Here is a 62,500-nt window from a genome sequence, read left to right as displayed (position 1 = left end):
GAGGAAGACGAGGTGATAGAGAGGATGAGGGGGAGAGGAAAAGAGAAGAAGAGGAGCAGGAAAGTGAGAAGAGAGAGAGGAGGGGGAAGGAGAGGAGGAGGTGGAGAGGAGGAGAGAGTGATGAGGAAGAGGAGGGGAGGAGCAGGGGGAGAAGGAGAAAAGGAGGAGGAACAGAGAAGGTGGGGAAGAGAATGAGAGGGAGAGGAAGAGGGAAAGGAAATGAAGAGAAGGACGAGAGGGAGAGGAGGAGCAAAGGAGGAGGAGAGGAGGAGAGAGTGAGGAGGAAGAAAAGGAGTAAGAAGAGGAAGTGGAGGGGAGGGGAGGAGCAGGGGGAGAAGAAGAGGAGGAGGAGGAGAGGGACGGGAGGGGAGGAGGAGGAGAGAAGGAAACAAGGAAGAGAAGGAAACGAAAAGAAGGAGAGGGATGTGAGAAGAAGAGAAGGAGAGAGTGATGAGGAAGAAAAGGGGAGGAAGAGGAGGGGAGGAGCAGGGGAGAAGAGGAGGAGGAGGAGGAGAAGAGAGAGAAGGAAGAGAAGAGAAAAAAAAGGGAGAGGAAGAGAAGAAGAAAGGAAGAGGAGAAGAGGGAGACGAGGAGAAGGAGAGGAAGACGAGGGGGAGAGGGAAAAGAGGAGGAAAGAAGGACAGGTGACAGAGAAGGAGAGAGGTGGAGGAAAGGAGGAGGAGAGGAAATGAAAAGGAGAAGGAAGAGAGGAAGAGGAGAGGAAGAGATGGAGAGGAGGAAAGAGAGAGGAAGAGGAAGAAGAGAAGAGGAGGAAGAGGTAAAAGAGATGAGGTGTGAGCAGTTTGTGCACACAGATGCAGTTGTGGTGACGAGCGCTGGGACAGACTAAAGTCACGCATGAAACCACAGAAAATGAGAAAGCTCCAGAGGCAGATTGAAACAGAGCGTCGTGCTCCAGTGCCGACGGACGAGAGGAAGACGAGCGCAGATACAGGACGCTCTACGGGAGAAACGTCTAGATGAAATGGAATATATGTATGTTATTGTGAATTTTGTTGTTATAAGAAAAGAGTGTTTTGTCATGAGGCTTGGAGTTTTGGTTTTAGGCGATACTTTCACTGCACATGTCAATAATACATGCAACACGAATTTCAGACTTTCGATCATCACACAATCCATACTGGGAAGGATTTTCTAAAAAAGTGAGCATCAAACCTCCATGTTTGTTTTCCCAGTGATGCGTCTACTGTCAAACTCGATCTTTTCTAGTCTTTTGAACCATATCACTTTTGTTTCTGGTTCTGATATTGTCATATTTTAGTTTTGGGATTTTGACGTAATTGTGTGGTTGTTGGATCCAAACAGCGGAAACGGCTCGAGAAATGTGTTTAACTGCAAAAGGGAATCAGATGTGTGTGAGTTCAAACCTCTGTTCAAACTGTTTTTCTTCATAACGGAATTGAAAAATAGTAAAAGGTGAAGGTGATGGGCAGGATTGAGCCATAGGAAGGACCAAAAAGGAAATCTTTGGCTGCCTAAATCATCCCGAGTTTACAGTGAACATTTTGTAGGTGGAGCGACATCAAAGTAGAATCCCGATCCCTCACTCAACCTCCCTCACTCAACCTCGGTTACGAATTTAAAAAGTCAACGTCAAAGCAAACGGCACCAGCTGTTCGCCAGGAAACACCTTCCACTGCAAAGAGACCAAAACGTGATGTTGCTGTAAAACCACAAGAACAAGAAAGTTCAGCTCAGCCTGTTTGTCGTCTGCACCTCTTGATTAACAAACAGGATCCCGCTTTGATGAAGCTCCACATACAAAATGTTCACTGCAAACTTGGGATGATTTAGACAGTCAAAGATTTCCTTTTTGGTCCTTCCTGTGGATCAATCCTGTCCATCACCTTCACCTTTCACTATTTTTCAATTCCGTTGAGAAGAGAAACAGTTTGAACAGAGGTTTGCAGTCACACACATCTGATTCCCTTTTGCATTTATGGAATTTGCAAACTTCCAAAGCCCATTTCTCGAGCTGTTTTCTGTTGTTAGGATCCAACAACCACACAATTACAATGTCTGAATCCCAAAAGTAAAATATGACAATATCAGAACCAGAAACAAAAGCGATATGGTTCAAAAGACTAGAAAAGATCAACTTTGTCAAAAGGCGAATCCCACTGGGAAAACAAACATGGCGGTTTGATGCTCACTTTTTCACAAAATCCTTCCCAGTATGAACTGTGCAATGACCGAAGTCCGAAATCCGTGATGCATGTATTCTACCTCTATAAGCTCATAAAGTGTTGTGATCCTGACTTAAAATTTGTGTTTCAACTGTAAATATAAGTGTGTTTCCAGGCTTCATCGTCTCTGGCTCCAGTTCACTTTGTGTTGAAAATCGTCTCTCTGTAACTGCTGCTGTCAGACTTGTCACTTCGGTCTTAACATGTTCATATCCTGGTGTTTTTATTTCACTATTTTGTCCCTAAATCAAGATATGAACATTAATAACAGACAAATCTGGCACCTTTTCCCCAGAGATCGCTCCTGCTCCCGTTAGCAACAGGTTTGATTGACAGCGTTGCTAAGCGCCCGCTCCCTGCTCAACCAGAGGTGCAGGAGTGTGTTGAGGAAAAATGAGGTTCTGATGTAGGTACTAACAAACACTGCAAGTTGCATATCGTAAATTCTGGACTAAAAGCTGAAATTTTTTTCCTCACATTTTGAACCCTGCGGCGAATAAAATTAAGTGGCTAATATATGGACGGATTCTTTGTTTGGCACATTGTCCATTCATATATACGGTCAACACTAGATACACACTAGCCAAGCTGGCGCCACCTAGTGCCTCCTCTCAATTTCATTTCTCTCCAGCGACATGGTCAGGAATCAGAATACACTAGGTGATTTGCAAAGATCACGGAAGTGCGAGTTCGGGCACCAACCAGTTCGCAAAGAGTCATAGATTCTGTGTTGTGAACGAGACCCGAGATCAAGGATTTAAAGCCGGAACAAAGAGAATGTTTGGTGACTTTTATCAAGGGGAAAGACGTTATTGTCCTTGTTCCTACGGGATTTGGGAAAAGCTTAATATACCAGTTCGCCCCGTTAGCGGCGCTTTACATACGTCACGACCAAATAGCAGCGATTGGTTAAATGATTAAAAGTACCCGCCTATTGTCGAGTAAATCAAAACAAACAAACAAACAAAATTGAATACAAGTTAATTCCAGAGCTGTATTGTGTTCAAAACATAATGCTTTATACTCACTTTTAAAGGCTTCTACAGTATGGGGTCTATTTACACGTTTGGAAACCTGCAGATGATGACTTCCGGTGTAGTTCCCAACACTAGGAATGTGATAAAACTGTGGATTCAGCAGCAGCGTCTTCACTACAGTGTCACTTACAGGCAGCTGGTTGTAACTGTCGATGGGCCAAACATAACGGAATGCATAGGAAATTTATTAAAGGAAAGAAGAAAGATTACAATGACGTCTAGATGAAAGAATAACAGATCATTTTCTCAGTTTTTCCAGATTTTGTCTGAGTTATACCACCATACAGTCGATGGTTACTACCACCAACAGAACCCGCTCGAAATCGTCATCCACGTGTTTTCAAACGTCTTTTGGTGTGTAACGATATCCAAGTCTCACGATACGATATCTTCACGGTATGAACCTTGCGGTATGATATTTATTGAGATATCGTTGGAAAGCTCACGATATAGTAGGGAGGGTCACGATTAGGGATGTAACAATACCTAAATCTCTCTGTACAATATTTTCACGATACACATCTCACAGTACGATATAATAATAATAATAATAATAATAATAGCATTTATATAGCACATTTCAAGATACCCAAAGCGCTTTACAGTTCATTATTTATTCACTCTGCACTCAGTGGTGGTAAACTACTATTATAGCCACAGCTGCCCTGATGCAGATTGACGGAAGCTAGGCTGCCAATCTGCACCATCAGCCCCTCTAATCACCACCATCTCTCACACACACACCGCTTTCATACCGAGCAATATGGCTGAAGTGTCTCGCCTAAGGACACAGTGACAGTTTTTGCCACTGGCGCCCCACTGTGTTGCGATATTTTGTGGATTCTGTTAATATGTTACTTTTTCCTCTTAAAACTTTAAACAAGACTTAATCCAAAGAACTAAGATGTGTGAAGAATCCCTCAGCCGTCCAGGTAGAATCCATGACCACCCACCACCCACTGCTGCACAAACTTGGAGTTATTTGAACACTACAACACAGAGCTCAAGTGGTGCCCACAAGCACAGGGGGAAAGGAGGAAGAAGAACAACATGTGCAGAAAGCCCTCTCTGTTTGTGGGGATCCAAAATGGGCCTTCAACAAAACCAAGAGAACTAGAACCCAGGAGAAAGGGGGTAACTATTCCCTACATGGCTGGTGTTTCTGAAAAATTACAGAGGATTTTCAGACAACATGAGATCCCGATCTATTTCGTGGACCTCAGTACATGTCCACTTAAAAGCCACAGGCTCATTTGAGGACAGCGAGGTACAGATTTTAGCCAGAGAAAAGAATTGGTTTGAGAGGGGAGTGAAAGAAGCCATTTTTGTTAAGAAAGAGAATCCTTCTCTAAACAGAAATGGATTCAAACTCCATCTGTCTCCTATTTACAACTCCATCGTCAAACCTAAATCAAAACAAACAAGAGAACAACAGGTGTAGTCAGGTCAGGTCCAGAGGTGTGGAAGCTCCATTATGGCCATGAATTGTTCTGCTCATTAGACTCCACACCCTGTACAGGTCAATAGGCCCAACTAACTAACAGAAACTGTAAACAAGTAGGTGTGTTAGACTACGTTCAGACTGCAGGGCTTAACGCTCAATTCAGATTTTTTTGTGAAATCTGATGTTTTTGCAAGGTTGTTCACATTTCCAATTAAATGTGACTTGTATGTGACTCCAGTGTGAACAGTAAACGGCCCAAAAGTGTCCCACATGTGCACTGGAGACACGATGAGCGTGCTCTGTGTTTACGGAAGTTGTCCAAACATGGACTCGAGCATTGAGCACCTGGAGATTTTAAAGTTCCTCTCGTACCGGAACCAGAACATGAACAACTTACTTGTTTTAAGGAGGAAATTGAGAAGGACGAGGTTTTTAGTTGTGGCATTTTGTGGGGCAGTGGCAGCGACGTCCGTTGAAAGGAACGTGTGGATGTGGAGACGGAGCCAAGAGTGGTGAGTGGTGATGTGCTTCACTTCAGTGACACGGAGTTTATTAACAATTTTCACCTACTTCAGCGCAGAATAGTGACGTTTGTGTCTTGTTGATAACGTGTAGGTTGGATGAATGTGCTTTGGCCGTTCAGACTGAAGTCGCATGTCAAAAGATCGAATATGTATCAGTTTCAGGAGCACATATCCAAGTGTCCTGTGTCGCATTTGAAAAAATCAGATCTGTGTCATTCAGACTGTTCAGTAAAAGATCAGATACAGGTCACATAGGGGCCAAAAAATCGGATTTGGGTCACTTCAGGCTGCAGTCTGAACATAACCTTTGTTTCAGTTAGTTAGCTCCTCCCTGCAGATATAAGGAAGTGTTCACCAGCGTCTGACCATAACTGAAGAAGCAGCTTGGATGAGCTGCGAAATGTCTTCAACCAAACTAACTTTTGTCCAGTCGACAAACTGAATTTTCTCCTAAACAACTAAACTAAGATTTGAAAGTGCTTAGAACTGTAGTTTCTTCTTGTAGTCTGCACTGAAATGGAGCAAAGGATCATGGTCTATGTAGTTCCCTTTGTCTTCTTTTAGCTATTGCTGCACCATAACTCTTCATTTAAGCAAACAGACTTGTGATTCGATATATTGTCATGGTCCACGATATTACTGTGAGAACTTTGACGATACGATATCACAATTTTACTGTTAGTATTACATTCCTAGTGAAAAGATCCCATTGGACTTTTAAAATCATCATTCAGGTTGTTCCATATATAACCCTTTAACAGAAATACAATCACTTTTTTTCTTAGTTCTTATCTTCCTTTTTAAAACTCTGCCTGTTCTTCTCTTCTTACAAGACTAATGCAAACAAGCAAACTAATATTGTACAGATGTTCAGATTATGACTTTGTGGAACGATATTAAAAGTCATTATGAAAAGCGTCTTTGATAAATAAGTACATTTCAGTGTTTAACAAAGCAGAAAATAACACGTCCCGGTGTTATGTAAACAACATTTGTTTTTCTCCTCTGTTTCATTACGCTGATTAAATCTGGACCAATCTGTAAAAGTGAAACTGAAGGTGACTGTGATAAAGGACTTTACAATGAGAAATCTTCTGATACAAACACACTGATTGTTTTGTGGCGTCTGGCTGCACAGATTGTAGTTCATATGAATGTGTTTTATCACCACTTATAACCAGACTAGAATAAAAGCATCTATTGATCTAATTATTTGAATTGGACAATGTATTTTAATTCATATGAACCCATGGAAATATGTCCGATTTTGCAACAGAAAGAAATCTGTAGTCCACCAAATGTTAAAGAGCCCATCTCATGCAAAATCAACTTTTCAGAGCTTTCTACCTTCTAAGAGTGAAGTGTGGGCCTTGTATATGTCGCCCAAGTGTTCACTCAAAGCCTACATCACATTTGGAGGGCGGAGCCTGTGCTTTCTCAGGATGGGCGGGGGGATGAGCCTTTCCTTGTTCCTGGTCTGTGACTGTCTCCAAGAAATCAGTAAGATTTCAGAACTATTGTGTAATGGATGTTCCAAAACCCAAATAGTGCTTGTTTATGTGCAGAAGATACAATGTGAAGAGAGTTATTTTGCATGAGATGGACCCTTTAAAAGTCTGTACAGTCTGTGGTCTTCACGCAGGCTTGCATCTCCACAGATCTGACTCATATGCCGCATTCTATTGCGTTTGGGATTCGGGGAAAACCCAGCCTGATTCATCACTTCATGGAAACTGTGTGAGCAGCATTAGGATTCGTTCGCTCGACGGTAGGAGGGCACTTTTTAAAAATTAACCAACTAACTGAACACTTAGAGTTAGTTATATGAAAAGCTCGCTAGATGAAAAGTATGAAGTAGTCAAATACAGTGTGTAGGTGAGTTTGTAGTCAATTTAAATTTGAAAAGTTGAGGGAAAATAATAAAAAGTTTCACAAAAATATCGGCAGAGTTTATTTGCCATCTGTTGATCTGGATTCTAAACAATCTGTATTAAAAAAACAAACAAACAAACAAACAAACAAAAAAAAAAAAACATTCAGACTTATTTGAAATTGCTAATTTGCTTCTTTATTTACAATGTATTTACAGGACCTGTGTGTGGTGATACACAGACACAGGATTCAGACTGGAGACTGATGACTGTCACCACCTAAACAGCTCCTCTCTTCTTCTTCTTCTTGTTTTTATAGTACACTTGGACTTGGAGCTCCTCCGCTTTGACTTTGATCTGCTGCAGCTGATCATCTGACTTGTTCAGGGACAGATTCAGTCTGTAATGAAGTTTTTCTTTTTTTTTTTTTTTGAGTGACAAGCCAACTTTATTCTGCCCCTGTACACTTTAAAGCACTTTTCCAGATATCGTCCCCTGTCCTTAGACCCTCCTTCAGGGTGAGAAACCTCAGGGAGAGCCACAGAAGGAGGGATCCACTTCCAGGCGGCATCTTCACATCTTCACGAACCTTTAACACCAGTCAAGAGAATAGACAAATCCCCCACTGTTCAGGGGAGACGTCTCCAAACTCTAAACTGGTGCTGGTATCTGAGTGAGATTTGCTGAGATCACTTTGTTCAGTCCTTCTTAGGAAATTTTCCAGATGTTATGGCTGATTTACACAGATTTTGGTGTTGTTCTTCTACCTGCAGAGGGGAACAACGCCATGTGCAGCCTGACTTCTCCAGGAGAGTCACCCAGGTCCTTGAAATCCGACCCAAATCACTCTCGTAGAGGTGCATTTCTGGATCACAATGGGTTCCTTAATCCAGCATTTGTTAAACCAGTTTCACAGCCATTTCGAGTCCCTCTGTTCTGTAATTAGCATTCACACACCTGTGTCGGTGCTGCTCTGCGTCCTCCAGCAGAGACAGACTGTAGCTCCTCCCACACTGCGCTGCTACACACTACGCTCTCCCATCCTCTTTCTGGACACTAAAACTATGTTATATTACAGAGAATTGTCTCAACAGACCGTTTTCTGAGTAAAACTTATGAGACAGAGTCTAAGAAAGAGATTGTGTATATCACGAGTCGCGTCGTGGGTGCATATACGAGCGCATTTGTTTAAAGCCAATGTAAAGCCAAAAGTGATTCTAAAGCAGGGGTCTCAGACTCGCGGCCCGGGGGCCAACTGCGGCCCGCGGAAGGATTTTTTGCGGCCCTCCACTTGATTCCAAAGAATAATGTCAGTGCGGCCCGCGGTAGATGTACGCACAATCCCACCCCCCCACCGCGGGCCGCACTGACAGATGAAGCTGCATTCGGTGCCCATGCAGATTCACAACAGATTATTAACGCAGTTTACATCCCAAAACTCAATTTACAGCAGTTGTGAAGCAACGAGTCTAAGTGGATCTGTTAATACAAGTACACGTGCACATACGGCGTCACCGAAGAACCAAAACAAACCACACATGGTGGTACACGTGTGCACTTCACTTTACGCTCCCACAACCACAGTATCAGAGCGCAGAGGAGGCGCTGACAGAATCCCCCTGTTCATAAGTATGGGACCTTTATTGGAGGGGCTAATAAGAACTAAAAAGACATTGACAGTTTGTTTACCTGCTCAACACTCGGTGCGTAACTTGCTGGCAACCCGATGACCAAACTCCACCTGTGCGTCGCCGAAATCCACGTGCACTCAGTGGCAAACACAGCTGTCCCATCAATATGCAAGCACCACAAAACTGCAGTGATCTATTCCAGAGGCTTGGCGACATGTTAGCAAAATGTACGAGGCAAAAATAAGCGTCTTCCATCCATGTTTGACATACGAGAAGCAGATACACTCCAGTGTGGTGCTTTCACACCGGCAAAAGAACCAAAACTGGTCCGATTAACGAGCCTCTGTATCCCGGTAGAACAGTGATATCTCCAGTAACTAATACTGATGTTCCCTGTTAATACCGCGGGCCGTCCTCATCTTATCACCATGAACTCATAAAACAGCAACGTAGAACTTTCTACAAACTCACCGCATCAGTTCTGAGTTCCGGTAACAGCAGCAGCCAACAGCGTTCAGCGTAGCGCGCAGCTCCTCAGGACAGGGCTGGGGTCTGGTCCTTGGTCTTCTGTCGTCCTACAAGCGCGTTGGTCAGATGGTCCGGAGCGGGTACGTTCCGCCGTCTGCGCGCTGGTTCCGTGTTCCGTACGGGGAAAGTGAGAATGCGCTGTGGACTATACCTACAGGTCTGTGCTGCTCCTGTCCTCCGCGCTCAAGAACGGCGGCTGGTTCCGAGGTGGTGCAAAGCATCCGGACAGAACGTGAATCCAGTTTAGTTGGTGTCCGCATTTGGTTCTTCCCGGGAAAAGCGCTTTTCACTCCCCGCTCCACGTCATCTGAGCCCGGACAGAACCGGAGCTGCTCCTGCTGGTTCGGGACTCTGGTTTGGATCTAGTCCGACTGTATTTCTCACACTAGGCTAAAAGCAGGAAATTTTTTAATTAAAAGTGAATCAATTGAATGGGCGATTGCCTATTGCCATTGTTTGTTGTTGCTGGAACAGGGACCGGTCCCTCCCACACCCTCGCAGTCTTCACACTCTCTAAAGGTTTGCAGTCGTCCAGTTCAAAGGGACTGGTGTTTTCTGGAGTGGCTGGTTTGACTAAGATGACCACAGGTTTCCTCACAGGCGTCTGTGAGACCAGGTCAGGCTGCTCCTGTGACACTGGGTTGAATGCGCTTTGGAAAGATCAAATATGTGTCAGTTTTAGGACCACATATTGCAGTGTCCTGGGTCACATTTGAAAAAATCGGATCTGTGTTGTTCAGACTGTCATTAAAAGATCAGATACAGGAACATAGAGGCCAAAAAATCAGACTTAGGTGACTTCAGGCTGCAGTCTGAACGTAGCCTTTGTCTCTTATAAATACAGTATGTCATAAATGAACTGTAAATGCAAACTTGCTGTTCATACTTTGCTTTCTTCATTGTCATTGTTTAACAGGGTTTGTACTTTTTACTTATACTTACTACTTGTTTTGTTGTGTAGTGCTGCAAAACTACTACTACTACTACTACTACTACTACTACTACTACTACTACTACTACTACTACTACTCATCATAAACAGACTTGGAGTTGTGTTTTGTTTCATTCACATGTTTAACACTCAATTCCTGCAGATTTAGGCTGGGTTCTTCTCTCAAACAGAAAACACTCTGTTCTGTTCCACCTTGTGATGTCATGTGGTAATACAGGAAGTGCTCCACTGTGTTTTTAAACTCCACACATCTTCAGTGGAAACATTTGGATCATTTCAGTCCTGGAATCGCTACTGAATTAAAGGTAAAAGGTGCCTGTTCAATTGAAAACTACCACTACATGACATCACAAGTTGGAATGCGGCATTTTGAGCTTTAGAGATGCAGACAGACTAATAAAGTGTTACTCAAACATGTGTGAATGAAACGAAACACAACTCCAGGTCTGTTTTTGAGGAGGGAACAACATTCTAACATGACTTAAAGCTCAGAAGAGTGAATTTAGTGTCATATATCACCTTAAAATCATAATAACACCTCTAAAAAAGTCACCCAGTGCTCCTTTATTTCTTCATCCGTGTACATACTGTAGCTCATTATACATTTCCACATGTGCCCGTGTCAGAGCTGTCAGGACAGATTCCATTTTGTGCCGTATCTCTGCCACTGTCTCTTCCTCTTCACATATATGACTCTATACAAGTCTATATGTGCTCAGCCTCTACAACACACACACACACACACACACTCACACACACACACACACACACACACACGGTGGAGAGAGGGAGAGAGAGAGGGGAGAGAATGCAAGACAAAGAGAGATATATATATAGAGAAAATGCAGGATAAAGAGAGAGAAAGACAGTGAGTTAGAAGAATCGGGAGAGAGAGATAGAGAAAGAAGTGCAGAAAGAAAGAAAAACTGAGTAGGTGGAATGAGAGAGAAGGAGGGAGATTGTGGGATAAAGAGAGAGAGTTGATAGACAGAAAGAGAGAATGTGGGACAACGATTGAGATAGAGAAAGAAAGAGAATGCAGGGCAAAGAGAGTGAGAGAAAGAGAGAACATGTGGCATAGAGAGGGGTAGAGAGAAAAAGAGAGAGAGTTAGAGGAACAGGGAGAGAGAGAGAAAGAGAGAGAGAGATGCATAGAAAGATAGAGGTAGTAGAATAGGGAGAGGAGTGTTGGGACAAAGAGAGAGAATGTTGGATAAAGAGAAGGAGAGAAAAAATGTGGGTCAGCGATTGAGACAGAGAAAGAGAATGCAGATTATAAAGAGAGGGAGAGAGAAAGAAAGGGAAGGAAAGAGACAGAGAGAGTTAGACGGATAGGAAGAGAGAGAGAAAGAAACATAGAAAGACAGAGTTAGTGGAATAGAGAGAGAGAGGGGAGAATGTGGGACAAACAGAGAGGGATAGAGAGAGAATGCTGGATAAAAAGAGAGAGGGAGGGAGAGAGAGTTAGAGGAATAGGGAGAGAGATGGAAAGAAAGGCAGAGTTAGTGAAATAGGGAGAGAGAAAGGGGGAGAATGCGGGACAGAGGGATAGAGAGAGAATACTGGATAAAGAGAGGGAGAGAATGTGGGACCAAGATTGAGATAGAGAAAGAGAGAGAGAAAGAATACAGGTCATAGAGAGAGGGAAAGAGAGAAAGAAAGGGAGGGAGGGAGAGAGATAGAGAGAGTTAGAGGAATAAGGAGAGAGGGGGAGAATATGGAACAAAGAGAGGGATAGAGAGAGAATACTGGATAAAGAGAGCAAGAGAGAGGGAATGTGGGACAAGATTGAGATAGAAAAAGAGAATGCAGGACAAAAAGAGAGAGAGAAAGAGAACTCAGGACATAGAGAAGGGTAGAGAGAGAGAGAGGGGGAGAGAGACAAAGAGTTAGAGGAATAGAGAGAGAGAGAAGGGGGGAGATTGTGGCATAAAGAGCGAGTGTTGATAGAGAGAAAGAGAAAATGTGGGACAACGATTGAGATAGAGAAAGAAAGAATGCAGGGCAAAGAGAGAGAAAGAGAATGTGTGACATAGAGAGGGGTAGAGAGAGAAAGAGAGTTAGAGGGATAGGGAAAGAGAGAGAGAAAGATGCATCAAAGAAAGAGTTAGTAGAATAGGGAGGTGGGGAGTGGGACAAAAAGCGAGATAGAGAGAGAATGTTGGATAAAGAGAGGGAGAGAGAGAGAGAATGCTGGATAAAGAGAGAGAGATGGAGAGAGAAAGTTAGAGGAGATAGGTGGGGGGGGGGTAATAAGACAAAGGTATATATATAGAGAGAGATAGAGAGAAAATGTATAAAACGAGGTTAAAGAGAGAGCAAGAAAAGAGAGAGAGTTAGAGGAATAGAGAGAGAGAAGGGGGGAGAATGTGGGACAAAGAGAGTGCTGGATGGAGAGAGGGAGAGAGAGAATGTGGGACAAAGATTGAGATAGAGAAAGAAAGAGAATGCAGGGCAAAGAGAGCGAGAGAAAGAAAGATCATGTGACATAGAGAGGAGTAGAGAGAAAAAGAGAGAGAGTTAGAGGAACAGGGAGAGAGCGAGAAATAGAGAGCGAGAAAGATGCATAGAAAGAAAGAGTTAGTGGAATAGGAAGAGAGAGAGAGGGGGACAAAGAGAGAGATCGAGAGAGAGTGCTGGATAAAGAGAGGGAGAGAGAGAAAATGTGGGACAAAGACTGAGATAGAAAGAGAGAAAACGAATGCAGGGCATAGGGAGAGGGAGAGAGAAAGAAAAGGAAGGAGAGAGACAGGGAGAGTTAGAGGAATAGGGAGAGAGAGAAAATGTAGGATAAAGAGAGGAATATAGAGAGAATGCTGGATAAAGAGAGAGGGAGAGTTAAAGGAATAGGGAAAGAGAGAGAAAGAAAGGCAGAGTTAGTGAAATAGGGAGAGAGAAAGGGGGAGAATTGTGGGACAGAGGGATAGAGAGAGAATACTGGATAAAGAGAGGGAGAGAGAGAATGTGGGACAAAGATTGATATAGAGAAAGATAAAGAAAGAGAATGCAGGGCACAGACAGAGGGAGAGAGAGAAAGAAAGCAAGGGAGAGAGAGACAGAGAGAGTTAGTGGAATAGGGAGAGAGAGAGGGGAGAATGCAGGACAAAGAGAGGGATAGAGAGAGAATGTTGGATAAAGAGAGACAGAGGGAGAGAGAGAGAGAGAGAGTTAGAGGAATGGGGAGAGAAAGACTGAAAAGAGAGAGTGAATGTGGGACAAAGATTGATATAGAGAAAGAGACAGAGATAATGCAGGGCAAAGAGAGAGAGAGAAAGAGAGAATGTGGGACATTGGGGTAGAGAGAGAAAGGGAGGGAGAGAGACCAAGAGAGTTAGAGGAATAAGTAGAAAGAGAGAGGGGGGGAGAGGGAGCGAGAGAGGGACAAAGAACGATAAAGAGAGAATGCTGGATGAAGAGAGAGCAAGAGAGAGAGAATGTGCGACAAAAATTGAGATAGAAAAAGAATGCAGGACAAAAAAAAGAGAGAAAGAGAACGCAGGACATAGAGAGGGGTAGAGAGAGAAAGAGAGTTAGATGAATAGGAACAGAGAGAGAGAGAAAGAAGAGAAGAAAAAAGAAAGACAGAGTTAGAGGAATAAGGAGAGAGGGAGAGAATGTGGGACAAAGAAAGAGATAGAAAATGCTGGATAAAGAGAGATAAAGAGAGCAAGAGGGGGAGCGAGAGAGACAGAGAGGAAAGGAAAGACAGAGTTAGAGAAATAGGGAGAGAGTGTAATACAGAGAGAGAGGAAGAAAGACACAGTGTTAGAGTAATAAGGAGAGAGATTGTGTAAGAGAGAGAGGGAGAGGGGAGAAGGGTGAAGGACAGATATTAAATAGAGGTAGGGACAGAAAAAGAGAGAGAGAGAGAGAGAGAGAGAGAGAGAGAGAGAGAGAGAGAGAGAGAGAGAGAGCAGGGGGCGGGCTGGGTCTGACAGTCTTCATAAAGATCCACATTAGACTCAGAGCAGACTGGAGCTGCTCTGGACTTCTGTCATTTTCACATCTCACTGTGAGTCTGAGCACGAGCACAAGGACCAGACTGGACTATAGACGTTCACTGTAGAACCAACCTTGACCGTACGCTCTAAATATGACTCTGAACCCAGGAGAGTTTGGAATAAGTGGACACAGCTCGTCTGTTATAACTGGGCCCGGTCAAACAGAAGTAAACAGCAAGGTCAAAAATTCAAGTTAATGCATCTGATATAAAAATGTATTGAACAGATACATATGTTCTCTAGTTTATGAAACTGTTGACCTTTTTTCTGTACCATTTTTGGTTCTAAAGTTCCATATGTTTTAAACAGACCATGTATGAAACATGGAACAAAAATTATTTCCCAAATTTCAAAGACCTGCAAATCATGTAAATAAATGGATGTATTTCATCATATCTTGTGTTATTCCATCTTTGAACTGTTGATGAAGGTACATGATTTTTCAAAAAAAAAAAAAAGTATTTAAAATGATAAAAATTTGCTTGGAAGGACTGACATATTTTATAGAAATAGTTTCCTTTCATTTTGAAGTAATATTAAAGTATTCAGAAGAAAAAAGTTGACAAATGATGTAAAATCCTGCACCTTCTACTTGTTTGCACAATTTTCCCTCTGTTACTTTTCCCTCCGTTACCATGACCTTTCTTAATAAAAAATCTCATGACTCAAAAAGTAAGAGGTTTTTCAACCTAATCTTGTAACCATATGGTAGAAAACTATATGAAGCAAATATTCAAACCAGTTTGTTAAGGATATGGAAGTGAGAACCAAGAGTTATCACTGTTTGGATTTATTGCCCAAAAAGTGTTGCATATTTCATTCCCTCCGTTACCACATGAGTTTTTAAATTTTTTGTCCAACAATTTGAAAGAATATCACAGGTTTAACTTGACCCTGTTGGAGTGTAACTCTTTCCTACATTCTGATACTTTACTTATTTCAATAGTCCCTCTAGTTTCTGAATAAGAGACATTTGAATGTAAAAAATCTGCCCCTGTTTCCCTCCGTTACCACTTGACTGGACCCAACTGCTACACGGAACTGCTCGACTTTAGACCTGTTTTTGCTTATAAATGTTGAATGTTTGAAAACTTAAAGGGCCCATCTCAGGCAAAATAACTCTTTTCACATTGTATCTTCTGCACATAAACAAGCACAATTTGGGTTTTGGAACATCCATTACACAATAGTTCTGAAATCTTACTGATTTCTTGGAGACAGTCACAGACCAGGAACTATGAAAGGCTCATCCCCCCGCCCGTCCTGAGAAAGCACAGGCTCCGCCATCCAAACGTGACATAGGCGACGAGTGAGCCGCCCTTCCTCCGCCATCTCAGGGAGGGAGGGGGAGACAGACGTGCACCCTGATAGTGGTAGAATAAACTTTTATTCATCATGGAGATACAGCGCGTTCAGTCGCACATGTGTTGGACCCGGAATCGGACTTTGAGGAGCACGAAGCTCAAGCACCGCGTCCACATCAGCTGAACATTACTGATTAGTAAAGTATTAATAAACACTAGTAGATAAACTTATTATATCATGTTCACTGCAGTGGAGAACAGTGAGCTTATGCTGTCGCTTTTGTTTCGGTGTTCATATGGGAATTGTCAGTCGATGTGGGGTAGAGGCGGTGGAGCAGGGGAGGGGGCGGGTGTGAAGCGCTTTCTGCTTTGTCAAACGTGTCATAGGTGTATCTGCCGCGTCATCGTTGTAGCAGCTTTAGTTCATTGTCACGTGGGAGGGTGGCAGAAATATGCTGCAATTAAAAAACAAGCAAACAAAAAAACGCCGAGTCAATCTAAAAACCACTTGGGCGACATATACAAGGCCCACACATCACTCTTAGAAGGTAGAAAGCTCTGAAAAGGTGATTTTTCATGAGATGGGCCCTTTAAAGACTCCACACTCATGAATGATGTTTAATTATCTTTGTTAAATCTGAGACTGGACGATGTGGAAATAAAAACCAGAAACGAGTTCACACTTCACTAAGTATCACAAGATTATGCTTCAGTAAATAAGGAGTGATTGAACTGTAATAGAATGATGTCACTGATCATGTCTCACAGCAAATGCGGCCCTCAGACAAATGTTTCTTGGCCCTCAGGCTTCCAACTGAATTGGCCCAATTGATGCATAACTTGTATCAATTAAAAATGAACTTTTTACTGGAAGTTTTTTTTTTGAAAATCTACCTTGATAAAGCTAATATTTAACATTTAGTGTGTGGTTTTAAGGATCTTAGCATGAATAAAGACTGATGACTCATTGTAACGTGTTAAACATGCACATATTTCAATTACTCACTGTATTGAGCATCAGTCTGCAGTGCTCAATCAGCCCTCTACTTCATCTGTGTTTAAATATGTGGCCCTTGATGAAAAAAGTTTGGACACTCCTGATCTATAGCATAAACAACATGACATAAGTTTACCAAACTCTCCATCTCACTCCAAATCACTAAATCCATTGAATCCATTGAATTCTTTATCCTCGGACAACTTCGGTTGAAATCCAGGCTTTGTCGATCCATCCAGTGACTTCCAGGAAAGTTACATGGTGCACCCGCCCAGTTACCGTGACGCTGTGTTCTCCATCCCTGCTTTCTGCCAGTCCCACAGTCCCTTCTGCTGCATATTTCACTACTTGCACCAATCTACAGCCCTTGATCGGCCCTCTGCTTCATCTGAGTTTAGATATGTGGTCCTTGATGAAAAAAGTCTGGACACTGCTTTAAACTCCTGTTACACCCACACAGATTTACAACATATTATTACAGTCTGAAAAAGACTTGCTACAGGTCTTTGTTGTTTGTTTTTAGTGGAAGGAAACTCATTTATGCAACACATTTGACATTTTCACTGTTTTGCGGATTCAAATATTTGTGTGTGATATAAACTTTGCACAAGAAGAGGTTTAACAAAGACTTTTAGTATCACAAACATGATTTGGCCTTTATTTTTTTATTGAATTATATTGAACCACAAGTGCACTGTATGGAGAGATGTATCACATTGTATTGACAACTTCTTAATGATACCCAGCCCTAGATACAAGACTCTAATTTCACTTAGCAAAAACATGAATTGTTCTGAGTTTGAATCAAATCCATGAAAGTGAAGTTGAATTTTTAAACTGAAATCTGCTCATTTCCTGATATGGAACGGCCCCATATGTATTCAACAGCCAAATGTCTGAGGATTGTGTGTGGGTTTGGGGTGTGGAACATTATTTCTGTGATAGCAGGTGATCAGCTGGAGACACAGCTCATCTTGGGATGTGAAGCTGATAAAAAAAAAATAAAAACTTCCATGATTTATGTACATGAAAGAAATTAGTTTGTGGAGAGGATTTGTCATTTAAAAAATTATCTCTAAATGATCTAATACAGGGGTGCTCAATACGTCGATCGTGATCTACCATTCGATCGCCAAGGTCGTGTGGGTAGATCGTCGTGTCTCGTCTCGGACTCGATCGCGTTTGGACTCGGTCTTGTCTCTCACTCGAGGTCTGACACTCAACAAGTGTGATCATATTTCATTACGGCCGCTGCTGTTGGTAATAAACTTGTAGCGGGTGCAGGAGCGTGTGGGGCGTCTCAGTGCAGCCTGTGCCTACCTGTCCATCTTGCCTCACGGTCAGCAGCCGCCCCTCGCCTTTTCACGCTCTCGCTCCTTCCTGCGTACAGCGAACACAAGCCCCTCCCACCGTGCGGCTGATTAGAAGAGGCAGACCAAACGTGAAGCAAAAACCAGTCTAAATTTGTGTTCCAGTGTTGGCACAAAGCAGGTCTACAGCATAGAGCGGATCTACAGAACAGACCTACTGCCACATTTGGCTGAAGTTTGCCTAACAAAAGTGCACAAATGCATCTGTGTTTGTCACCATGTGCGTTTGGTTTGGTAAATGTGCAGAGGCTGGTGTGGTGTGTGAGCACCCCTGAGATAATATAACTGTAAACAGAAATACTTAAACCCCTGTCAGGTTCTACTGTTGTATTTCTCATCATGTCAGGATTCTTTGTTCTAAATTTCATGAATACATGACACTGTATGTGACTATAGCAGCACTTTTAAAAGACTCCTGAGACTTTTCTTTACAGTAACAGTAAGACACATTTTTATGGTGGAAAATCACATGATTCCATGGAAATAAAAAGTTATAACTACACTTTGTCAGGTTTGTTGGATTTGTCATATTTTTCAGTGCAATAAAAACAGCCAAAATGTTCAAAGCCTAATTTTATTTGAGTAATTTTTTGGCAAAAAAGTGACATACTGGGGCTTTAACAAATGTTGCCTGATTGAGGGTTGAGTGAATCGTGTTTCGTGGAGCGTGTCGTTACGGTAACACATCTGTCTCACATATTTCACACATTTCACACATTTCAGCGGCACATGTCCACTCTGCCTGTTCATTTAGTGCGCTCTAATGGGAGCGCTGAAAATGCATGGATCGTATGAGCTCCATCAAAATGCTAATCAGCTCATTTGGTCATGTGACTGTGGCGGGGCATCTGGGCCAATCACAGCTAAGCACTTACACAGTGATTTCAGCCATGTCTACGCAGATGTGTCCCTGTCATTTAGCGCTGGAATAACCAGACGCACAGTTAAAGCCGGCTCTGCATTGGACTGATGCATGTTTTTATATTCATAGAAATCTATAAATGAATTCCACGTACATTTGTCCCAAATCACATTTTACAACCAAATATTCTGAGCAGGATGGAACTTTTCTGGTGGCGCATCTGCTTGTTTCCATGCAGATGTTATGGCTTTACCTGGAATGTCCCACAGTGCAGCACTAAACCTATATCATGCACATGTTCAATAACACATGCCTTTTTAAAATAATAATAAATATAGCCACAAGCAGCAATGATCGGCCCTCGCGCTTGCCTATATGTAAATCTGATGCATGCTCCATCAATGCAAATGCATGTGAATACTGTGCCCTGAAAATACCATGACTCTATCCTAACCCAACCCTAACCCCTAACGCTGACCTAACACTAACCACAGATCTAACCCTAAGCTAACTAAATCTAATAAACCTCTAGCTCTAGCCCTAGCATAACCCTAACCTAACCTAACCCTGGCCTTAGCCCTAACACTAAATGTCACTGAAATTCGAGCTTGTTTTTGCTAATCGGACCAATTAGTAAAAAAAAAAATCACCATCGTTCATTGGGTGGTTTGGTTAAAAAAGAAAAAAAATATTCAGATTTAAAAAAAAAAAAAGATGCTCTGGTGCATTTCTACGTCATGGCGAGGGTCCCTAGTCACTACGGGCAACTCACTTTATGGAATTTCACTTCCCGGACACTATAGCATTGCTTTGAGATACTAATAGGCCATTCGCCAGGCACTTGGACCTAGAAATGATACAAAAAATAAACATTCTTAATGAAAGCATTGTCTTATCTTATCTTAGCCTAGTGACAATACCTACTTCTCCATAAACATACATCAATTTAATGCCATACAGTGGGACATTCTGGACAATGCTATGAGTTGCAGGCCTTTTACCCCTTTTTAATCATACCCTAGCCTTGGCGTTTTCCAGCTGTTTTCTTTCTCATACAGTTTGACGATAACATTTGAATCCTGTAATTCTATATTTTAGTTTAGTGGGAATAATGGCAACAATCGAACAAAGCTCTTTGTTATTTTCACACATGACTGTAGCTGTGGGTGTAATCCGTCAGGTATCCAGCCATCGTGTGACAATATAACAAACACCTCCCTGGTGACATCCATTGTTCTATCTGTCACATGTGTCATACATCTCCTCCCATCCATCTCCCTTCTATCTTCATCTGATTTCTACTGTGGCATGATCACACCTGCAAATATACAGCCAAACATCTCATTTATTATTGGAGCTGAAAGGAATTATCTGAAGGAGCTGCAAGAAACACCAAGGGTCAAAGCATTTCATATTGTCCACATAAAGCTTCTGTTACTTCAGAGTTTAAGTAAGAGTTCAGTTCATTACTCAAATAGGAGAAAAAGTACATTGTCTGAAAACTCCTCAGAGAAACACAAATATATTAAAGTGACTTAAAGGTACAGTGTATGTAACCTTCTAGGCATCTGGCATCACCTGATTGCGTGGAAAAAGAAACTTAAAACCATACTTATATACTGCTAATAATAAATCAACACACTGAAAAATTACATATTGTGGCTTTAAAGGTCCCATATTATGCAAAATAGATTCTTGTGAGCTTTAATCCATGTTATAATGCTGTTCCTCCTCAAAAACATACCCTGACATGTTTTATTTCATCCACAAATGTTTGAGAAATCCTACGTTATTAGTCTGTCTACATCTCCAAAGTTCAAAAGTCATTTTCAAGTTAACGGCTACATTTTTTTTTCCTTTTGTTCAGTAAAAAATGGCAGTTCCAGAGCTGACATTATCCAAGTAATTCTAGTGAAGATGTATGGAAATTGTCCAAAACCACTGATTTGTCCCAGTTTTATACAAGAAATGTCCCAGGTGCAGTGTTGTACCTGAACATGTTCATATTTTGGGCAAACGTGAACTGAATGCACTGCACTGAACCGACTGAGATATGAACTGTGAGTGTGTTTATTCTGGTATCTGTGAATGGCATGTGCTTCTGTTTAACTTCGTTCAATCGGGTGCCAGATTTCTTTAGTGTTCCAGGTGAAAACTCGGCTAAAAACACTTTAAAGAGCCCTTACTATTTAACAGAAAAATATTGAATCATTAAATATTAAAACACTAGCCCCCAGCGTCGCATCGCCAAATGGGTCAACAAAACAAGACAAAACAAAAAAGTATATAGAGCAGGCATGTCCAAACTATGGCCCATGGGCCAAATGCGGCCCTCAGACAAATTTTTCTTGGCCCTCAGGCTTCCAGGTGAATTGGCCCATATTACCTTACATCAATTAAAAATGAACTTCTTACTGCAAGCTTTTGGAAAATCTACCTTGATAAAGCTAATGTTTAATATTTAGTGTGTGGTTTTAAGGATCTTAGCGTGAGCCATCAGTGTTTAGTCATGCTAAAGTGTTAAACATGCACATATTTCAATTATTCACTGTATTGAGCACCAGTCTGTGGCCCTCGATAGGCCCTCTGCTTCATCTGTGTTTAGATATGTGGCCCTTGATGAAAAAAGTTTGGACACCCCTGATATATATAGGGATTATCAGACTAGGCACTTGGCGCTCTACTGCACATGTCTCCTGCAGAAAGAGTCTCTGTTCTGTCTGTATCATGTCACTGTCTTGGAGGATTTCAGCAGATTTCAGACTCTCCTGGGGGCGGGGATAGGTGTATTGATCAGGAGTGAATGTCCGGCTGCTGAAGTTTGGACGTTTCTTCTTCGTTATTTACTCGCTTACCTGATTTAACCTATACGGGTAAGACGTATCCCCCTCACTAATGTTCTTTTAGCATCATAACTTATTTTAACACAGTGATTAACTGTTTTAGCGCTGATGACAGTGCTAGCTAATGTTGCAACTTTGTGTTAAGCTCTTTCTGCACTCGGGCTGTGTGTACATACATCACTGTGTTCATAAACAAATAATCCATCGATACTGTCAGGGTGAAAGCTGCAGCTCCTCCTGTGGACTGAACGGACAACAACACTGGGGAAATGTTGTTCCCTGAATGCTCATGTGAACCCTGGCTGGATAAGGATAGAACATTTGATATGAAGGTGAAATCTAACCAGTGTTGGGAAGGTTACTTTTAAAATGTATTCCTGTACAAATTACAGATTACAGACCCCAACATGTCGTTTGTAACGGAATCCATTAAGTTACTTAAAGTGAGTAACGTAATCTGAATACTTTGGGTTACTTGACATTGTCATGCTTTTTAAAACGACATGAATGTAGCGACCACATCCTGAAAATTCTTGTTTGTTCTCTTCAAATTGACTGTTGAGCCCAAGTCTTCGTGAACAGGTAATTGTTTACTGTAAAGAAGCAAAGACTAGGAAATCTGAACATAAGTTGTTTTATCTGCTAAAAGAAAATAAAAAGTCCAGTCTTTCCTTAACCACATTAAAAATATTATTGATAGAGAAATGAGTTTTGTATGAGATCACTGCTCCCTTCAGTTATGTCCACCAATGTTAGGTGTCATATTGTTTATTTAAATAAATTAATAAATAAATCACTTTCAGTACAAACAGAAAGGCGCCAGTCCAGTAAAAATCAATAATATTGGATGTTTTTTACTCAAAATGATGCAGAATCAGATTCTTAACTACGACAATTATTAACGACCTCGTCCACTGTGTGACTGACGCCACCAACGTTAACAAGACGTTTACGTGGCTCTTATTGCTGCGTTCTGTTTCCGACAATGAGTGGAATTATCAAAATAAATTTGTAAAAATGTGATATAGCCTAAAATATGAAAACAGGAAAATACTGCCATGTAATCCATTTATTTTAACAAAGTAACTGTAATCCAATTACCACTCACTGAAACAGTAACTGTAACTGAATACAGTTACTCATAATTTGTACTCTGATTACATAACGCTGGTATGTGTAATCTGTTACTCCCCAACACTGAATCTAACACATAGTTTCACTGTTAAAACTGATCAAATTGAAGTCTGTGGTTCTATATGGGCTTTGGCAATGGTATTGAAAATGAACAGCTCACAGAAACATATTAAAAAAAAAAAAAAACAAAAAAAAAGAACAATGAACTAGCTCAATTTTTTGTAACTATGACCAAACTATTAACTATAAACAAGTATGAACTATGAACGAACTAGTTCATTTTGAAATTTGTGAACTCAACTTTGAACTAGCTCATGTAGAAAATGAACTTTTCGAAGACAGCTCAGGTGTCCCTATTTTTGACCAGTCTGATCCCTGCCCACAGTAAAGAAAGGCAAAAACTGACATTTGTTTCAGTAAAATACAGAAAAGCTGCTTAAAAACAACCAAAACACAAAGAAAATGTGACTATACTGACTCGCATATTAGTCATGAATGATCTGAGAGCAACAATTTTCCTTTATTTTGCACTCGTTTCATAATTGTATTATTACCAACCAGTTCAAAGCGGAATGTTCCAGCTTTTGAGTTTGAAAATCTGGTCACCATAGGCTATACGCTAACCTACTAATAAGGCTAATACGGCTAATACCATCAAATACAATAAGTCTGATTACTCAAGAGGAGACAGAGCTTTGTGCTTTGTGCGTCATAATTCTCCCCCAGTGTAATCTAATGTGTTTTTACAGTGTGTTAGAGCGGCCTTGTGCTCGCCGCCGAGCCAGAGGACCCCCCAGATCCACACGCTGCAAATTTTGGCACGATTAAATGGAGTCTATTGAATTCACAGAGGTAATTATAAAAGCGATATTGTTCAAATTTGTCATAGAGATTCAATTATGAAGCTGCAGTCCTCAGGTGTGTGCTCTGTGCTTTATTTAATCACTGGATTTAATAGAAAAGGTAAAAAGAGTGGTATGCAGCAGCTTTCATTACAATACCTTTCCCAAATGAAAATGGTATTGCATTTATTAAAGAGAAAAAAGGTGTATAGACTTAAAATTCAACTGTAGTTTTGTGAGTTTTGCTTTGTAGAGCTTGTTATTAGTATTCTATTTCATTTGGCACTATGCACATTTTCTGATGAGGGTCTCAGGGAAGTCCAAATGTATTAAAAAGTGATTTAAAGGTACAAGGTATGTAACTTTCTAGGCGTCTGGAACATCACCTGCATGATTGCACGGAATTAGAAACAGAAAACCTCACTTCGAAATATCCTCTATGGTGTTAAGTGATAGATTTATGCAATATTGTGGAATATTATAGCTAATAGAACACACTGATGGGATGTGTATATGTGCATCAGTATCCCAGTTATCAGTGGCCTGTAAGTCCTTCTCTGCTGGCCTAAAAAAATATCTGATTCACAGACTGATGTTACTTATATTATTATTAAACAATTCCAAATGGTCTGCCTGCTTCCTTTCAGAGCTTTTCCGATACTTGTGCTGCTTCCACACATGGATTTTCATATTAAAGCGTTTGACCAATCACATTTCAGCCGTCACTTGTTGCTAGGCAGAACCAAAGTAAAAGAAGTTTCCCTGAGGCCTTCACAATCTGTTCTGCAGACCCTCAAACACAAAATCAATGTCCATGAAACTCTTGCTTCAACCAATCAGATTTAGAGTTGGTGTCACCAGGGCCTTTAGCAGATGAACGATGTCACTGGATTCAGACCGGTGATTGGACAGTCAGAGAGCGAACCAGCCAAAGCAGCAAACTGCATCTGTAGTGGAACCAGGTCTAAACCAGCTCAAAGCCAGGTCTACACCAGGATTAAATCAGGACTACACCAGAAGTAATCTTGGATTTGAGCGAGAGCGAGTGAGTGCGAGAGTGTCCTCAAAGCACGATCGGGCAACAGCTGCACTGAGCACCATGTGACCGCCGGGCTGGTGCTCTGTACAGCGCGGAGCCAACCCCCGTGCAGTGTGGACTCCCGGACCCGGCGTTGTCCTTTCGTCTGTGGTCACCCAAGAGTCTATGCGGGCGCACCTAACCCAAACAGTCCTGGTTTAGCACCCCAGCGCTCCTCACTTCTTCTGTGTGCACCGTGCGCCCCTCTCCTCACTTCTCCATGCACGGAATCTCCATGACTCTTTATACTGTGTATAATGTAACTATAAAATTGTTCTTGAGGAGTGGGGTGTTTCAGACGGAGCACAACTGAAGGCCTGGGTGTGAAATGCACGCTCCACCACTGCCGGTTATGAGTCTTATCCCGGTTATGACAGTATTTGGGATCTGGTGTTTACATGCGCTTACAGAAATCAGGACATTTCTATCCATGTGTACATGTGCCAACTAGAGTATCCTGGATATTTAGACTGGTTGCTCTGGTAACTATGGATATGGCAATTAGCTACACATGTAGAAACTTTGCTAACTTAAGGCTTTTTAACGGATTTCTAAAAACAAAAAAACAAGTAGTTACTTACATTCAAGTATGAACATGAAACTGCAGCTCTGTCCCAGCCTCAGACACATGCCGCGTTTACATGAGAGCTTTAATTCTGAATAAAAATAATTCTGAATAAAAATGAATTCCGCTTCAAAAAGACCATGTAAACACTTAATTCCTAATGAAAATGATGATCCATAATTAAACTTAATTCCGAAGTAAATGGGTGGTTTATTCTCATTTTAAAGCTGAATTAAGTTATTCTTTGATCATGTAACGTAAACGTTTCTTCTTCTTAAAAATAATTCTGGTCGTTCAGTTCATGCTCGTTGGGTCGCTGTTCTGACATGATCCAGACGATCTGGCTCCACCAGTCCTGGCTTTGGACTTTCATCCACGTCTCTTTGGATTTGTGAGCAGGATGTGGGAGTGGGCTGAGGTAGAGCAGCTGTTGACTCAGTTTGTCTTCTTCCTCCTTCTCCGACACTCTTCCCTTCTCCTCCTCAGCTGACAGACGTAAAGTGTGATGAGAGAATTCTCCAGCTGCTGCGCAATTATCATCCAAACGACTGTACTGCGAAAAAAGTTTGGATCATGTTTGTGTCCGTGACATAATGACAAACTGAGGTGACAGAAAAGCCGGTAGCAGCTGAAGTGTGTGTTTTCTTCTGGTAGTGATTTAAATATGTTCAAGTCTCTGTCCAATCAGAACCCTTCCCCACCCCCAGATGCTTTTTCCATGTAAACCTCAATTCTGGATTATTATTTCCATGTAAAATTGAAGCAGAATATTTTAATTCAAACTATTTAATTCAGAACAGAACATCATGTAAACGTGGCCACAGAAGTTGGTGTGGTGTTAAAAGGTGTCTGTATTAAACAGTACTGCGTCTACATGCCACAATATCCTGGATACTATCAGAAAAGCCCAGTGAATGTTCTGAATGAAAATATAGTTCTTTTAATAGTTACTGAATTTGAACTTTTCTATAATTGCGCGGTTCTGTGACTGCACCACTCTTATGTAACTATAGGCTGTAATGTATGCTCTCATGGTGCGTTTAACAACTGTCCAGGGATAATGGATGAAAAACAGCCAAGAGCTGGTCTCCACGGTGATGTTATTGCTTTGCCTGAAGGGTCCTACACTCTGGCATTAAACACGCTGCATTCATTCATTAAAGACTTCTCCCATGATTTACAGAGACGTCCATATTGAAACAAATACAGCTGCTTACGAGGAAAAACAAGTCACAGGGGACTGATTTTGCTCCAAATAATGAGTGACCAATGAGCTCCTTGTTTTCACTGAAACAAACAAATCAGATTGGCAGAACATTTTAGTTTTTGGCCCGAGATTCGATGGATGAAGTGGGGACCAAACCCCTGTGTACTAGTATGTATAAAAGGACTTGGCTAACCTGCTGGCCGCAGCATTCTGTTGCATTCTTTTTAGTCTATAAATGTTCGTATTAATTCTCTCTACATGATCCTGGTGTTTATGTTTTTCTGTTTTGCAAATATGGAACTCCAAATTTATTCCATAACTGCAAACCTCAGTGAGCTTCATTTGACTGGAGCTACACACTATGGGTGACATCACACTCCCTCAGTCCACTTCTTTGTACAGTCTGTTCTCGACTTGCAAAACCTTGAATAACATGAATTGTTACTGTAAGTTAGAGCATGGAAACCCAACCGAAGTCCAACAACGGGTTCGGACAAATATTTAGAACTTATGTTCAGACTCGGGTCGACATGGACATATCAGTGCATCAGCTGTTTCCTGTCTACAGTAAAACCAGTTGCTTTGAGACTCTTAAATGTTCAAAGATCAGAGCTCTGCACTTCTAGTTTAGATACAAGTCAAAACTGTGTTATTATTATATGTGAAATGTGGTGCACAACTTCAGAGACATGATTTTTAAAGCATAAAAGATTGAAGAGAAAGTTTACAAGAAGTAGAGTCACTGTCACTAATCTGCAGCTTCACCTCGATGAACTGTGTCGATGTAAACAGACACACACGTGAACTACTTTTGCCTGTTTACTTTTATAGAACAGCTCGAACTGGATTAACAGCACTGTTTTGTGGACTGGATGTCATTATTTGCGAAGGACAATTTCATGGATAATGTGGATGAGATGCTGCACTTTCAATTTTATTAAATAATAAAGTCTTTTCATTATTTTTGCTACTTCCCGAGTTTGTATTTTGTGTCTCTGTGTCTGTTCATTAGTCGGCCTTTGAAAATAGTGTGATTTTAATTGTGTTGGGATCAGTCGGGTTCAGACACAAATATCTCTATGCCTATCGGGCTCGGGTCGGATTGGATCACTGCTCTCTCGCATGTGGGCCGGGCTCGGACAGAAAAATTCAGCCCTATCCACACACTACTGTGAGAGGGGTAGCCTCTCCGCAGATCTGACCAGTAACTCACCGTCATGGCAGTAGCACACGCTTGTCTCTATGCATATTCAGACCTTTGGATAAAATGGAAGTTACACTGAACGTTTCTCTACTTACACTGCAAAAACAATGTTAAAAATTACTTGACTTAAGAATGTTTGATCATGATTTGAGTGAATTTCACTTGAGAAGAAAAATGATCTACCAATGGAACAAGACTTTTTGTCCTTAAAATATGAAAACAAGTCATGTTGTCAAGTTGAAGCTACTCAAATAACTTCAAATGTTTTTAACTTTTTTAAACATTTTAATTTGCCTACATATTGCTGTTTGCAGTATAAACACTGCAGAAAGGCTTGGCCAAAATGTAAGATATAAATTCTCTCAGAAAATGACTTAAAAGCAGTGAAATTATCTGTCCATGCAGCAAGATCATTTTACTTGACAAGTTCTCTTAAAATAAACGACCTCTATAGCGAAATTAAGAATCTCAGAACTAATAAGTAGATAATAAATCTAGAAACAAGATGAATAACCTGATATAACTTTTTAAATCTTGGCCAGATCAGAGAAATGTGCAGTGTAAAAGACTGTCACCCATCGCAGACTTCCATATCTCCATTACCATCTGCCCCTCTCCTCCTCTTCCTCCTCTTCCTCCCCCTCTCCTCTGCCACATTACCTCACTCTGATCCTACACAAGTGAAGAGCGGTGGATGTGTCTCACAGGGGACACTGCAGCGAGGGGAGAGCGTTCTTTTTTCCTACAGTCTCTGAGGATTTGAACGTGTCCCGCTCTGAACCTGCTTCTGCTGCATACACTGTAAAAAAGTCCAACCCACACTCTGTTTGTGGACCTTATATCGACTGGTCACGATTTTCAACAATAAATACGGCTTTCAGCGTTCAAACTTTTAGTGTATAGTCACGGTTCTTCCTTCCAAAGTCACAGATGATTTCCAGGTTGGTTTCTGACACTTTGCCACAGTGTTGTTTACATTGTTAGGCGTGTTCTATCAAAAATGACTAGAACAAATCGATTTAAATCACAAAAAATTCCCTAAAAGCACATATCTGTTTCCCATTATTCAGGACACACAGTATTACCTTTAAACATTAAACAATGTTCAACTCAATGTATAACTTCATTAAAGCCATATTCAAACAAATATAATAATTCAGTGTTTTGGTTTTGGTGCACCCAAGAAGTTTTATTACTTGATATGGCCTTCAACATGTTCACCAAACATGAAACATTAACCTTTCAAAAACATGTGATTTACCCTGAGACTGGAGCCGAGTTCTAAATTTGTAATATGAATTTACTAAATTTACAGACAAAGTATCAAAATAAAAACACCAGGATCATGTATGTAAAAGAATTTAATTTATCTTCCACTTACATCTCAGTTTAACACTGACACACAAAAGTTGTATTTACACCCTGATCTTCCCTCGGCATATCATTGTTCTACCATTATCTATATTGCTGTCTAATGCCAGGTGTACACTGTGATATTTTCAGTTGTGTCACTCAGCCACAGCTTAAACTGTATGACCAAATCGCAGGGTTTAAAAGTTCACAGCTCACGAATCATGTTCTCACACTACACGAACCGACGCTCGGATGCGACCTGCCCACGCACACTGTACCATCACATAACGACCAGAGTTGTTGTTCCAGAAGTAGAAAACCACAAAGAAGAAAAGCACGGAATTAGAAAACCAGACGTGCGGAGACACAATGATTCAGGTAAAAAACAGACACGCTGCCTTGACAATTTGTGCCATTCTCTGTGCAGACAAGCCCAAAAAGAAGAGGCGACGAATCCAGTCAAAGAAATGTGGGCAGACGTGGGCAGTATGGGTTGTCAGTTCTTCAGAGGGAACTGGAGGTAAGTAGCATCAGGTTTTTCACCAAACTTCTGTTCGGTGTACGGTTAGCTGCGCCTCCATGTCCTGTGTCCAAAACACTCGCCGGCGCCATCGTCCTCCACAACCTCATATCCTGCTTCTGTGTCCGTGCATGCTCAGTCTGACAAATTCTGGCAAATCGTCTCGTGGAATGACTTTAACAGAGCAAAACCCTCACGAGAGGCGACTGGACAAACAAGTTTCATGTTGTTGTGACCTATGAATGCTGATCGGCAGCTGGTCGTGATTTATTAATCGGTTTACTGCACGACACACGATGAAGCCAAAACTCGGCGAGATCCCCAACACAGTCGCATGAGTGAAATATCGGCTCAAAGGGTCACAGTGTACGTCCAGCTTAACTGTGTCTACTGGCCTTCATAGTCTCACCACACTTGCTTTATAAATCTCCTCTTCCTTTTGGAAGCATAATCAAGAGGCTTGAACACTCAAAGATCAGACTATGTTCACTTTTGAAATCATACTACGTTGATTTTTCACGTCCCCCCGGGCCTGTATTATTGATGGTAAATTAACTTCCTCTGCTTAAGACATCCAGTTGGTCTTCAGCCTTTTATTTCCACCCTTTCTTGGACAAGCTGAAAACTTTGACAACAATGTAGAGCTGGTTAATACATTTTAAGACCAAAATGAGGAGCTGACAGCAGCAGTTACAGAAAGAGAGGCAATGTTTTTTCAATGCAAGGTCAAATTGTGTAACGAGATGCATACTTAAGGAAAATTGTTACGCACTCATAGCCTGGTTCATCAGACGGTTTCACTTCATGGAAACAGTCTGACCTCACAGTGTTAGGATTCGTTCGCTTGATGGTTTTTATTTAACCAATCACTGCTGTTTAGTCGTGACATATGTAATGGGCCACTAACTCGTATATTAAGCTTTTCCCACATCCCGTAGGAAGAAGGGCAATAACGTCCTCTAAAATTCACCAAACATTCTCTTTATTCCGGCTTTAACTCTTCGATTTTGGGAATCGTTGCCAACACAGAATGTATGGCTCTTCACTGATGCCTGAACTCACACTTCAGGCCCTTTCATGACAAACATGTGAGTCAGTATAGTCACATTTTCTTTCTGTTTTGGTGATTTTTAAGCAGCCCTTCTTTAGTTTACCTAAACAAATGAAAAGGTATGTCTCTCTTCACTGTTCAAATTGGTCAAAAATAGGGACACCATGGACATTTCTTGTATCAAACTGGGACAAATCAGTGCTTTTGTATAAATCTGCTGGGACAGAGGGCTCCTGGTCCTGGTTAACAGGGATGTTTGTTCACCCTATGTGAGGTAGGCAGAGTTGATGAAGCGTGCTATGCTCAGTGCCTTTTTGAAATGTGGTCACAGTTGTAATCTTGTTTTCCTGTAGCTTTTTGGTAATTTGACTGTTTGTATTATTATATTTATTCAATTAAATGTATTAAATAAAATGACTCTAATTCTCTTGAAATTCTCTCTGAAAAATATAAATGCTGAAAAGAGAAATTGTACTTAATAATTGAACAGGAAGCATTTTTAGATCATCATTCTGAAACCACTGGATAGTTTATTATTCTGAATGTTCATGTACACGTACATGTAAAAGTTGTATCATTTCTTTTTACAGTGTTAAAGAAGATGTTATAAAACCCAGCTCCTTCACAGCCCTGTCTGCTTTTTGCTGCATGGACCATCCCGGGGCCCGTCTCCCTGCGCGTGGCCCAGCAGAGTGCAGTGTCAGCGGGTACAGCGAGCGCTCCGAGGCCCTCACACCTGGAGCTCACACACTCTTATGTTTTTACTTAATGGAGCTTTGGATAATTCGGCTCAAACTGCAGCAGGGTGACGGATGGTGCTGCTTTAGTCTAAGCAGGTGGGACGCTCCAAGTTTGAAAATGGGTTAATGATCTTCTCTTTCCAGAATAGAGCGGCATTTTAGGCTTTGACGTCAATAAAAGGAGGAAGAAAGAGAACAGAAGCAACCTTAAAGGACCCATTGTACACTATTTATGTTATAATGTTGTTTCCTCATCAGACACACCTGGGGGTATTCCACCAAGTGAGCTGCAGCAAAAGTCTGACTTACAATCCAGGCTTGTCAAAGCCTCATTCCTCCAACAAAGTGAGTGACCAGAGGCGGCGCTGGGCTGCTGCATTAACAAACACCTGGAAACAAACCTGGTCAGGACCAGACTAACTGTCAAGATGATTTTAGCTCTGTCTCCAAGAACGTCTGAAGAAAGTGTTTAGTCAAACGTTTCAGCACGAGCATCACACACCTGTGTTAGAACATCTGTGTGTGGGATACAGGTGAAAAAGGGACTTTTAGAGTTGTGTGTGTGGCTTGAAACTTTTACAGTCTATACACTCCTACGCATGGAACACACACACACACACACACACACACACACATGCACGTGTGCGTGGACACAGGACACGTGTGTGTGTGGATGGTGCACTCATCACAAAGGCACAAATGATATAAAAGCCTATGGACATTATTTCATTCAAATGATGTTGTACATGTGTGTGTTGTGAAGGTCACAGACACACAGATGCTGTTTGAACTCAGAAAATGAACTGGTTTTCAGTGGGTTTTGTCTGTTCTCTTCTTCATCACATCTGTCTCTTCATTCCCTCGTCTCTCGCTCTCTGTCAAACTGCAAACACGACGGCCTGAATTTGAATGAGTTTCTTGTTCAGATACATGTGGAGAGTTCTGGTACAAATGTACTTTAACGCACAGAGGAACTTAAACTCCACACATAGTACTGCACATCGGGAGGACGTCTCACAACTTTATTCCCCGAGGCTCCAGAGTCTGCACTCCTCTCTACCCGCAGAGCGACTGGAAGAAGAGGGAGTCGTGTCTTTCCTCTCGCTCCTCGCAGATCAGAAGCGGAAAAGTTCATCGTCCCAAATCAAACTGTGTGGGTGTGGGTGTGCGCTGTGGCTCCTCTCGATTAGATAATAAAAAAACAGCAAATCTTTGGCACATTTTCTGTGATGTCGTTGCTCCATTGCTCCTCAGGCCTGAGTTTAGCTTTGGTCAGACTCAGGCTTATTTCTGTCATCGAACGAGTTGAGGTTTAAACTAAAAGTGGATCTAGATTCAGCTCAGGATTTCAGGATAAATCTGGATTTGATGGAACACTCCCTGGAGTTGTTTTGTTTTATTCACACATGTTTAACACACAAACCACACATTTATGACAACTACTGTTTTGTTTTTATTATTTACTTATTTATTGATATTTTGAAAAATTTTTAGCTTTACACATTTTAAAGGTGCACTGTGTAACTTTTTTTTATCCATTTAGAATGTATTGCATTGCCTGAAATGTTCCACAGTATTGCATTAAACCCACATGACTTACATTTATTGAGTTATTTGGATGGATTTTATTGTCTTGAAAACAAAAATAAAAAAATAATAATAAAAGAGAGCAGGGTCATTTATCCACAGATCTTGACTGTAACTCACCTTCTTAACTCCATGGAGACAGATGTTAAATGCCACACTGTGGGACATTTCAGCAACAGCTTTTCCATGGAGACAAGCGGACGACCTTACACCAAAAAGTTACACAGTGCTGCTTTGTTTTTGTGTCTGATTTAGTCTCTGTGTCTGGTTGAATTTATTTTGAAGAGAAATGTTCTGTACATCCTAAAAACTGCTAAATAAGAAATAAAAGCACTTGTAGTAAGCATTTCTCCTTCCCTCTTTCCTTCTCCCTCTTTCTCCTCCTCAGCACTCCCTCTCTTCTTTCTTTCTCTCTCCCTCCTTCCTTCTATCCTTCTTCTCCTCTCCTTTCCCTCGCTGTTTCTTCTTTTCTTTTCCTCTCCGTCTACTCTCTTCCCTCTCGTTTCATCTCTCCCTTTCTCTCTCTTTCACCCCTCCCTTTCTTTCCCTCTCTCTCTTTCTTCCTTCTCTCCTTTCTCTCTTTACCATCTCTCTTCTCTCTCCTCCCGCTCTTTCTACCGTCATCTCTTTCTCTCACTCCTCCCCCTCTCTTTTTTTCCTTCTCCCCTTCTACTCTCTCCGTCTCGTTTCATCTCTCCTTTTCTCTCCTCCTTGTATCATTCTCTCTCTCTTCCTCACCCCTCCCAATTCTTCTCCCCACTCTCTCTCTCTCTTTCATCTCCCCTTTCTCTCCTTAACCTCCCGCCCTCTTCTCTTCTTTCTCTCTACGTTCCCTCTCTTTCTTCTGTGTTCTCTTTCTCTCTTTCTTTCCCTCTCTGCTCCCCTCCATTTCTCTCTCTCTTTCTCTCCTTATTTATTTCTCTCTCACTCCTCATCCCCTTTCTTCCTTCCCCCCTTTCTCTCACTCACTCTCTCTCTCTACCCCTCTTCTCCCCTTCTACTCTCTCCCCCCGATTTATCTCTACTTTTCTCTCCTCCTTGTATCTTTCTCTTGTTCTCTCTCTTTTCCTCAACCCTCCCTGTCTTTCCGCCTCTTTCTGTCTCCTCCTTCTCCGTCCTCTCTCTCTCTACTCCCTCTACTTTCCCCGTCTTTTTTCTATCTTCTTTCTCTCTCTCCTCTTCTCTTCTCAATTTCTCTCTCCCTTTTTCTCCTTATTTCTCTCATTCCTCCTCCCCTCTCTTTCTTCCTTCTCCCCTCTCTCTCACTCACTCCCTCTCTCCTCTCTGTCCCCCTCAATTTATCTCTCCCTTTCTCTCCTTGTATCATTCTCTATTTCTTTCGTCTCCCCTTTCTCTCTCTCCTCCTTCTCCCTCTTCTTTCTCCCTCTCTCACCCCCACTCCCTGCCTTCCTCTTCTCTCTCTCCCTCTTCATTCTTTCACTCCTCCTTATTTCTTTCTCTCACTCCTCCTTCCCTCTCTTCCTCACCCCTCCCTTTCTTTCTTTCTCCCTCTCTCTCTCGTCTCCCCATTCTCTCCTAAACCTCCCTGACCTCTTCTCTCACTCCTCCCTTTTCTTCCATCTTCTCTTCTTTCTCTCTCTATGTTCCCTCGCTATTTCTTCCATCTTCTCTTTCCTCCCCTTCTTTCCTTCTGTCCTCTCCTTCCCCTCCATTTCTCTCTCCTTTTTCTTCTCATTTATTTCTCTCACTCCTCCTTCCTTCTGTTTCTTCCTTCTCCCCTTTCTCTCCCTCACTCCTCTCTCTATTCCCTCTTCTCCCCTTCTCTTCTCTCCCCCTCTCTCTCTTTCTCCCTCTACTTTCCCTGTCTTTTTTCCATCTTCTTTCTCTCTCTCCTCTTCTCTTCCTCCCTCTCCTCTCTCTTCTCCTCAGTTTCTCTCTCACTTTTTCCTCCTCATTTATTCCTATCATTCCTCCTCCCCTCTCTTTCTTTCTTCTCCTCTCTCTCACTCCCTCCCTCTCTCCTCTCACTATCCCCCCTTCTACTCTCTCCCCCTTTCTCTTCTTCTTTCTCTCTCTATGTTCCCCCGCTGTTTCTTCCATCTTCTCTTTCTCTCTCTTTCCTCCCCTTCCTTCTCTCCTCTCCTTTCCCCTCTATTGCTCTCTCTCCTCTCTCTTCTCCTCTTCTCCTCTCTCCCTCTCGATTTATCTCTACCATTCTCTCCTTGTATCATTCTCTCTCTCTCTCTCTCTCTCTCCATCTACTTTCCCTCTCTCGTTCCCTCTCTTTCCTCTCTCTCCTTCTCTTCCTCTCTCACCCCCTCACTTTCTCTCCTCCTTCTTTATTTCTCTCACTCCTCCTCCCCCCTCTTTCTTCCTTCTCCCCTTTCTCTCACTCCCTCTCCTCTCTCTATTTCCATTTCTCCCCTTCTACTCTCTCCCCCTCGATTTATCTCTCCCTTTCTCTCCTTGTATCATTCTCTCTTTCTCTCTCTCTCCTCCTTCTCCCTCCTCTTTCTCTTTCTCCCTCTCTTCCCTTCTCTCCCTCGCTCACCCCCCACTCCCTGCTTTCCTCTGCTCTCTCTCCCCCTTCATTTCTCTCTCTTTCGCTCCTCCTTATATCTTTCTCTCACTCCTCCTTCCCTCTCTTTCTTACTTCTCCCCTTTTTCTCCCTCCAATCTTCCCTCTCTCCTCTCTCTTCCCCTCTCCCTTCCTCCCTCTACTTTCCCTCTCTCTGTCTTTCTTCTCCCCTCTCTCACTCCCTCTCCATCCGTCCCTCTCTCCTCTCTGTTTCTCCTTCTGTCCTATCTCTCCATCCCTCTCTCCCCTTTCTTCTCTCTCCCCTTCTCTCCCCTTCTCTCCCTCCCTCTCTCACCCCCCACTCCCTGCCTTTCTCTTCTCTCTCTCCCTCTTCATTTCTCTCTCCCCCTCTCCCTTCCTCGCTCTACTTTCCCTCTCTCTGTCCTCTCTCCTCTTCTTCTCTCTCCACTTTCTTTCTTCCTCCGTCCCTCTCTCCTCTCTATTTCTCCCTCTCTCCATCCCTCCCTCCCTCTCCCTCCTCCTCCTCCTCCTCCGCCCCCTCCCTCGTTCCAGACCTGTCAGTGTTAGTGATGGATGGCGTGAGAGGTACAGACAGGAGGAGATGAAGCAGATCCTCTTCTCTTCTGTCTCACTGCTCCAGGTCCAGACCCCAACACCTGCCGCTGTCTCCAGTCGCCGCTCCGGCCTCCAGTCGCCCGCTGGGAAAAGAAGGAAAGAGCCGGAAGAGCCGGAAGAGCCGCGTTACTCCTTTACTCGTCTGGTGTCGCCTCGTTTCTTCATCACAAACAGACCTGGAGTTGTGTTTGTGTTTTGTTTCATTTACACGTTTAACACACAAACCTGCACATTTAGGCTGAGCTCTTCTCACAAACTGAAAAAAAACAAAAAACAAAAAAACTCCACCTTGTGATGTCATGTAGTGATACAAGAAGTGCTCCACTGTGTTTTTAAACTCCATCCACACCTTAAACACCTTCACTAGGATCATTTGGATAATTTTCATCTCTAAACAACTCAACAAAACGTAAAAGTTTGTTCAGGTTTGGTCACTTCATGACAGATCCTCATCATTTGGTCCAACACAGTGAAGAAGGTGAATATGGACGAGCCTCATGTGAAGCTCAAAACCTCCAGGACGTCACTGAGCCGCACAAGCTGCACGAGCACTGATTCAGGACTGACAACATGATTTCAGCAAAACTGGCAACCCAAATGTACTCAATTATAACATGTAGACATCATGTTCAGTGTTTTTGTAACTAAAATCCACCACACACACGATGTTCTGAAACAAATTTGAAACATGCGAAAACCACAGACACGAGTTTCTAAATCTCTGAGCTCAAAGACTCCTGCGGGATACGGCTGCGGACACTGTTGGGGAAGTTACTTTAAATAAAAGTAGTGTTTACTCATTACTCATTACTACTTAAAAAAGTAATCCCTTACTATACTTTTTGGTGGTGAACTCCCTCTAAGCCTAAATACCGGCATGAGGCCAATAAAACTGTAAGGGAAAGTTGAAAAGAACTTAGAAGAGAGAGTTCAAGAGGAAGTGAAACTGTTAAGAGGTACATGGGTGTGGTCAGTCTGTCCGGGGGATTCAACGCAGGGGGCAAGGGTCGGCCGCTCGGTGCACAAAGATCCCCTCGAGGGACATCTCCCCGGGTGTCGCCGACCCCCGCCGAGCGCACTTCCTCTGAGGCGGCTCTGGATCGTCCAGGAAAGACTCAAGGTGAAGGTGGCACGATGCTCTAGTTCAGCTCCTCAGATGAACTGTCCTAAGTGCGTCTGTTTCACGGTGCCAGGGCAGGGACCAGCCCATGTAGACATAAAAGAAACATTGCGTTGAACTGAAAAAGGATCAACGTTTCATTACCAAATTTTCAGTAGTAGCGAGTTACACTATTTTTACCTGATAAAAAAATAAATAAATAAAGTTTCTTTGTAACACATTACACCCAACACTGGCTGGAGACCACAGGCCTAAATACTCACCCCACACGAGTTTGTATCTTGTGTCTCTGTGTCCATCATTCTATTTGCCCCCAACACATAGTTTTATTGGCTGGTGCAGTCATGATGTTTATGAAATTGTTTTTATGGAATTTCAAACCAAAATCTTCCACACGGTTCCTTTTAAGAACTCATAAACATCTAACCTTCGTCCTTTAAGCTAAAGCGAGGCTCCTAACTACATCTCCTGCGTGTACATCCAGACCTGATGCTCATGTCTTCTTGGGTTGTCAGAGGTAAATGAAGCACACAATCCACCTGAACATGCTCCATCTATTTCCTGTCTGTCTGAGGCATCATGTGACCAGTCATGTGACGCCTTCTTTCTCCCTCCTCCTATTGTCCTGTTTTATTTCATTCTCCTCTTCCATCTGGATCCGTCCATCTCCTTCTCCGTCGTCCTTTAAAGTGTCGCGTGAGGAGATGAGGCATGGAGAGCTGTCTGAGGTCTGAGCAGCTCTGTGACCGACTGAAATATGGAGAAGGTACAACAGTGGATTTGACTTGGTTTTGTCGGTTACGTCAACCTCAGTCAGAGCCGTTCACCATTTTATTACAGTGTTCCCTCGCCATTCACTTACTGCACTTAAATACTGCCACTGAGGCTTTAGTGCTCTGATTGAAACATCTGTTTTCACCTAACCCCTATCTCCGCCCACTGCTCTGTACTTACTCAAAACAATCCAGAAGCAGTATTAAAGATCATATATTACACAACACTGAGAGTGTATACATGCACATCAGTATCCCAGTTATTATATGGGTCCAGTCAAGCAGTAACGGAGGGAAACGGGCAGATTTTTGACATTGAAATGTCTCTTATTCAGAAACTAGAGGGACTATTGAAATAAGTAAAGTATCAGAATGTAGGAAAGAGTTACACTCCAACAGGGTCAAGTTAAACCTGTGATATTCTTTCAAGTTGTTGACAAAAAATTTAAAAACTCATGTTGGTAACGGAGGGAATGAAATATGCAGCACTTTTTGGGCAATAAATCCAAACAGTGATAACTCTTGGTTCTCACTTCCATATCCTTAACAAACTGGTTTGAATATTTGCTTCATATAGTTTTCTACCATATGGTACAAGATTAGGTTGAAAAACCTCTTACTTTTTGAGTCATGAGATTTTTTATTAAGAAAGGTCATGGTAACGGAGGGAAAAACAAAGAGGAAAATTTGTGCAAACAAGTAGAAGGTGCAGGATTTACATCATTTGTCACTTTTTTTCTTCTGAAAACTTTAATATTACTTCAAAATGAAAGGAAACTATTTCTATAAATATGTCAGTCCTTCCAAGCAAATTTTTATCATTTTCAATACTTTAAAAAAAACAAAAATCATGTCCTTCTTCATCAACAGTTCAAAGATGGAATAACAACAAGATGAAATATACATCCATTTATTGACATGATTTGCAGGTCTTTGAAATTTGGGAAATAATTTTTGTTCCATGTTTCATACATGGTCTGTTTAAAACATATGGAACTTTAGAACCAAAAATGGTACAGAAAAAAGGTCAACAGTTTCATAAACTAGAGTACATATGTATCTGTTCAATACATTTTTATATCAGATGCAATTAACTTGAATTTTTGGCCTTGTTGTTTACTTCTGCTTGACCGGCCCATTTACATGATCAAATAGAGTATCCCACTTTCTTGACGTAATCTTACAAATTTAATTTAATAAACCAGGAAAAATACAAATAACCACGAGCTCCTTTATCACAAGAAGCTAAGGAGGTTCCTCACCAGCGGTAAGGAGCTATGACTTTTAATTAAAATCTTTCTTCCTTCTTCCATTTCTCTCTTTATCTCTTCTTCACCTCTCCCTCTCTCTCCTCCCTTACTGCCCAGCGCTCCCTATCTCTGTCCCTTTCTCTCCTCCTTATTTCTTCCTGCACCGCTCCCTCTCTCCTTTCTCTCTCTCTCCCTTTTTCCATCTGTCCTCTCATTCTCTCTTTCTTCTCTCCACCACCGTTTCTCTCCTCCTTATGTCTTTCTCTCTTCCTCACCGCTCCCATTATTTCCCTCTCTTTCTTTCTTTCTTTCTTTCTTTCTTCCTTCTCCTCTTTCTCTTCTTGAAAACTACCACTTCATGACATCACAAGGTGGACCAGAGCATTTTGAGTTTTGGAGATGTAGAAATAATAATAAAGTTTTACTCAGACACGTGTGAATGAAACAAAACACAACTCCAGGTTTGTTTTTGAGGAGGAAACGACATTAGAACATGATTTAAAGCTCACAAGAGTCCATTTTGTGTAATATAAAAACTTTAAACAACGTGATTTAGAAAAAAAAGACTTGTAACTGCGACTTCTCTGACATAGTTTCACTTTCAGAAACAGGTCCAAATTAGGATTACAGTGTGTCCTATATTCCTGCGCAGTCATCACTGTACAACACTTTCACATGTCCCACATACGACTCGTGAGATTCTGTTTTTCGTCATAATCCCGCTTTAATCCGGGTTTACAGGGACAGATCTGATAAATATTGACTAAATATAGACAATGTCCCCAATGCAACTCAGCCACAAAAGGATTAGCGCATGGGGAAAGCAGGTACACCGAAGAGAAAACGAGAAATCTGAGCCACTGGTGTTAAAAGTTCCACTATGTAACTTGTCTGCTGGTCTGTTATTGCGTAAAGGTTCTATATTACACATTCTTGACTCTTTTGAGCTTTAAACCATGTTAGAATGTTGTTACCTTCTTCAAAACAGACCTGGACTTGTGTTTCATTTCATTCACTCGTGTTTGAGTGAAACTTTATTATTAGGCCCCGTCCACACTAGTACGTATTCGAGTCATCCACACTAATCCGATGGAAAATGGCTCCAGAGACGGAACTATCTGTTGCCGTCAGCTCCCACGAATTCATCTGAGTATGGATCTGATCTGGCACCATGTGGACTCGCTAAGAGACTAGAATATATGTCCATTCATATATACGGTCTGTGTGTACGACCTGCAGACGTATAATCTTTGAAAAGTTTCACATGAACCATCTCCAACGTGACAGAAACACAGAACAGACTCACCATCAGCAGAACACCCCTCTGTCACAGAAAGAACACTCATATTCCACTGAGTCGTGTCCTTCAGCCTGACAAAAGCTGAACCACATCAGCGCACAATAGCAATCTGTTTTTTGAGAGCTTAGTTTATGAGTCATGTGATTTTAAGTTTGATTTCTGTAAAACGTAAACAAATATGCTCAAAGCTGTGTGGATAGGGAAGACTTGCAGACACAGAAACAACATGCTTGGGCATAAAAAGTTTCCGATACGGAGATACGGTGATTCGTTTCAGTGTAAACGTAACCTTTGTCTGTCTACATCTCCAAAACTTGAAATGCTCTGTTCCACCTTGTGATGTCATGAACAGTGATGGGAATAAAGGCTTTAAAATAAACACTGTTATTAACACCAGTACTTTTTTCAGTAACAGGTAATCTAACTTTTATGTTTCTATTGTTATAACACTGTTACCGTTACCAACACGCCGTTACTACGCGTTACTGAAGCTACTCATTGAAGCTGTCATCTGACTTGACTGTCACTCATACGAGGGAAAAAGTGAATAAAATCCACTCCAAAACACACAGTGAATCAGTGCTTAGAGAATGTGGACAGTGACGTAAGTTTTGCAGCCTCTCGTCTCCATGTGTTGTCACTCCTCTGTGCTGTTATCATATCCAAAAACTCACAGAGGAGTGCGTATGGCTGCAGGACTCATATGTGCCTCACTGTTTAATAGATATATATTTAATATTATATAGATATTTCTGCCACGGGACTTATTTCCTCCACTAAAAGTGATAGATCTACAGCGCAACATGTAAACAAACAGAGCTGTGTGATATCACATAACACTTTTACCTTAAATTCAGTAGAGATTGGCAAATCCAGGGTTGAAATCACCCAAATGATAGTGAAAGTGTATACAGTTTAAAAACACAGTGGAGCACTTCTTGTATTACCACATGACAAGAGGGAACAGAATATTTTAAGAGAAGAACTCAGGGTTTGTACTGTATGTGTGAATGAAACAAAACACAACTCCAGGTCTGTTTGTGATGAGGAAACTTCATTATAACATAGATCAGAAAATAGTGTAATACAACAATATTTAAAGATTTGCCTAGAATGTTCCATAGTCTAGCATTAAATTAATCTTGCATTTATTAATTATGGGTGTTTTTATTGCTTAAAGAAACTCCTTGATAAACATGCATTCTGGTGCATGAGTGACGTGACTCTGGGGGTGCGTTCAGGGGCAGTACGGCATCTCACACACAGACAAATTGCTCTGCAGATAAATACTGATGCTGTGCCACATTATAGGACATTTATCTGTCTGTAAATTGGATTAAATGGAACATAAGATAGTCTAAGTTTTATAGCGAGGTATACCATGTCCATGTGGACTATAGGCCCAGATTGACAAGATTTAGGCCGATAGCCGATATGTCTCCAAGTGCCCATATCTACAGAAGCCCAGAGGGCTCACAACAAACACAAATACAAATGCGACACCACAACAAAAAGCCACAACAAACCAAAAAAAGTCACAACAAACCAAAAAAAGCCACAACATAAATGACTGCGGGACTCTATTTTAATGCAAACGCCACAACAAATACAAACGCCACAACACAAACGCAAAAGCCACAGCACATTAAAAAGCCACAACGGAAGTAACTGCGGGACTCTATTTTCCGACGGACCGATCAAGCAGCAAGTGAAGAAGAAGAATTACAACGTGAAAAGTAAAGGAATGGAGAAGTTGGAAACATAAGTAAAAGTAATTTATTGTTTTATCATTATTCGTTTCACATTGTAGTTCTTCTTCTTCACTTGCCGCTTGATCGGTCCGTCGGAAAATAGAGTCCCACGGTCACTTCCGCTGTGGCTTTTTGATGTGTTGTGGCTTTTTAATGTGTTGTGGCGTTTGCGTTTGTGTTGCGGCGTTTGCATTAAAACAGAGTCCCGCGGTCATTTCCGTTGTGTTTTTTTTTTTTGGTGTGTTGTGGCTTTTTGTTGTGTTGTCGCATTTGTATTTGTTGCGGCGTTTGCATTTGTTGTGAACCCTTCTCGGCTTCTGTACATATCGGCCAATCGATATATCGGTTGGGCCCTAGTTTAGGGACTAGGGTGGACATTGTAGCACAGCCAGAGATGTTTAAATGAACACAGTTAACCATTCCGAATAGTATGATCGCGTGAAGACGCTTCTGGCTCTGTCAATTTCACTTTGTACTGAAAAAACTTCACCCCTTTCTCTGTAACTGCTGCTGTCAGACTCCTCATTGTGGTCTTAAAACGTTCGTATTAACCCACTCTACTCCACACTACAAACCTAGTGTTTGTATTTTGCTATTTTGTCCATAAATAAATAAATTCCTATTCCAAATCTGAAACTCAACTCCAAATTCGCCCTATAACCACTAGCTTCGGTGAGCTTCATTTGACTCCGTTACACTCCAGAAAAGTTATATCGCCCAACCTTTTACAGCAGGACACTTCCTTATTTTCAAGCCACAAAATGAATGATCGCCCTTTGAGTTCAATACACAATAGAATATGTTTAATTTCACTTGTAAAACTTACTCGTCCCAAAGCCGTCTGCAAAATAGAACTTTCTCCAACTCTAAACTTCATAAGTCTTCTCTGTCTCTTGTGAATTCTGACACAGCTTTCTCCTTATTACCTTTTTAGCATCACCCCCCTCTTCTTCTTTATTTTTACATCTACGCCTCAACACCACAATTACCCACCGTATTATAGATCTCCACACTCTCCTCCCCTCTTTGTTGACCTTTTCAAATTGAGACGTTAACCTATAGCCGCTCGTTAATTTGTTAATTAATCAAAGTTGGTGCTACGCTACGACGTTTGCATCGATTCGCAGCGCGCAGCTCTCCTCCTCCTCCAAGAGTTTGATATGAAAAAGTGTCCGGGTCAATTGTAATTTCATCTGCGGGCATTGATTTTCAGAGCTCGGAGGATCGCGTGGTGATTTTGAAAGCAGAGGGGCTGCGGTGATGGCCATTGATTGGGAATAAAGCGGGAAAAAGACGTCGGACAAAGATGGCGGTCGGGCTGGGTTAAGTACTTGGAGAGCGGGCGATATTTCCGCTGTGGATTTGAAGACTTCATTAAGAGAATATTGAGAGGAATTATAGAGCAAAGTGCCGCGCTTGGTTTGGGCGGAAGGGACAGACGCAGTGAAGAGATAATAATCAACTCTTTGTCACATTTTTAACCTCCTTTTTAAAAATCGGATCGTTGTCTGACTTTGCAATTAGAAACTCTTTCTCTTTTCTGGTGGAGGTCATCCAGTGCTTTTCTCCATGGAGATGTTTCTGCTTTGTATGGAATGTTTCACAGTATGGCATTAAACCAGCTTTCCTTTCTCTCTTGACGGAGACCAAACCAGACCAAGTTACAGGTCAGATCTGTGGAGAGTAGGCCTGTAACAATAATACATCAGTTATAACTTTTAATGAGCTTGATAACCTTTCCTGCAGTGATAATTTCTCTGTGTATGCTTGTTTATTTTCCTTATCTCTCTTAATGTCTGAATGTCAAAAGGTTTCAGTCGCTCTACTGACTCCTCTCATCTCCTTAGCGTAACGTTGAACTAACGTGTCAGCATAGACCATGGCATAGACCGTATATATCTGTGGTATAGACCAGTGTATCAGGTGTCAAACTCAAATTCACAGAGGCCAAAATTAAAAACTGGGTCAAACTAAATATTTATTGAACAATTTTAACAACATCTGCATGTTTTCTCTACTCTTGAGATATGTAATGTTAAACATTTTCATATTAAAATAAATGTTTAATAATAGTTTTGCTTAAACATTGAATCCAGAACAAGTATAATATAAAATAATAACAACATTTTAAATAAATCATGTCTCTAAAGTCTATCTGTAGCAGGCAGCTTTAATGCATATCTGACATGATCTTGCGGCCCAAATATAATTATATTACAGGCCAAATTTTACCCCCGGGCCTGAGTTTGACATAGATGGATTATTTGTTCACCAATACAGTCAGAGTGCAGAAAGTGCAGCTGTCTGAACGGTTAACATGAAGCTGCAATGCACCAAAACAGTTCATCACCCAGTGACAAAACATGTCACGATGCTGAATCAACACTGGTGAGTGTGATACGTCTCAACTAGCCAGGCTGGCGCCACCTAGTGCATCTGCTCTCTCTTTTGAGCGACTAGGTTTGCAAAAACCCCGGAAGTGTGAGTTCGGGCACCAGCCAACGAGTGAACAAGCAGACATTCTGTGTTATCAATTCCCGATTCCCGAGATCGAGGATTTAAAGACAGAACAAAGAGAATGTTTGATGAAATTTATCAAGGGGAAACATGTTATTGCTCTTCTTCCTACGGGATTTGGCAAAAGCTTAATATACCATTTTTTATTTTTTTATTACAGTAACTTAATATTCCAGTTAGCCCTGTTCAATCAAATAGCAGTGATTGGTTAAATGAAAATAAGAACCTGTCTACTGTCGAGCAAACAAATTCTAACACTGAGAAGTCAAACGTTTCCAACAAAGTGAAACCAGCTGATGAATCAGGTTACATCTGAACGGCCCACATGCGTCAAATGAAGGTGAGTGTGCAAAAGATGAAAAGAAATGGTTCAAACTGCCGACATACACACATACCCAACTGACAAAACTAGCCCCACCCCCGAAGAGTCCGAAATCCACTGAAATCCCACAAGACTCTGACATCAATACCAGACAAGACAGCGGGTCTTTCTGCAGGAGACATGCGCAGTAGAGTGCCAAGTGACGCAGTTCGACAATCCCATGGACATGGACTAAGTGACATGACGGCGGGCCGTCAGATCCTTATCAGGTTAAGCAGCTATATTATGAATATTTTTTTTCTGATGGACAAAATAGTGAAACATATAGAGGGGGTTAAGACCAAAATGCCAAAGCTCACAGCAGCAGCCACACAGAGAGGAGCCAAGTAAATGACTAAAATAACTATTAAGGGCAATTTTGTGAGACTTAATAATCCATTTTATTTATTGTTTTGGTTGTGTTTGGTTCAACAGTGGTTTATCCAAGTGCGTCCTTGCTGTGAGCCAGGCTGCATTAGGCTATTCTTATGTTAACAAGTCTATTTTATTTAGGCTTATTGTTTTTGTTTGTCTTGCAGTTCCTGTGTTAAATGTTCTTCAGAAAGTTAAGTTTATTGATCTTTAAAAGTGTGTGTTTGCATTTTTATTCCATTGTCATTATATTATTTTAAAATGGTCTCAAAATGTCAATATTATCGTTTATCGCAATAATTTCTTGGTCAAGTAATTGTCCAGGAAAATCTGTTATCGTCACAGACCTAGTGGAGAGGCGACCACGCTCACAGTCAGAATGTCTGTTTTTCTAGTCATTTTGGAGCTATAAAACCACCTGTAACTGAATAAATGTAAAGCAGAACTGTTTAACTCTTTCCCCCTTGGACGCCGACTAGGAACAACTCTTACATATATTACAGAGCTGCCCATAGAGCATAACTACATAAACGAAAACGGACTTCCACGAGTGATTATAAATGATTAATATAAATGAACTTAATTGAAACACAGACATATTTGGGCCTGGTCAAGCAGAAGTAAACAACAAGGCCAAAAATTCAAGTTAATGCATCTGATATAAAAATGTATTTTAACAGATACATATGTACTCTAGTTTATGAAACTGTTGACCTTTTTTCTGTACCATTTTTGGTTCTAAAGTTCCATATGTTTTAAACAGACCATGTATGAAACATGGAACAAAAATTATTTCCCAAATTTCACAGACCTGCAAATCATGTCAATAAATGGATGTATTTCATCATATCTTGTGTTATTCCATCTTTGAACTGTTGATGAAGGGACAGGATTTAAAAAAAAAAAAAAAGTATTTAAAATAATAAAAATTTGCTTGGAAGGACTGACATATTTTATAGAAATAGTTTCCTTTCATTTTGAAGTAATATTAAAGTATTCAGAAGAAAAAAGTTGACAAATGATGTAAAATCCTGCACCTTCTACTTGTTTGCACAATTTTCCCTCCGTTACTTTTCCCTCCGTTACCATGACCTTTCTTCATAAAAAAATCTCATGAGTCAAAAAGTCAGAGGTTTTTCAACCTAATCTTGTACCATATGGTAGAAAACTATATGAAGCAAATATTCAAACCAGTTTGTTAAGGATATGGAAGTGAGAACCAAGAGTTATCACTGTTTGGATTTATTGCCCAAAAAGTGCTGCAATATTTCATTCCCTCCGTTACCAACATGAGTTTTTACATTTTTTGTCAACAACTTGAAAGAATATCACAGGTTTAACTTGACCCTGTTGGAGTGTAACTCTTTCCTACATTCTGATACTTTACTTATTTCAATAGTTCCTCTAGTTTCTGAATAAGAGACATTTGAATGTCAAAAATCTGCCCCTGTTTCCCTCCGTTACCATTTAGTATCTCTGGAAACCTTAGACTCTGAACTCTTCATTTCTGGATGTTTAAATGTGATTCAACTCATTTACAGGTTTATAACAGTTCACTGAAAATGAGAGTTTACCTGGTCAGGTGCAAAATCGAAAAAAACAAAAAACTACATTCAGCATCTGATATGTGCATGTTCTGAGTACTATAATCATAAAAAAAAAAAATAAATATATATATATATATATATATATATATATATATATATATATATATATATATATATATATATATATATATATATATACTTTCTCAAAGTATTTAAACAGATTTCATGTCACCAGATACAGTATAGCCAAGTGTGCACCTGTTTTTACCTGTTGTTCACCTGTGTGGACCTAATTCATTTTTTCCATTTAACTTATTCAACTCATTTAGATTATTATAATATAATAATATAATAATAAAACTCTTCCCCATACATGTGAGTCCAGTATTTGTCATCTTGGTTACTTTCTCGTGTGCAGAGCTCCACATAAGTGTTTATTTCTGTAGCAATTCTGTCAAACATCGCATCTTAGGAAAAAAGACTGAAATATTTCAAAGGACTCACCTGAGCAACATCCAGATTTCAAGCCAATTTTGGTTCATAATCGAGTATAAAGTCCCCAATAGTTTGTTGGGATATCACAGGACTCCACACAGACGCATCAGCGGCATTCTCATCTTCATAAGTTTCTCTCCAAAAGTCCTTCCCTATCGCTGTTTTCCACTTTATAATCAACTTCATCATCTTTTTGAAATCTATAAAAGTCACTTTCTCTAAACTTACCCATAAAATACGTCCACTCCTCATTATTTCTAAAACTATGCATGTTTCGTGTTGTTTATTTCCTGAAGCTACAATCATCACTACTTTGATTAACTTCGGAAAAAATCTGCAAAAACGTATCCTTGAATCCTATTGGTCAGTCTAGTGTGGTTTGTAGTGGCCCCGACCTATCGCAGCCTCTGTTTACATGTGAAAAACTGAGCCGTTTCTAATGGTCGTCAAATCACGTCTTTAGTGAAACAACGGAGGAGTCAAAACACGTCATTACGGATACAGGAGAATATCAAATATCGTCTTCATGGGGGAAAGAGTTAATGTCATGCTGTGGAACATTTCAGGAAGACCAATGATATATCCGTAGAAATAAGCAGGTGACGGACTTCCAACTTTTTCTGGTGGATGGTCTGTGCCTGCAGCAAAGTCACCAACCACCAGCAGACCTCCTTCACCCTGTGCCAATCCCAATCCGGCCGTGGTCACACATAACAGTGGAGTTTGTTACTGGTTCCTCTCCCACAAGGTCATAAAACCAGACTGACCATTTCTCTAAAGCTGCTCATTTTGTCCCAATTCCCAAGTTGCCTTCAGCCATTCAGACATGTTTTTGATACCGTGTGTGACAGAGGAGCACAGTTCACAAGTCTGAATCCGTTCTGCCGTCCTCCTGGAGCTACCGTCACCTCACACCCCGTCATCATCCTCAATCAAACGGACGAACTGAGCGTGCAAACAGGACCTGGAGTTTGTCCTCAGGTGCGTCACTGCTCATAACCCAACAACATGGCGTCACTCTCTACCTTGGATTGCGGACAGCTCGCTGTAGCCCAAGGCCGCAGGTGTGTCTCCTCTCACGGTCTGTGTTCGATTTCACCGCCTTTGTGTCCTGACCAGAGTAAGGACATCTCTGTTCTGAAGGCTGTCTGAGTTGCTCTAAGACGTTCAGCTCCCCGGAATTGAGAGACGGAAGAGACACTGTAAATCACCAACAGCTAATACTGCAAAAACAAAAGACCTTAACTCACCAAAGAATGAATCTGAGAAAAAATGTACTTTAATTGTCCAGACTAAAGTATAATAGATAGGCCTCCCAAAATTTGAGAACGAGTTACAAAAAAATATTGAGCTCAAAATGGACCATTGACCCTTATTTGTCAGTTCCTGTTATCTGCCGTTATATCATGAGCCAAAAATAAGAAATTGTGCAAAAGCAAAAGGCAGAAACAGATATTCTCGTTATAAAAACACCTCACCAAGCTCCAGTCATCATGTGTTTGTTTGAAATGATCTAGAAGAGTTTTGGATTTCCTGTTTAGTGTTGATCAGGATCATGCAGCGACACTTACACAGTTAAACAATTTGACACAAGGGACTTTGCAGTTTAGTGTGTACAGTATGAATAAATACACAAAATACTTTCACACTAAAGAACATTTAAGTATAACTGAATACAAAGGTTTATTTACTGAATGTGTTAAGACCTTGTGCCAAGGCCGAAACAAAAAGAAAGAGGCGAGAGGTTGGATTTTCTGTTTCTGCCTTTTGTCTTTGCACGTCTCCTTATTTTTATCTCACAATACAAAAGGCAGAGTACAGGAACTGAAGGGTCAAAGGTCAATTTTGAGCTCAATATTTTTCACAATATGTATTCACATGATAAAGGAGGTCTCAAATACAAACAAAATGACATGAACTCATTTTTGAGCAAACATAATGTTACGGCGTTCTGCCTTTGTAGGTCAGAACACCAGAACATAATGATCCAGGGGTGTCAGAGAGTAAAACTATACTGACCTACACAGGCAGAACACTGTAACATCATGTCTGGCCAAAAATGAGTTCATGTCATTTTGTTTGTATTTGAGATCTCCTTTATCATGTGAATAAATATCCTGAAAAATATTGGGCTCAAAATTGACCTTTGACCCTTATTTGGCAGTTCCTGTTCTCCAAAACTAAGACGTTGTGCAAAGACAAACAGCAGTAACAGTGTAGGTTTTGTTTGTGATTAAGTTCATAAATATATACACATAGGCTTAGGGAATGTGCAATCAAAACTGCACATAGGCTTAGGGAATGTGCAATTTATAACTAAAACTGCAATAGGCTTAGGAATGTGCAATAATTAATAGAACAGAAGAATGCAAGGGCCTGTTAAGGATAATTTAAGGGTCGTGTTGGTGCATCACTCGTGGTCATACTGGTCTCATATTTACTTTGTTTTATGGTGTTTGTTTATGTGGTGCTTTGTGTTGTGTTGTCCTGTTTTTTGATAAAACATGTTACCCCCTGTCCCAAGACAAATTTCTCCCATGGGAGACAATAAAGGATTATCTTATCTTATCTTATCTTATATTTTATTTCAAACTCCAACCTCTCGCCTTCTTTTTGTTGCGGCCTTGGTACACGGTCTGAACACATTCAATAAATAAACCTTTGTATTCACTTATATCTAAATAATCTTTAATGTGAATGTGCAATGTGTTTAATGTGTGTGCAAAAACACTTGTGTGTTAAACTGTTTAACTGTGTAAATGTCGCTGCACGATCCTGATCAGAACTAAACAGGAAATCCAAAACTCTTCTAGATCATTTCAAACAAACTCCAAGATGACTAGACATTGGTGAGGTGTTTTTATAATAGAGAAAATCAAGCAAAATAATGATTATGTCAGTTTCTGCCTTTTGTCTTTGCACGACTCCTTATTTTTGGCTCATGGTACAAAGACAGAGAACAGGAACTGACAAATAAGGGTCAACACTCAATTATGAGCTCAGTATTTTTCACATACATATTTTCATTTTGGCAACTGGTTGTCAGATTTTGGGAGCTCTATCTACTAGTGCTGTAACGATATCCAAGTCTCACGATACGATATCGTCACGGTACAATATTTTTTGGCGATATCATGGGAAAACTCATGATATGGTGGGGAGTCTCACGATTAGGGATGTAACAATATCCAAATCTCTCAATATGTTCACGGTATACATCTCATGGAACAATATTTATTGTGATATTTTGTGGAGGCTAAACAGCTAAAATAATAATATGCTCCTTTTTCCTCTTAAAATGCCTTGACAAGATTTAATCCAAAGAATTAAGACTTAAAAGTGCTTAGAACTGTTATTTCTTCTTGTAGTCTGCACTGAAATGGAGCAAAGGATCATGGTCTATGTAGTTCCCTCTGTTTTTTGTGTGTTTTTTCTAGCTATTGCTGCACCATAACTCTTCATTAAAGCAAAGAGACTTGTAACTCGATATATTGTGATGGTCCACGATATTATTGTGAGAACTTTGACGATACGATATCACAATATTTCGGTTATTGTTACATCCATGGTACCTACTATACTTTTGGTATACTCTGGATACTTTTACTATACTCTGGACAAAACAGTTTGTTACGTCCCCTTTGCTAGGGGAGAAAGGGAAGTAACAATAAAACCAGGATGTTTAAGGTTTAACTAAAAATTGTGCATTTATTATTTACAGTGTAGGAAAAGAACAAAAAAAACAAAACAAAACAGGCATTTGAGGAGAAAATAAAAAGGGTTTAAACAAAATAATCTACTAAACCTAGGAGCCCTAACTAAGTACAATGTAACCAAAGTCTAACTAAAGTTGTTCTGCGAACCAGAGGTGTCTCAATGAACTAACAGAGTCAACAGCCGGCAATATAACGAGAAACAAAATGAGACTACCAAAAATCAAACAAAAGGGCGAGCTGGCCGCAGGGATCCAGCCGCCCCGAGCAGGCGGAAGACTGTCCTTTTAAACCCCCGCTCCCACAGGTGGCATCCGCGGATTGGTGGGGGCGGAAGGGTGTCCGGCCAATCCTCGATGTGATGTGACGCCAGCCTCAGTCCGGCGTCTGGTGCTCCCGCGTCCGGGTCCAGGGCTCGCGGACCGAGCGCATCATACACACAAAAGCAAATAGAGAAGAACAAATGTCAAAGGGCCGGGGCCCGTAAAAAGTTTCACAGATGAAGTAAAAACGGTAGAGCGCTTCACTGGGTCTTAAAAGAGTAAAAAATAGCAGTACAGGTGCTCTACGAGGGTTAAAACAGTGGTCTTAGAACAGAAAATTACTGTTACAGGAAAATGTAAAAATGGGTAAAGTACAAACCTGAGGCACTCTGACTGAATGTATTAAAAGTCCTTTATTACATGAAGGGACGCCAATGCATTTCAACCTGCAACTTGCTGGTCGAAATGCGTTCTAAAATGCGTTCTAAATGTGTTCTAAAAACAATTTCACACTCTGGCGAGAGAAGGTTTTTTTGCCTTTGTAGGGCAGTATACAGCAGACACAAGCACAATTTGTCTTCTTTAATTAAGCTATTGTAACTATTTCTAAATTTGTTTCGTTAAAGAGCCTGTTTTTAATCTTACTTTTTAAGAACATCTCAAAGCCAGAACTGTAGAGCCAACTAACTTTTACACAGTATGACAGACGTGTGCAAACTTCCCCTTTAAAGGACAGTAAGTGCGTTAGCGTGCTGTAATATCAGTGTTTGGATCGCTCCATTAGACACTGATGGTGTTAGTAACAAAGTCAGGAGAGATCTGCTCGGAGGAAATCAGGTTAGACTCACAAAAGCTCCGGCGCTCTTCACTTTAATGGGAGGTTTTCTATCAGGGCTAAAGCAGAGGAGTCCTGCTGCTTTAATAGAACCTGATGGAGCTAATGTCATGGAAAGACGTGGTTAATGACTTCCAATGGACTTCAGCAATAATAGGAAATGCACAAAGGGACATATTTATGAACTGAAAACTGTGTGTGCAAACTGAAAAATGACCTGTGCAGCTTGTGGGCGTGTTGTGTTCAGAGGTTCAGTTTGTTACTGTTCAGTAAAAGCGAAGATACAGGCGAAAAAGATGACTTGAGTGAAAGTAAAAGTATCACATAAACAATCTACTAAAGTAAAAATATTGAAGTGTCTGTTAAAAAATGTAATTTAAAGGTGCATTGTCTAAATCCATCACATGTTTTTCTCCATGGAGATGTTATTACTTTATCTGGAATGTTCCACAGTATGGCATTAAACCTTTCTATCATCATGGAGGCCAAACCGGACCAAGTTACAGGTCAGATCTGTGGAGAGGCGACACTGCTTCACATGTTTTTCTGGGTATTTTTGAGTTATAAAAGCACCTGTAATTGAGTAAATGTAAAGTAGAGCTGTTTAAAGTCACACTGTGGAACATTTCAGACAGAGCGATGGCATATCCGTAGAAACAAGCAGGTGACGGTGATCTGTTGAAATAGGCTGCCCCATCGGAATGAACTACCTTACCATTTATACCGTATTTTCCACACTATTAGTCGCTCTGGATTATAAAACGCACTGTCATTAAATGGTCTATTTTCAAACTTTTTTTTACAAATAAACCGCGTGGGACTTTAAATGAAACACAACAGTGTGATGGGTGAGTGGTTTTGTTTGTTTGTTCGTTCACAGTGACTCTGGGCTTTGTTCAGTTGTGGCGTGTAGGGAGGGTGTGTCTGGGACCAACGGATTGTCGGCGTGTTCACAGTGACTCAGTTGTTCAGTTGTGTCTAGAAGCGGCACATTGCACTCGCTTTTTCGGTTCGTTCCTCATCGGTGTGGAGTGATGAGTGTGTCTGTGGGTGTTTTTGTGTCGTGCTGGGACACCCGAGTGGATTCGTGTATAGGGCGCTCTGGATTGTGGGGTGCACAGTCGTTTTTTGATGGAGTTGGAGGCTTATGAATGCACCCTATAGTGCAGAAAATACGGTAGTTGTTTAGATCCAATAAAGCCTAACCCCAACCTCTCCAGATTTACAACACGTCTCTTTGGATTCGAGACGCGGGTTTGATGTTTGCTCACGGTGAGCACACGTTATACCTTAGTTATGTACAATTTTAACTCATTTATATGAATATGCGTAGGTTGTCTTCTGCTCAAATAGGCTGTGACTAAAAGGAGCACATATCAACAGGACAATGTATCCCTCAAATAATGCTCCCACTGTAGAATCACAATGAATTCACTCATTTATATGAATATGGGAAGAGGAGCAAATCTTGACAGGTCTATATCTTCTTCAAATAATGCATCCCTCAATTCCATGCAATTCAATTTTATTTATATAGAACCAATAACAATGGACTTGTCTCTTAGTCATGATGGATGAGGACAGAAAAGGGGACAATTCCATCTGTAATGCACATGTAGGAGAGCACATGTGACCTCCAGTCAAGCCTTTAACACCTCTTCAGGGTGTGTCCTGATAAATGTGATATCTCCATTCTTCAGAAACTGCTCTGCAAACTTCAAAATGCACTTTTAACCTGCACATGTCATTGGTTACATGCTTAATTGGTCAAAACATACAATAAAACCAATACACTTTTAAAATGTTACTTTGTCAGTGTTGAATCCAGTCAAATCCACTTCTGCCTCAGGAGCTCAAATCGACGGCATTTAAATAGTAACAGCGCTTGGGGGTCAGGCTCATGCTCAGTAGCTCTACGCAGCTCATATAGATGTTTAGGCCGACAGTACAACGGACCCAACCAAACATTTACACAATGAACCGTTAAGAGTCAAAATATTTTGCAGCTATTTTTGGAAAACGTAAATGCTTTTGATGAAGAATTTGGCTTGGATTTTGAGGCATTGTTTATTTTTTTTGTATTTTTCTTCTAAATTAAATACACACACACACACACACACACACACAGACACACAGACACACACACACACACACACACACACAGACACACACACACACACACACACACACACACAGACACACAGACACACACACACACACACACACACACACACAGACACACACACACACACACACACACACACAGACACACACAGACACACACACAGACACACACACACACACACAGACACACACACACACACACACAGACACACACACACACACACACACACAGACACACACAGACACACACACACACACACAGACACACACACACACACACACAGACACACACACACAGACACACACACACACACACAGACACACACACACACACACACACACACACACAGACACACACACACACACACACACACACACACAGACACACACACAGACACACACACAGACACACACACACACAGACACATACACACACAGACACACACAGACACATACACACACAGACACACACAGACACATCAACTCTTCAGGGACCAGGTCATAAGTTGATGAGCTTCATGTTTAAACTCTGCAGAACTCAGTGAGTGAGTTTACACACATCAGTGTCCTGGTTAGAATCAACTTTTTTGAGTGTCCTGGTTTGGTCATGGTGCATGTACACACAGTATCCCTGTTTCAGTATCCCGGATAAGACAGTATCCCAGTTATTAAAAAACAGATACTGTAGCTGGTATATTCCAATAATAACCGGGATATTGTGTCGTGTTTTATTTATTTATTTATTTATTTATTTATTTATTTATTTGAGACAGGGACAGTGCACAATTTTAGCCTTAACAGGAGAGATGTTTGTACATCAGGTTGTAGCATCAGTGCTCATTTCCACCTGTCGTCCCTGGGCAGGTTCATTGATTGATTGTATTTAACTGACCTTGACTATCAACTGTTCTTCCTGGAGACCTGTGTAGGTCATATACCTGTGTATATGTTTTGCGTAAGTATATGTATGTGTATATGTTTGTATATGTATGTGAATTAGTATATATATGTATATACATATTTATATATATGCACGGGTATGTATATGTATATATAATGTGTATGTGGGTATGTATATATTATATCTGTGTATATGATGTGTACTATATCTGTGTACATAATATACATATATTTGTTGTTGCTGTTAGATTTGTACTGCAATGCAGGTACTGTGCAATTATTGTTTATATTGTACAGGAAATGAGAAGTGTATATGTGTTCTTTGTTCATTTGAGATGGTAGAAAAAAGGGGTTGGGTTAAATAAATATTTACTTCCTCCCACTGCTTTTTCAGACACAAGTAAAATCTGTGTGACATTTATTTTGCCTGTTATTATAGAATAGAAATATTTACTTTTTGTGTTATATCTATGTATTTACGTTTTTTATTTATGTTCTATGTATTACTGTCCAAATAATCATTCATTCATTCATTCATAAACATTCATTCATTTTGGATGTATACGCAGTATCCCGGTTACTGCAACATAAAGTTGAGTGCACGACTCCAAAAGACAAACATGTTTCAGTCTTTTCATCACAACATTAGTGACATAAATAAAGTGACCAACATAAATAAAGTGACCATAAATCAGTGAAATGAATAAACCCGCACATGAACAATCTGCACTCATATGACCTGCACACGTCTGAAAAGTTCAAACATGAACCATCTCCTCCACGATACACACACAGAACAGACTCACCATCATCAGCACATCCTCTGTCACACAAAGAACACTCATATTCCACTGAGTTGTGTCCTGTGCTAAAGATGTGTGAAAAATCCCTCAGTCGTCCAGGTAGAATCCATGGAGAGGAGAAAATTCATGTGCTAAAGGATCATGGTTGTTTGTGTTTTTCCTGGTTTATTAAATTAAATTAAATTAACTTTTGTGCTTGCACATTTGTAAGATTATGTCAAGAAAGCGGGACACTCCATTTGATCATGTACACAGTGATATGAGCGTCTGGGTTTCTCAGAGCACATGTACACACAGTATCCTGAGTACTGCTATTAAAGAGATATGGCTAATAACTGCGATAGTGATGCGCATTAATGTGTCATTTAAATCAAAACAAATATACAGATCACATGATCATAGAAATTCCGTGGGCTCCTATTGGCCGTCGCCAGCGGCAACATTCTAAATGACATCACTGCTGTTCTGCCACTTTCTGTGTAAGTTCAGCTCCAACAGGTCACAACTTCTCAGACAGCACAGGAGACACACGGATCTCAGCAACTCACGCACTTTTGTCGACTTCATTGCCTTTTTGTGATTTCAAAACAATGGCACCGTGGACGCGGTACATTTTTGACGTCAGCCAAGCGATCTTGCAAGGTTTGTGAAAGAAATTTTTAAGAATTTAAAACAGTCCCAACCTGAAGGGATCAAGGGTCATGTAGTTGTAATGTATTTAAAGTTATAAGAGTATTGTCTCTTTAAATGTTGTTACTAAAGTACAAGTAGAAAGTACTGATCCAGAAAGTACACAAGTAAAGTAAAAAGTCTGAAAACTACTCTGAGATGTAGAGTTTTGTCAAGAAGTTCCTCAAGTCATTGTAAATGTAACGACCCATCTGTGGTTTGAAGTTTGCTTCCATGAGTGTCCATTTTGATCCTTACACATAAACATGTAGTAACCAAGTCATAACAATGACCTGATGTGTTCACAGGCTCCAGGCTCGTCTTTACAACTGGACTGAGCCTTTTCCAAACCAGGAAAAGAAAATCCAGAGACTCAGTCAAACTCTGACTTTGAGTCCAAAACGTCCTGCTCCAAAAAATCCACACTCAGAGGAGAAACACTGGACAGAACTAAGAGGACGAAGCTCCAAGAAGAAGGTACGAGAGTCAAATAAACCAGGACTAAACCAGGACTAAACCAGGACTAAACCAGGACTAAACCAGACTAAACCAGAGACTAAACCAAGACTAAACCAGGACTAAACCAAGACTAAACCAAGACTAAACCTAAACCAGGACTAAACCAGGACTAAACCAAGGACTAAACCAGGACTAAACCAGGACTAAACCAAGACTAAACCAGGACTAAACCAGGACTAAACCAAGACTAAACAGGACTAAACCAGGACTAAACCAAGACTAAACCAGGACAAAACCAAGACTAAACCAGACTAAACCAGGACTAAACCAGGACTAAACCAGGACTAAACCAGGACTAAACCAGGACTAAACCAAGACTAAACCAGGACTAAACCAGAACTAAAACTAAACAGGACTAAACCAAGACTAAACCAAGACTAAACCAAGGACTAAACCAGGACTAAACCAGGACTAAACCAGGACTAAACCAGGACTAAACCAAGACTAAACCAGACTAAACCAGGACTAAACCAGGACTAAACCAAGACTAAACCAAGGACTAAACCAAGACTAAACCAGGACTAAACCAAGACTAAACCAAGACTAAACCAAGGACTAAACCAGGACTAAACCAGGACTAAACCAGGACTAAACCAGGACTAAACCAAGACTAAACCAAGGACTAAACCAGGACTAAACCAAGACTAAACCAAGACTAAACCAGGACTAAACCAGGACCAAGGACTAAACCAGACTAAACAAGACTAAACCAGGAGACTAAACCAGGACTAAAACCAGGACTAAACCAGGAGACTAAACCAGACTAAACCAGGACTAAACCAGGACTAAACCAGGACTAAACCAAGACTAAACCAGGACTAAACCAGGACTAAACCAAGGACTAAACCAAGGACTAAACCAAGGACTAAACCAAGACTAAACCAAGACTAAACCAGGACTAAACCAGGACTAAACCAAGACTAAACCAGGACTAAACCAGGACTAAACCAGGACTAAACCAAGACTAAACCAAGGACTAAACCAGGACTAAACCAGGACTAAACCAAGACTAAACCAGGACTAAACCTAAACTAAACCAGGACTAAACCAAAACTAAACCAGGACTAAACCAGGACTAAACCAGGACTAAACCAAGACTAAACCAAGACTAAACCAGGACTAAACCACCCAGGACTAAACCAAGGACTAAACCAAGACTAAACCAGGACTAAACCAAGGACTAAACCAAGGACTAAACCAAGACTAAACCAAGGACTAAACAAGTCAAATCAAACCACTTGTTGCATTTTGTCATTGTAACAGAAGTAATAATTGTATTTTCAGACTGCACTCCTTCCATCGCTCACAGCTTGGATTGTGAACTGAGCGTGAGCAAAACTACAAAAAAACGGAAAGCCACCGACGAGGGGTTCAAACCTGAGCCCAAAAAACCTCGTCCTGATGAATCCGCCAAAGGTACAGGCAGAATCCACAGAGAACTATTGTATCTTTAGATGTATACACTAAACCAGGACTAGACCAGGACTACAACAGGACCAAAATACTAATCTAGGACCAAACCAGGACTGAAACATATACATCATAGCTACAACTAAACCTAACTAATACTGTTAATGTGCTCTTGGGCAAGACACTTTGCTCCCTTGTCTATGTGTGAATGGGTGTTTTAATGTCACATTGGATAATCATACTAATAATATATATTATATATATATATTTTTTTTTTTTTTTGTAAAATGAACTCAGTGAGTGACTTTGCGCTGACATACGAGGAGCATGAGCAGCTCGGACAGGGAGGATTTGGGTCGGTGTTTGCCGGCGTCCGGATCTCAGACCAACAGTCGGTAAGATAAATACACTTTTTATCATTTACAAAACTTCAAATGCACAGTTAATCTAAGTTCAAATGACTTCAAGTGATTTTTCATGTAGAGGGTCAGTCTCCATAGAGATGGAGTTTCTTCCTGGAGATGTTCAATTCAGAATAGAATCTATAACATCTATGAATGTCCCTATAATTTCACATTTTCACTTGACTCCATTATAGAATCATGTTCTAATGTCTGATTTTTCAGGTGGCCATTAAACACATGAAAGAGGGACAACGTGGAATTTTCTCTGGTGGTAAGTGACATTTTTTGTTGTTTTGGAACATTTTATGGATTTTAAAATCGTTGTATCGGTATCATCAAATAATCAGACAAATAATGGACATCAGTATCCACTAAAAAGTCTGTGCGCTACTATCACCTCTCACAGCTCTTTTCTATTAGTGATGAATGGACTGATACCAAATAGGAATATGATGTAGCCTGGAGGGAATTCATCAAAATCGTGCACTTCTGGAAAAGTTTTGGATTTTTGGCAGAGTGTTAGGTACAAGCTGTGATGCCGTCCACTAGGGGGTGACCCCAACTTGTATCCATGGATTTTTAAAAACCTTAGGTCCATACCTAACACCCTGCTAAAAATCCAAAACAGATCAATATTGTGATACTTGCCATAGTTTGACTGTATCAGATTGAACAAAAGTCACTAGTTCCACCCCATGAATATCTGACACTGCATTTGCCTCTGATTGTGGAATAATCTGTTTTGTTGACATTTTCCACTTTTAGAGCATTGAAAATGAGGTGTTGAGCGTCCCCTCTGAGGCCGTCCTGATGAACAAAGCTGCTCCGGATCGGCACTCGGTCGGACTGAACCCCTCGGTGACTCTGCTCGACTGGTACCTCCAGGATGAAGGTCAGGAGGTGGTTCTGGTGATGGAGAGACCCACTCCATCCCAAGACCTGTTTGACTACCGTCAGGAGAAAGGCCCCCTGACAGAAGCTCACGCAAAGGTATGCAAAAAAAATATATATATATGCTTAAATATTTGATAAAATTCTATCTGCTCAATCAGTGGTAACATTTGCATGACCAGTAAAAACAAGATAACTAGAAGAAGCAGATAACCCAGTTTACATATTGATTTTTTTGAGTAACTCTTTTATTTGGAAGACAAAGTAGAATCGATTTTAAACTCTTTCAGTCTTCTCTCTTTCATTGTTTGGAAGTTTAATCATCTAAGTCAGTGTTTCTCAAACTGTGGTATGCGAGTTTCTGGTCCTTTGCAGTTGTTGTTTGAATTTGAATGAATTTTATCCAAATCCAACTTAGCACATTTTACAACCAAAGCTTTAGAACTGTAGACTTTAGAACTTTAGAACAACTAGTTTAAGATCAATATTGTGATTTAAAATGTCCATAATAATAATTTTAAAAATGCATGGGTGTGATAAATTAGTAGTAAATAAGCCCATGTAGCAGAAAACAGCATCTCTTCTTTAATCTCATATATAATTAATGCCATTTGTAATACATTTCAGTTACTTTTCTAATCCACGTTCTTGTTATTGTCCGGCAGGAGCTGATCCGTCAGGTGGTGAACGCGCTGCTGGACCTTGACTCAAAACAGATTTTCCATAGAGACGTTAATATGAACAATCTCCTGGTTCAGGAGACAGAGTCTGGCCCAAGGATCAGGGTCATAGACTTTGGCTGTGGCTGCGGCGTCCAATCAGAGCCCTTCTACAGTTTCAAAGGTAATATTCCTAACCAACGTAGTAGTAATAGCAGCAGTAGTAGTTAAAGTACAAGATCACTAAAGATGCACGATTATTTCTATGTGTTTCTTTGTGGTTTTCAGGAACACCAGAGTATGTACCTCCTGAGGCCTATGGGACTGAAGGATACCGCGCTGCTCCTACCTCAGTGTGGCAGACGGGGGCGCTACTTCACGAACTGCTGCGCTCTAAGAGTGACAAAGGGTTCACCACAAGAGATTTCATGAAGGGTTTTCCATACATTTCCTTCTTGAGTCTGAGTGGTGTGTCCCAAGGTACGAGCAGAGAAACACACACATTATTTAGATATGATTTAGTCTTCATGTCATTAGATAAAACATTCAAGATGTCAGAGCTTCATTTGAGAAGATAGATGACACAGTTCACCCTTAAACACTGCACCAATGACAGTATCTACAGAACGGACCATAGAAGTTTTGTCACTTAAGAACTTAAGAACTCACAGTGGGAAGAGCAACTATGAAGTGTACACTCTAAAACTTGTCTTGTGTGTTTGTTTTTGCAGAGTGCAGTGACTTCTTGCGGGCCTGTCTGGCACTGGACCCAAACCAGAGGATCCCTTTGGACCAGCTGAGCCTCCATCCCTGGTTGAGAATGGTCTAAAAGTGCATGGTATTCAACCCCATGTACCGTGTAAATAAGTGTTAATAAGTGTAAATAAGTGTAAATAAGTGTAAATAAATATTCATGACCTCAAATGTGTTGTTCAGACCTGATGAAATACACTGCAATAATATTGATTTTGTTTTTATAAAAGAGAGACAAACGTACATGCACTGGACATGAAGGATCTGACTGATTTATTTCATATAAAAATAATGATCCACTGATGTCATAGATTATAAACACACACACACACACACAGACACACACACACACCACTTTCATACGAGGCAATGTGTGTGAAGTGTCTTGCCTAAGGACACAATGATTGAATTGATGGTGTTTAAGTGTCCTTGACTATCAACTGTTCATGGACCTGGAGCAGATTTTGTGTTGATGGAGGAAACCGGAGGAAACTCATCCAGACACGAAGAGAAACAACCCATAACCTTCTTGCTGTGAGGCATGAGTGCTAAACAAAAATAGAGTAAATAGAGACATGTCATATACCGGACGGATGTGGTAATACCGGCAGGTCTAATCCAGGACTAAACCAGGTTTAAACCAGGTCTGAAAACCCGATCTAAACCTGATCTCACCCAGGTCTAACCCAGGTCTGAGCTGAGGTTTCATCTAGTTTGTCCCGTCTTCCTCCTCCTCCGTCTCCTCTTCCTCTCCTCTCGCGCTCTCGTCCTCGTCTTCTTCTTCTTCGTCGTGGAGTTCGTATTTGTCCTTCAGTCGTGTGAGAAGTTGGTTTCTCCTCTGCTCCTCGGCTAACGTCTTCGTGGAGCTCTCCAGCTCGGCGTGGGCTTTCTGCAGCTCTTCACACATCTGCTGGATTTGCTCTTGCAGATGTGTTTTCTCCTGTTTGATCTTTTCATGTTCATCACAGAGAATCTCCATCTCCTCCAACAGTTCTGTGTTCCTCTGTCGTTGTCTCTCTGTCTCTCTACACTCCTCCGATAACCTGTTCTCCACACTTTTCAGATGTTCGGACATGCGCTTCTTATAAGATTTTAAAAAAAAAA

General features: G+C 40.9%; 1 protein-coding gene across 1 annotated transcript; it reads left to right on the top strand.

Moving 5' to 3' along the window:
- The first annotated feature begins 36,927 nt into the window (after nucleotides 1–36,927).
- On the top strand, nucleotides 36,928–61,472 carry LOC129410144 (serine/threonine-protein kinase pim-2-like). Its single transcript, XM_055157596.1, has 7 exons — nucleotides 36,928–37,087; nucleotides 58,564–58,695; nucleotides 58,987–59,084; nucleotides 59,859–60,083; nucleotides 60,650–60,827; nucleotides 60,932–61,123; nucleotides 61,375–61,472. The coding sequence occupies exons 1-7, from the start codon at nucleotides 36,928–36,930 to the stop codon at nucleotides 61,470–61,472; spliced, it is 1,083 nt and encodes a 360-aa protein (XP_055013571.1).
- Nucleotides 61,473–62,500: the final 1,028 nt, after the last annotated feature.

Source organism: Boleophthalmus pectinirostris, unplaced genomic scaffold (assembly GCF_026225935.1).
Source record: "Boleophthalmus pectinirostris isolate CB_2022bp ecotype Guang Dong unplaced genomic scaffold, ASM2622593v1 HiC_scaffold_21, whole genome shotgun sequence".
NCBI classification, from domain to species: domain Eukaryota; kingdom Metazoa; phylum Chordata; class Actinopteri; order Gobiiformes; family Gobiidae; genus Boleophthalmus; species Boleophthalmus pectinirostris.
The sequence above is the reverse complement of the archived record's forward strand: the minus strand, read 5'-3'. Positions and strand labels throughout refer to the sequence as shown.

Excerpts from the sequence above, each read along its gene's own strand:
- LOC129410144 (XM_055157596.1), top strand. The coding sequence starts at position 36,928 with ATGGGTGTGGTCAGTCTGTCCGGGGGATTCAACGCAGGGGGCAAGGGT. Across the intron at positions 37,088-58,563 it reads TCGTCCAGGAAAGACTCAAG|ACTGCACTCCTTCCATCGCT; the intron begins GTGAAGGTGGCA and ends TTGTATTTTCAG. Across the intron at positions 59,085-59,858 it reads GGATCTCAGACCAACAGTCG|AGCATTGAAAATGAGGTGTT; the intron begins GTAAGATAAATA and ends TTCCACTTTTAG.